The sequence below is a fragment of the Diadema antillarum genome, unplaced genomic scaffold (assembly GCF_040938485.1).
Source record: "Diadema antillarum isolate AM-2024a unplaced genomic scaffold, OU_Dant_1.0 seq00000992_RagTag, whole genome shotgun sequence".
Taxonomy (NCBI): Eukaryota; Metazoa; Echinodermata; class Echinoidea; order Diadematoida; family Diadematidae; genus Diadema; species Diadema antillarum.
Window position 1 is genome coordinate 1 of NW_027271830.1, and position 57,350 is coordinate 57,350.

Sequence of the window (57,350 nt, forward strand, 5' to 3'; positions counted from 1 at the left end):
CATTCTTTTATCTTCTCCAATTCATGGGTCATTTGATTTTGTGTATTCTATTTCTTTCATCAAGATAGCAGTATCCACGTTAAATCTAAAGATTCGAACTAAACAGGCTCCTTAGCTTTTGGCTATTTTGACAATGACTTTCACTTTTATTTAATTATACGACAATGTCAAGCCATTTTGGAATCGTTCTCTTACGAGAAATTGCTAACGTTCTTCCAATTTCAATTTTCAATTCAAATGAATCTATTGGGAATTTTCTGCTTTGAACATATATTACATGATTATGAAATACAGTTATTTCTTTTCGTTTTCAAGACAAAAAAACATACAGTGTGTACATCCGAACATAACCGAGATCTACATGTACAGATTAAAGAAAAGAATAAGAGAACATGTCAATTGGGAACCACTCGGGATATAGTGAATAAAATGATCTGACTGAATTGATTATTGTGGCGCATGTATTGGGAGTGTGAATGCAGAATGGGCAAAACATGCATCATGTATATTTATCGAAAACAAAACAAAAGAAAAAAAAAACCCAGACTCATTCTGGCATCACATTGCGACCACAAAAATTGTATAGACACAATATAGGGTATGTACAGAGAATGAGGTGAGTGAGGTGAGTGCTGGTGCAAGTGGAAGAGCCCAGCAGGCGCGCCGTACTAGGTGCCTTTTACCATAAGAAAACTTTTACAGAGACATACACACCAACGAAAAACATACGCAGATAGGTTCACAAATACATTATACATAAATAAATATATATATATCTTATATATATATATATATATATATATATATATATATGTGTGTGTGTGTGTGTGTGTGTGTTTAAATCTATAAAATATTTTGTTCAGCTGATCATACTAAATATTCACAAACCCGTTTCCTTTTATGCTACTTCAGACGATCACAAGCTACTTATACAACAGCTGCACTCATCACTAACTTCATCGATAGATGGGATTGAGATGGTTCCCCGAGAGACTGATGCATCGGTCGAAAATATGTCTCACAAGTTGGGATTCAACAGTTATGGAATCAGCAGGAGGGAAAGTGACTTTTCTTTTTCAAAGTCTTGAAGTTTATATACTCCACGAATTATGATGTGGAATTCTTTCAAAGTGATGACTTATCATGATAAAGTTCGCACATATTTTGTGGCTGTAATATCAGCAATGCTCAAAATTTCCATTGATTTCCATTGCACCTTGGACAGCAAATTATCTCGAACAGAGGCGCATAAGAAGCTTTATACTTATAGGATTAGCAAATAACTTTGCTACCACTTGTTTCTTCTTCTCTCCAAATGTGCCTATATAGGACTACCCCCGGCTGTCCTAATTTGTTCTTTCGGTCGAATTTGCACTGTTTATCGAACACTTGAAATTCCCGAATGGAAGAACCATGCAAACACAGGTGGGAGCTCAAGAGGTTAGTTTTTCATTTTAAAGTGCTTCGGGATTCCTCTCGTTGATATTATACGTCATCTCTGCATGATGACCTGACCTATCCTTTTAGAAATAAAAACAAAATGCCCCCCCCCCACACACACACACATAGGGCCAACAAACACTATATCTATAATACACTTAAAACGGCCGTTGTTACCGCACCCTCAAAACTGACTTATCATGACTTATTTCTTAATAGACGTCGAATGCCTTGATACAAACCGCTGAAACTGCAATTCCCATGTCATCGCTGTAGTTCCCTTCTTTCTTCTCTTCATGAGATCCAGTCACTGGTAAATGCGACACGCGAGTATTTACGATATATTCCTTGCGTTATGATGGAAGCCTTCAGAGAAAGAAACTCAAAGTGACGTCATCTTTCTCCATTGACTTTGAGTTGCAACCATTTTGCTCCCTGCACACGTCCTTGTGGTGTCGGTAATGCGTTCCTTGCGTGCGCTCGGTGGCACATTAATCCTCTCTGCATGCATGGGATCGTACCCAGTTTACATAGTAGCTACACACTGACTCCAAGATTACGTCTATTCGATCGAGGTATTTATATGTGATTTATATTACTTTACATCTTCGGATCCTTGGTGAAAAATTTCCCAGTAGCTGCAAATTTAGAAAACATAAATGAAAAAAAAAAACGATTTCTGATCGAAATGTCTCGGTTATTCCTTCAAATTTGCTGACTGATATGCTGACAAATTTAAATGTGTGATAATTAAAACATTATTTACTATATTATACAACAGAACGCTAACAATAACATATGATAGGAAATGCGAATGTTTGACCTTGTCAGAATGATAAACAATTGTTTGCCTTGTTGTTGTTGTTTTGCAATGATTTTTGAACGTGTGTACTAACTCAGCGAGTATGAAGTGTTATGATCTTCACTGCCCTTTTGCTTTCCTATAGATACTATACATTGACGTATTGTTTGAAATGAAAAGAATCTTAAGCCAGGCACTGTAAATACTCACATGCATACATTACAAAAGAGATCATACTTATTATGTAATATCAAATATCATCGCGTTTTCTTTCAGGATAATACCACAACTTGCTTTAATGATGAGGTGGCGGTATCGAAAGGGGAACGTCAGACACAATAGTTTACGCACGGCGTGCTTTCTTGTACTCGCCGTTGTTTCCTTAAAAGCTGGCTACCTTCTGAAACAGTGTACAACGCTCTACTCAGCGCAGAACTCCAGACATGTTTCGCTTGCTGGTATCAAAAGACCACCGTCCATTAAAAGAGAGAGAGGATTGATATTGGAGAGAAGCGAAAGTCAAGGAAGGGAAAGCAGCAAGAGTTTTATCAGCGAATTAAGGGCCAAACCAATCTTGCCAATCGACGAGCCTCCGCATAGTTTCTCTAGTGATCGTCCGAAAGTCATTGCAGGATTGAGAAAGCGGTATCAAAGCAGCAGCCACAACCTGACAGTGGACAAAAAGAACCGAACTAAGTTAAAGTCAAAAAGGTTTGGCAACCAGAAACTACCTACAGCAAGAAATATTAGCATGTATGTTCATACTCGTCTCGTGAACGAGGCCGTAACAAAGGTCAGGAACATAAAATTACCCGAAACAAGTAATTTTAACGCGACGTATAGTTTCAGTGGTCATAACAATGATACAAACACAAGCAATCCCATGGGCGTTAAGAAAATGGTCTATATTGATAAAATGGGACACTCATTGGCAAATGAATCCCAACAGATTGCTTTCAACGCGAAGGGAAGTGATTTAGAATCTCAAAGCAAGGACCCCCTTCTAAAATGGTCGTCAAAGCAAAGGCTGCGCTGCTTACGAATCATAGCTATCTACACTCGATCTCTCGAGCCGTTCAACTATTGGCCCGAATATGCAGATCTCAAACAAATGTTTATTGATGCAGCAAACAGAAGAGGCCGTGACGAATCTTCCCCAGCTGCCCATGTTAGATGTCCACGCCACACATGTGACATAGACATCATTCCGACTGATGATGAACAAATTCTGACCGAAAGTGATGTTGTTGTCTTAAATGTTGCTCCCCTTTTGATCAAAGCAAAACTGGCCAACCTATCGCACCATCTCGTCAAGTTGCTGCCAAATAAAACGGATATTGTCTTTTACTCCATGGAAAGTCCTCCTGTCATTGAGTCTTGGGTTGTTAATCTTCAAGATACTGCGCATCATTATTCAATGACCTACCATTCATTGAGCGACATTGTTTTACCGTATGGAAGATATGTTCCGGGCCAACCTATGGAGCTGCCAGGGAAACCGGTCAACCACACCGAGAACAAGACTGCGCTGATATCATGGATGGCGAGTAATTGCGACAGAACTTTCTGGCCAAGATTGGAGTGGGTTACCCAATTACGAGAACATGTGCAGGTTGACGTCTACGGAAAGTGTGGAACAAAGAGTTGCTTGCCGATGTTCTCGGAGGAGTGTATGAGAAAAATGAGGTCTTACAAGTTCTACCTGGCACTGGAGAGCGCTCAGTGCGACGAGTACATCACGGAGAAGTTCTGGGTAAATAGCCTGATGAACGGCGTTGTGCCGGTTGTGTATGGCGGACGAACAGAGGCATACGAGCGTGTGGCGCCACCGAAGTCCTTCATTCACGTGGCGGACTTCTCTTCCCCCAAGGAACTTGCCGAATACCTGATAATGTTAGACAAAGATAACACTCTCTATGAGGAGTATTTCGCATGGCGCAGGGAGGGACACGTGGAGAATTTATATCCCAGATTGCAACCTTACGCTTTCTGTGAACTACTGCAACCAAATTTGCCAGGGCGAGTTCGACGTCGTGCAAAACGAGTGGGCGATATCGGATACTTCAAGGAGTGTCGCAGGGAACCTCAAGCTTTGTTAGCTAAAAAAGGAGATATGAATGGATGGTCTCCTTGGAGATGATAAAAGGATGCATTTCATACCATTTCAAGATCATTGTTTTGATTTTAAGTGTATCACATTCATAATTTCGACAAGAAAGATGGGACAGATGTTATTTTTGTGACAAAGCAAACGTGACTGGTGTCTCATTTACTTAAAATTAGTAAATAATTATCGTCATTCTTGAATCTGATGAAGTTATCAACGCCTTTGTAATGACACACCACTTTTAAATTCAAACCAAATGATAAGTCGTCTACAATAAGCGACAGTATTTTCCTTGAAATAGAACATCACTGATAGAATATCACTGTTTTAAGCCAAATGCCCTCTGTGCGACATGAGCCTGCGAGCTGGTGCGAGCTGTATGGGGCGCCAAGTGTCGCATGGCCTATTTCGTTACGAAATGACTGACTTCGTAACGAAATAGGCCATGCGACACCTTGGCGCCCCATGGGGCTCGCACCAGCTCGCAGGCTCAGGTCGCATTATAGTAGGCATTCGGCTTTACATGTTTTCCAACCACAGTGATATCAATCGCTGCCATATCGAACAATGTAATGTGATGACAATCGTCATCAACTCGCAAAATTTCTTATATAGCTAACACAATAATAATGAGTCGCGCATTGGTTTATCATTCGGGAACTGCAACACAGTATTTTCCTTGAAATAGAACATTACTGATAGAATATCACCTGTTTTAAGCCGAATGCACTCTGTGCGACATGACCCTGCGAGCTGGTGCGAGCTGTATGGGGCGCCAAGTGTTGCATGGCCTATTTCGTTACGAAATGACTGACTTCGTAACGAAATAGGCCATGCGACACTTGGCGCCCCATGGGGCTCGCACCAGCTCGCAGGCTCAGGTCGCATTATAGTGGGCATTCGGCTTTACATGTTTTCCAACCACAGTGATATCAATCGCTGCCATATCGAACAATGTAATGTGATGACAATCGTCATCAACTCGCAAAATTTCTTATATAGCTCACACAATGATAATGAGTCGCGCATTGGTTTATCATTCAGGAACTGCAACACATGTAGACGTATTCAAAATTTGCAATGAATGGCGCAAAAATGTAAATCGGTCGTTTTCATTTCATTAAAAGGGAATGTCGAGTGAAAGTTTCATGAGCCTCCCAGAGGTAGAATTACGAGGCGATGTTATCATTATATATCATTAATTTGCCTAACTGAACATGTGATTAAAACTGATAACATTTTGTGAAAAGACGTCAGACCTTATTTTCGGTTTGTGTGAGCTGTTAGTCAACTTGGGCAAGATTGGCACATCAGCATAAGCGAGATGGCATGCGGGATCTCCATGAAGTCTGAGCATATAAGGTGGCACCAAGTATTTAGTACAAATGTCATGTGATGACAATCGTCATCAACTCGCAAAATTTCTTATATAGCTAACACAATAATAATGATTCGCGCATCGGTTTATCATTCAGGAACTGCAACACATGTAGACGTATTCAAAATTTGCAATGAATGGCGCAAAAATGTAAATCGGTCGTTTTCACTTCATTAAAAAGGGAATGTCGAGTGAAAGTTTCATGAGCCTCCCAGAGGTAGAATTACGAGGCGATGTTATCATTATATATCATTAATTTGCCTAACTGAACATGTGATTAAAACTGATAACATTTTGTGAAAAGACGTCAGACCTTATTTTCGGTTTGTATGAGCTCGCTGTTAGTCAACTTGGGCAAGATTGGCACATCAGCATAAGTGAGATGGCATACGCATCTCCATGAAGTCTGAGCATATAAGGTGGCACCAAGTATTTAGTGCAAATGGGGAGGGACCGTCAATATAGCGTTTTACAATATAAGCAGTTTTAGATTTGCGACGCTAATGCCACGACGCGCCTATGAGCCCGCCTCAGACTTAATTAAGTTATAGCTTGCGATGCGCAGTTTCAATGCAACTCTAAACGATATAGAATGCCGTTGCTCTCAGTTGCAGCCTTGCAGGATGTTGAAAAATCATCGGCTGTTGTATCGCAAACCGGGATCCTCACCGTACACGACGTGTGACCAGGCATTAATTTTGCCTAACACATAATTTTGATTCGGTCGTATAAGTAAATTATATATGACCGGCCAGAAAAGCACTTTATAACGTCGCGATGATGACCAGGAGAGATATCATCGTTTTGATCGCGAATGGACTTTGAGATGAGAGTGATGTACCAAACGACATGGGGATCTGCTTCGTCACTTTATAAAACATCATACACATACATCATTGTGTTTTTAGGGCATTAAATTCTCTGCCGTCGGTATATACCTTCGAAGCAGTCCAACATTTTCGGCTCCCTCCTCGGACGTGTTATACTACAGGCCCTATACCCTCGAACAGAGGGTGATGTTCGTTATTCGAAGATTCGTTAATCCGAAAATGAAATAAGGTTGTTATTCCGAAGGATCGTTATTCCGAAACACACACATGCTACCTATGTTTCGTTAATCCGAAAATGAAATAGGGTTCGTTAATCCGAATATTTGTGGCATTATTACAAAGATTCGTTAATCCGAAAAGAAATTAAAGCTCTTATTCCGAAGGTTCGTTAATCCGAAAATGAAAAATGGAAGGTGTGCACGTAGACTGGGGCGTAGACCTATACCTAACTTATGAACCTTATTATTTCGGTTTCTGTTTAAAGGACAAGTTCACCTTCATAGACAAGTGGGTTGAGTGAATGCAGCAATATTAGTAGAACACATCAGTGAGAGTTTGAGCAAAATCGTACAATCCGTTAAAAAGTTATGAATTTTTGAAGTTTCTGCTCAGTCACGGCTGGATGAAAAGACTACTATAGCTTGTGATGTCACACGAGTACAACGATATAAAGAAAGAATAAAGAAAATTCGACATATTTCCATTTTTCTCCCATAACAAAAGAACACTCGACTTATCTCTTTCAAAAGGCAGGGGGAATAACATTACCCTTAACATACGTCAGTAGCAAGTCGAAAAACTGCGCACTTTATTCAAAAAGTAAAGTTTTGTGACATTCTTTTTTTATTTTCCTTATGTAGTTGTACGCATGTGACATCATACACTGTAGTAGTCATCCCTTCCAGCAGTGACTGCGCAGATACTTAAAATATTCGTAACTTTTGAACGAATTGTCCAATTTTCCTCAAACTTTCACTGATGTGTTCTACTAATATTGCTGCATTCTCTCAATCCTTATGTATATGAAGGTGGACTTGTCCTTTAAGGAACTTTTGGAATAACGAACCTTGTGTGGCAAAGGTATGTGGGTAGATATATTTCTTTAAAAAATGCCCTCACTGAGATGTAGGCCCCTATTGTTATTAGGCCTATAATGTTGTATCACTAAGAAATATCATGACTTAAAAACCCCAGAGGTCATGAGAGCAAAAGAATAAAGTTGATATGATAATAACTCTTGCTGGAATGTCAATTGTCATGGTAACGACATGAATGCAGCTTCCTGATTGGCTGTTGCTATAGGAAGTTGTCATTCCAGCAAGAGCTAGTTGACATCCTAACATCTTTTATGAAACGGGGCCCAGCATCACCCACATGGTACCTCTGACTTGACAACTATACTACGATGAAAAAACTAACAAACAGTATAGTTTGTTTCTTTTTTTCTTCAAAAGCTTCAAAGTATTTTGAACATAACTTCATGGGCAGGGCGCCTTCTTTTCCTTTCTGAGAACAAAATTACAACGCGGCGGCGGCGCCGAGATGAGGTTTTCAGAGATCGCCCTCTCTCGCAGGCACGAAGCTCCTCACACCACAATGCATGCGCCCCATGTATACACACCCTGCCACTGCCACCACCCACCAGCGCGCGCTGACAGCCACCATCCGTACCTAGTACCTGGATGGGATCCCAGGGGCAGTCAGTCAGTCCAGCGCTCCATCCTTGATCCAGCGCGGAGCCCTTGCCATGCGCCATGCATGCGCTATATAAAAGCTAGAGGATGTAAAGGCACTATACACTGTACGTAGATCGCCAGTGAAAGGTGCATGGAATATGGTCGGATGGATTGGAAACCAAACATTGTCAACTAACGTTCGTTCGCCAAAATAGATCGTCAAACAAGCAAGAAGAATATTCTGCTCGTCTGCGCCGTTGCAAGTGCAAAACTCTCGCCTGATCATCATCGTAAGTCTCTTCTGAACTTGCCAGTCGCTGTAGAAAACGCGACAGCGACTGCTGTATCAGTGTAGGGCCTTGGTTAACCCCGTCGCGGGGCGCTGTAACACAGTAACAGCGCCCCGAAGCAACCCATGCAATTTTAGGAAGCACTCAAATGCACTGCAACACGTAAACAACTCACCGCTCAAAAGGACACTTGGATTCGCAACGAAAAGCCACATGATATAAAACCGTTATTGTTGAATATTATAGCCGACTATGTATTTCTCACCATTACCTCCGAAAACAAGATAAATAGTCATCTTTGAGACCGTCTACTCGAGATACTGCCCGTTCGCCGTTTTGAACGTATCACGTAAATATACTAATCTGCGCATGCGCAAATAAATATTCATATTTTACGTCATCTGCCATCCGAGTATCTCGTATTTGGTTCTCGGTATCATAAAGGACACCTGTACGATAGGTATCATGGAGTTCAAAGATGCTCTAAGTGAAGTAGAGGAGGATGCAAAAAGAATTAAGTTCAAAGTGGAGCAAATAGAAATTATCGAGAACGCAGTGAAACAGAATGACACCTTCCTTATGTTGCCAACTGAGTTTGGCAAGAGTGCTTGCTTTGGTTTCATCACCAAATCTTGGAAGTTGGATAAAGCAGGGCTGGACACTAACCCATTTTTTTTTTTTTTTTCCTGCCGGTCCAACCTGTCTCTGTCGGATCAGTAAATATCCATTTTTCCTCCCCATTTTTGTAATGGTCGGAACAGAAAATTTACTGGTCAACAACAACCTGAAAAAGCATTAACTGGCTTGCAAATTTATTTTCATGTTTTTGTCGACAATAATATTACCTTCCCCCCCCAAAAAAAAAAAACATTTTGCAAATAAATATTTTGTAAAATCAAATGCCTTGTTTACGGATCATTTTCTTGAGAAGGAACAAAAAGGAATCATTTGTGAATTGATTTGTTGATACGAAAAGGAAGTAAAAAAAAAAAAGAAGGGACTGAAATGCGGTTTTTAACTTTCCTCCGAAAATTTCTTCCCGTATCTTGGCGTTCTTGAAAGTACACTGCAGGGTCGAATTTGTAATGCTTTGTACTCCTATCTCTTCTTCGTGTATAGAACCATTTTAAAAGAATTGAATTTTTGTGAATCAAAGTGTTAAATGATTATGAACAAAATCAGATTGTATCAAATGCGTTTGTGACTTTTTGTCAATATCGGCGCACGTAGAGTAACACGCGTTACTTAAGTTCTGCGCTTTTCACATTTTTGGTGCTCAGCTGGATTGTAATGATTATATGAATTATTTTTGCTGTATAGTATTTTCTGATGCACGTGCCAGAAGGGGTTCTTTATTTTTCTCCCGATAATCTTTTCGCATTTGTGCATGCGCTCTTGAAAGGTATATACGGCAGCATACGGCATCAGGGTCAAATTCACGATCCTTTTTGCGCTTATTTCTACCTCAAATATCAGCGGGATTGTGACGATTTCATGAACTTTACTTCGGATCACTGTTCGGATGTAATCTGTTGTGATGAACACACCAGAATTGTTGACAATGCGCCCTTTATTTTGCTCCGATATAATCTTTTCGCATTTCGTAAATGCGTCCTCTCGGATTAGAAGAAATGATACGGCCGAATTCATGATTCTTTTTGCACCTCTTGTTCTCCTCAAACTTCAACGGGATTGTGATGATTTCATGAATCATTTCGGCTGTAATTTTTATAATGCACGCGCCAAAAGAGGTTTAAAATGTGTCTTATTTTTCTCCCGAATTTGTGCATGCGGTATGCGTTTTTGAAAGATACACAGCATGCAGGGCCAAATTCACGATCCTTTTTGCGCCTATTGTTTCCTCAAATTTCAACGGGATTGCCATGATTTCATGGATTATTATTCGGCTATAATCTTAATGATTCACGTGCCAAGAGGGGTTGAAAATGTGTTCTTTATTTTTCCCCGATAAAATCTTCGAATTTCGTAAATGCGTTCTTGAAAGATCATAACACGGCCGAATTCATGATCCTGTTTGCGCCTATAAATATCAGCGGGATTGTGACGATTTCATGAATTCCTACGGCTGTAATCTTTTACTTTGCACACACCAAAAGGGGTTGAAAATGTGTCCTTTTATACTTTTTACCGATATTCTCTCCCACATTTCGTAAATGCGCGTCCTCTCGGATTAGAAGGTATTCACGGCCGAATTTATGATTCGTTTTGCGCCTATATTGTCTCCTCAAACTTTAACGGCATCGCGATGATTTTATGAATTATTTCGGCTCTTTATAATCTTTTGTGATGCACACACCAGAAGGGTTGAAAAACATTCTTTATTTTTCTCCCGAAAATCTCTTCGGAATTATTCATGCGTTTTTTGAAAGACAGTATTCAGGGCCGAATTCGATATCCTTCTTGCGCCTATCGTTTCCTCAAATTTCAACGGGATTGCCATGATTTGATATTCGGCTGTAATCTTTATGATGCACCACCAGAAGGGGTTGAAAATGTGTCTTTTATTTTTCCCCCAATAATCTCTTCGCACAATTCGAATATTACGATTTTTTGCGCCTATTTCTATACCTCAAATATAAGCAGGATTGCGATGATTTCGTGAATTCTTTCGGCTGTAATCTGTTGTGATGCACGCACAAGAAGGATTGAAAGTACAGTGGCTGTAGTTTTTTTTTCCCGATCATTTCTTCGCATTTGTGCATGCGTTTTTGATAACCAACATGGCATGCAGGACCGAATTCAAGATCCTTTTCGCGCCTACTGTTTCCGCAAATTTCAACTGGACTGCGATGATTTTATGATTTTTTTTTTAATTTTTTTCTCGTCACATTTTGTGCATGCGTTCTTGAAAGGTAAACAACAGGACAAATTTCGTTATCCCTTTTGTGCCTATCTTCATTATGAGACCATTGTGAAGGAATGAAATGAAAACAAACGCAATCAGATCTTTATACTGCTGTAATTTTTTTTCAATTTTTCTAAAAATCTGCACAAGTAAACTCGTTCTATCATGTCATGCTGCTGCAAAGCCGGGATCGGATCATGGGTTTAAAAAAGGCATGAGTGAAATGACCACAGAAATGCGTGCGCCTCTACGAATACATACTCCTTGTCTGATGGCATGACCGCCGATCGCAAGCAAACGAACGATGTAAACGCGTTGGGGAATACCGGCATGCATTTCAGCAGTATTGTACATACACGTATGTATAAGGCTTAAAAGGGTATTGATCAAGCAAGACAACATTAAAAAAAAAAGACATGGGGAGCAATGGAATACAATCCCAATGACCATGTGGATGGATCTGAAAGGGTTAATTTCTAGTTTTTCATTAACCAATCCATTATGCCTTTAAGATGAAAGCCAATCTAAAATTTTATCAATTTCACGACAATGATAAAAAAAAATCCAGCAGAACAGTGCAAGAATGATAAAAATCGGATAAAAAATAAGGAAGTTATGATATTTGAAATTTCAAAAATTTTCAGAAGACACTTCTTGTCCCATTGCTATGAATGAATGAATGAATGAATGAATGAAAATGAATGAATACTCAAGAGTCAATTTTATTTATCTGTATGTCACAGTACATAGAAATTTAGCTTCCAATTCTTCCAACTTGTTACAGACAATAATTATGAAACACACACGCACGCAGACACACACACACACATACACACAATCAAACAGAAAGTGACAAGCCTGACAGAAAAAGAAAGACAGGAAGGATCTCCTCTCATGCGATAGTAAGTCTTTTGGGGGAAAAAAAAAAGGTCTCTCAATAAATAATCAAACAATTCTCAACTATTGGAAATAAACAAAACATGTATGTAACAGAAGTGTATTCAATTCAAATCATAGTAGAAGATGAACATGAAGCAAAAATGAATATGAGTCCCCAAGAAGCAGAGCTTGTGAGTGGAGCCCATTGTGAATGTACAACATTAAAACTATAATGTACAGTGTGAAAGGAAACTAAACTTGATCTATAGATGAGACATCTGGGCATTTCCTCTGCAGACTGGGGAAAAAAAAAAAAAACAAAACAAAACATACCCTCTATCATGAAAATCACCTGTTATTTTCTTAATCCTTCACATCTCCAGATGTTCATTATGTGTGCACTTCCTTTATTGCAAATAAATAATGAACCACACATTCGAAATGCGCTTTAAAAACGAAATAAATAAGTGCCGGTAGGCCCGATAGTAAATCATCGCCCAGCATGCATTCTATTTGTTACGTCTCATGAATATTCATTTCAGTTCTCAGCGAGCCGTCCGGTGTTTTTTTCCACACGCATACATTGCGTATTACAGTATGTGCTACGTTCTATCCATATTAGCGCATGCGCTGTGTAAGTCATACTACAATACGAAATGCGGTAGGACTATAAAAACCTCGGATAAACTCTTTCACAGGGCTCTCAAAACAGATCATATTGTAAATCGACTTCGCCTGCCGTGATTTTAAGTATCTTATCTAAGAGTAAGGCCACTAATTTCGGTATAAAACCCTCTATTTTGGTCTCTGGTCACGTAAATGCTTAGCCATATCAGGTGCTTCCGTGACAGGATAGGTTTGCTGTGCGACCCCTTTACGGTACGTATTTGTCCGTATGGGGTCGCTGCTGCGGTTAGGCCTTGGTATGGTTGGGTGTTCATAATACCGGACACCTAGCGTTTTGCTATCAATAGAAACGTGAAAAATCTCACAATTTGCCTGAAATTTTACTCACGTGTGGAGAAAATACTCCGGATTCACAAGCGCGCACTGAAAATGCGATCTGAGGTACGCGCTCTTAGATGGCGGCTTCGAACGCGTGGGGTGTCATTTTTTCCGCACTCAGTTGCCCTGCTCATTTCAACCGACCACCCTGACAATACGTATAAAGGGCACTTAAATGCGTTTTTTCGACAGGCCGATGTTTTTTTCTAGCCGTCATTTTTTCCCCAATAATATTTGAATATATTTTGAATCCTTCGATATTACTTTTGAAGGACTGTTTGATGAATTTGACTTGATTTTCATTAGGAAACTTTTCATCGTAATTGAAATAAATTAGATGAGTCGGTTTGTTTTTTCACATTCATTGCTCGTTTCTGCATCAACTCGTACGGTCGTAGCGGGCGACAAAATGTTTATGTCATGTGTATGTGTAACATGTGTGCACGATCGTACAAGCGGCGGTGACAATTTTGCGGTCAAAATCGTAAAATTTATTACGGAAGGATACTCTACATCTAACAACGAGTCAGCAAAGGTGTGTAGGCCTAGACTTTCTAGTTATTATGTAGTTACACGATAAACCTTATTCGATTTTGCTAAATTTCGGTAATTTAGAGGGAATACTTAGTTGTTTTCGCCACATTTTACTCGGTAGCGTAGCCCAGTGAAGAATCGAACACCGTTGCGCGTAGTCCCATGCGTACATTTTCTTTCTGTACGCGCAATGCCATTATAATGCGCGGTCGGTCGTTATGGACCCGGTCGGTGGGTTGAACACCTACCATACTAGTCTAGTTGTACAGTACCAGGTAGTTAATGAACTTGACGGATTTCTACTATCACGTGTGTAAAAATAATGTGGGTCATTCTTCGCTAAATGTATATTTTGGCCTCACAAATTCATAGATGCCAGGTTCAAAAAAATTTTATGAGTGAGATTTTCATGACTCGGCATCTTGGCGCTCACGTATGTGCGTGAGCGAGGGAGCGAAGCAACTGAGCGAGGGGAGGGTGTGTCCGTCCTCCCACATTTGGGAGCTTTTTGGCAAGATGGTGCATACTAAAGTGACTATTTTTTACTTATTTTGAAAGACAAAAGGGAAATATGCCTTCAATTGCAACTCATACTTTAATCTTTTAAGCCATGCTCCCAATGCTTGAGAAAAATGAGTGTCATGCGTGAGATCGTGAGACAGACCCTAAATGCTTGAGTCTCACTCACAATGCGTGAGACTTGGTAGCTCTGCAAATTATTGAAAGAAAAAGTGTTTCAGAAATGAAAAATCTTTCATAAAGTTGGAAAATCACGATATGATGAATGTATATACGGGTGCAATCTTTATGGGGTACGTGTTTCTTCATTTGAAATAACTTTCAGTTTTTAGCACTGCAGTAATAACTAATGAATACACTCACATGACCTGCAGAATGGTAGATATTCTTTTGGCCATAATAAACCTTCTCAACAATGCCATGTGTTTCTAGTCTAATTCTTGCACTTTTTCTTTTAAAGTGATGTTCTATGTTTAGGTTGATTTCACTAACTTCCCATGTACATCATCGAACATCAACTTTCTTTTCAAGTTGTTTTAGCTATGCCCAGTATTGAAAAGTATCACCAATTGTCATTTCACTAACTTGTGCATGCTTTTGTTTGCCTGCATTCTTTGAATGTAATAATGGCCCTTCTTTCCTGCAGCAATCCCATTTATGAAAAATCCAATGTTGTTTGAAATCACACTGACCTTTTTATAGTCTCTCAAATCCTTATCAGTATATGAAATAACTGTTTATCTACAGGTTTCATTCCAACATAAAGTTTATTTGATTATTTATAAGCCATTGCAGTTTCTGTCAATGTTTTGCCACTCAATTACAGGTGTGTTTTAGGCTTTTTGACTATGACAAAAAGTTCAAGAGGTCAAGGATGTCAAAGTCCTAATTTGTCTGTGTTATATCAGGTGATGTAATTTGTAGGTTACATGAGACATTGCAACCATACAATCAAGAAATATGAACATCGAATAGGTCTGCCTATATTTGTATAAAACAGGGAAGCTGAATAATCACAGGTCGAGATCTGAAACTAGAAAATTGAGTGTTTGTGGGCTAGACTGCTCCAAGACATGATCAGCTAGTAATATTTCTCAGACAGATACTTCTGGAAATTTGCCACACAAATGATATAATCTATACATGTGGGGCATAGTGGAATTTGCTTATGAATTTCATGCTGTACTACACTAGGCAAATAAAAAAAAAATGCATTCAGTATTTTTGGAGATATCAAAATATGACTCTTGTGAAACTTTTAGTCCAAAAGTTTCTATTTAGCAGTAAAGAATTAAGCTTATGATTAATTTTATATATCATTATTATAATAATATTATGCCTCCCCCCCCCCCCCAACTCATTTTTACAGGCAATAGAGCTCCCTTCAAGCCTTCCAAGCTCCTTGAAGATTTGTCTGGAAATGGCTTATGTATCAAAGTACATGCATGTTACATAGTGCTTGTGAGATATGCCATCATATTTTAATCTTTGTATTGATGTGATAAATGTTGTATTTTGTTTATTGCCATAACTGTCACTAAATACAGGTCTGACAACCTCCAGCAATGTCTTCACAACTTACAATGCAGTTGAGGAAGAGGAAGGGGCCTGCAGCTGTTGAGGTGGTCAAAGTGAAGAAGGAACCTCAAATATCAAGCAAGATAAGGGAGGGAAGAGCATCAGACTCCTCTGCAAAAGTAGGTCGTGGTAGGGGTAAACAGCAGATCAAGACAGAGAGTGCAGCTGTTGGTGAAGAACCAGAACAAGCTTTGCCAGCTGGGAGAAAGCAGGGAAGACGCAAAGGAGTCGTAAAGGAGGAGGAAACCGATGCAGGAAAGCTTGTTGCTATGGAGAAGCAGGATAGCTCTAAACCTACACAAGGTCAGACGGGAAGGGGAAAGAGAAGAGGTGCAAAGAAGGTAAAGGAGACTGACGTCCCTCCCAGGGAAGTCACAGTGAAAACAGAGACAGAAGCAAATGAAGTCAGAGCTCCATTAGTCAACACTGGATGCAATGGAGGAAAGTTTGTTGGGGCCCACTGTAGTATTGCAGGTATTGCCACTTATATGAGATGTTTGAGACTGCTTTTATACCCTCAGAAATATAGATCCAAATCACCATTATATGTTTGCTGTAATACATTACTGCTCTAGCTTCTGTAAGTGACTTTCTGGGGGATCTGTGGTAAGTCATTTTTAGTTTCTTTATTCTCACAAACAAGGTGTGTACATATTATAATGTAGTGAATATGTGCATCAAGGGCTTTTTGCTTCCCTTGTGTGTATGTACTTGTATTTATTAATGCTGTTTAACAAGTTTCCGTATCCATGTGACAAACTCAGGCATTTTTTTTGGATTTTACTCATTTGTGAATAACTTCAGGAATTTTTGATATTTTTGATTCTCATCAAAATTAGTTCAAGTTCAAGTAAATGCAGATCTAAGATTAATTCACAAAGTTTGAGAATAAGTGCAATTTGCAAATCAATTGTCTGAGATTTTTGGACAAAAATATGACAAAGTAGGGTCCAAGATAAGGGTAAATTTTGAGATTTCTCTCCAAAAAAGAATGTCAGTTTACATGGATGTCCATTAATCTCGGTACAGGGTTGCAACATGACAGAAATACTGAATTATATTTTTAACTCAATGCAATGCAGGTCAATGAAGCGATGAATGGTAAAAATCTGTTTTCTGCTACTCAAGATCAATAGTTCTAAATTGCTGTACACACTGAAGAGAATTATAGCCCCAAAAGTGACTTGACTCTTGTGGAGTTACATGTAATTATGTATGATAGCTAGAAAAATCTTGTGTTCTCAAAAATGCATGTGTGGACAAACACTTAAAAAACAACTATAGGACCAAAGCAAAAATATGTTCTGTCTCACAGGTGGAATATGGAAAGCCGTCCAAGAAGCAGTGTCCATTGGAGCAAAGTCCTTTGCCCTCTTTCTCTGTTCCCAGCGGCAATGGCAGACCAAGCCATTGCAGGTTGATGCAGCTGCCCAGTTCCGTGAGGCGTGTGCAGACCATGGCTTCCCATCACACCTCATCCTACCTCATGGCTCCTACCTGCTCAACTGTGGATCCCCCAATCCTGACACACTGGCTAAGAGTAGAGAGCTGCTCGCTGGCGAGTTTGCTAGGTGTGAAAAGCTTGGACTCACCCTGTACAACTTTCATCCAGGTATAGTGTGCCTTCCTTTTCAAGACAAGGAAGATAACATTTTTATTAAGTAGATATCATTGGGGTACAAATTGGCACCATGCCCAAGTTGGGGGCTTCCATGGGCCGAGAACCCCCCACCAAATTAGAGAATAGTTAAATATCTTCTTTTATATCTAACCAGAAATACTCTTGGGTGAATACAATGTACAGCAGTGAGTGGTATTATTCATGTTTGTTTATGACAGATCCAGAAGTGGCCTCTTTGGACCAGAATGAAATTTTGGGCCAGTTTTCACATTTTGATCTTCTTTTGGTAAACTCATGGTCAATTGGCCTACATATTTGTCAAAGTGTGGTAGAATATACAAATGGACACCATGCCCTCTTCTTCAAACTATTATAACAGTCTGCAAGAATGTGTAGAAGGTGAACTTGTGATACACAGGTGAGTGTAAGACCCCCTAGGTCTCTTGTTGGAATTGACTTTCCACTTTTGTCTGTAACTTTCCCTTGTTTTGTTTATATGGGTAAAAGACACTCAAATGCATTTCAAGGGAATGAATATGGTATTTCAGGTTGTTTTGGAACAGGGTTGCTGATAAAAAAAAGAAAGAAAAGAATGGAAGTACCGAAGGGTTTAAGGATTTTCTGTTGTTTATCTTTAATTATCCTTATGAACTTGAAATTATTATTTTCATGATTTTTTTTTGACAACCCCTGTTGTTCCATCTGTTATGGGAGACCTCAAGGGTTTTATTCAGAATGAATTCATACATTCTTGACATAGTCATGTTTTGTCATTAACATTCAAATAATAGTAAAGAGATATAATACAATCCATCAAGAGATGTCTTCAAAGCAGTTTGACTATTAAGAAAGGACAAACACCTATTTATGTCATCACTTTTGCAGGTTCGACATGCGGTGTTGATTCTGTAGAAGAGTGCCTTGACAAGATTGGGGAGAGTATAAACATGGCACTGGAGAAATCATCAGGAGTAACAGCAGGTAAGTGCAGACAAATTCAATCATACCTCCTCCTTGCTAATTGACTTCTGAATTTGTCATTGCTGAAGCACATTACAGTGATGTTTAGTACGAGTTGCTACATTTGGAGCACAAAAAGAAAATGCTGTATTTCAGTCATGTTTTCTAAAGAATAAGAACAGCATTGATTATGTTTTGACATCATTTTGGTGTGAAATGAACTACCCATACTTTAACAGTCCTGTCCTTGGAAATATCAGTTTAAATAAATGTATAATTTGTACTTGATTATAAAATGTGCATTTGTGTTGACAACAGAACCTTACTCAAAGTATAATTCTGGACACAAACAACAATCAGCACTTGTAGTATCTATTGTTACCAGGGGCGGATCCAGGAATTCAGTAAAGAGAGGGCGCCTTAACAAAATTAAAGGGGGCGTAGGAGTCCCCCTATTTATTTATTTTTTCTTTTGATTTAGCAAAAACAAGGGGGGGGGGGGCGCACCAGGTGCACTCCCCCCTGGATCCACCACTGGTTACATTTGAATACACTTCAAACTGTGCTGAATGATGTGATTGGACTTTCACTAGGGCTCTGTAGGGCCTCCTGTGTGCACACAATGCTGAGTGAGATCCTTGATTTATGGAGGCCAGACCATTTTCTTCGGTCTCATCTGAGGTATCTTCTAGTTCTCATCAAACCAAACAATCAAAAGGAAAATTAGATCCAGTTATCATCAAGTCAATCTGGTGTTTTCCTGAAAGGGGCTGGATAATTTCCTTGTGGAGATCAGAAATGGTCATGGTTTCATGATTGTCCTTACTAGTATTTTGTTGTTTGCAGTGATTGAGAACATGAGTTGTCAGGGCAACACCGTTGGGGGTCAGTTTGAGGAGCTGCGGGGAATCATTGACAGAGTCAAGGATAAGAAGAGGATCGGAGTTTGTCTGGACACCTGTCATGCTTTTGCTGCTGGTAGGTTGACTCCATGACTAAACTCTATCTTTAGCCTATCAGAACACTTGGCATGAACAGCATCATACCTCATGAAATTAGTTATATTGACAAATGTGCTCAGAGGCTGATCATTTGACACAATTTAATTTCTTTCCAATAATTTCACTTTCCAAGGCATTGAAATGAGAGATTCTATATATGGAATCAACATCAGTATTCTTGACAATTTAAGCTTGTCATGATTAAAAAAGTGTAATAGAAACTAAAGATTTATTTTGTTTACTAGGCCAAAGAGGTTGATGAATGCAAAACTGCAATAAACAGCGTAGTGTTGGGAGTATCATAGATCACGAGAAAGAGATACTTCTTTTTGAAAAAAAAGGTAATGGATATTAATGAATTTATTGCCAGAACATTTGCCCATTTGCTATGTAAAACTCAAATTGAGATGGAAAATATCGCTAGATGGCCATTGCATATAAATAGACAATTGAGATTCATCATAACAAATATTGCATTTACTGAATTTGAACAGTGGAGCAGTGTCATTTATTTGCTTATTTTTAATGTAATCTCTCATTTGCACATTTTAGAATAGAAGAGATGTTGAATGGCCCTGTTGTAAATTTTTTTTCCCTTTAATCTACTCCCTCCAATGTACAACTATTTAACAACTGAAATGCTCTCTTTTCTGTTTCCCGTGTAAGGGTATGACCTGTCACAGGAAGTTGGTTTTCAAAAGATGATGGTCGACTTTGATCGAGTTGTTGGTTTCCAGTACCTCAAGGGACTCCACCTGAATGATTCCAAAGGTATGTATAACTTTTAAAGCTGGTATCTCACTGAGCCGCGAACGTTTGCGAACGTAGCGAATATGAGATTCGCTAACTTTTCTGACGAATGTTTGCGAAAAATCAAAGTTCGCTTCTGCCATTAGCGACGGTTAGCGACCTTTAGCGATGTTTAGCGACAATTAGCAACACTTTAGCGAATGTTTGCGAAAGTGTTTGCGAACACAGGTGGCGACTATTAGCGAATGTTAGCAAATGTTAGCGACAATTTTGCAAATGTTAGCGACAGTTTTGCAAATATTAGCAACTGTTTGCAAATCCTTTGCGACAATTTTGCGAATGCTCTTGGACCTAGAAAAGTACCAGGCGATTGTGTATAGTAAGACCAATAAAACCTTTGCAAATATTAGCAACTGTTTGCAAATCCTTTGCGACAATTTTGCGAATGTTCTTGGACCTAGAAAAGTACCAGGCGATTGTGTATAGTAAGACCCATAAAACGACATAAAACCTTCCACTGAATTCAGATCTCTTGTGACAACCGTTCAAGATGGATTTCCAGGATATGGAAATAAATTTCTGCCAAGAAGAGGCTCAAGGTGTTGCTTTCCTTGAAGAGCTGCTTTGTCAGGCTGCTGCTACAGCTATTCTCTCTAAAAAAGAAAGAGTGAAAATGTTCACTTTTGAAGAAGTGAATAACAGAATAGAGTGAGTTTCAAGTGAAATTAGAGTGATTTTGGACTGAAAATGTTCATTTTCACTCATTTTGGAGTGACTTCAGGGATCACTCCAAGATTTTCGAGTGATCCCTGAGGTCACTCCAAAATGAGTGAAAATAGATATTTTCACTCAAAATTCACTCCAATTTCACTCAAAACTCACTTTTTTCTGTAATTCACTCCTTCAAGAGTGAACATTTTCACTCTTTCTTTTTTGGAGAGTTGTGCAGCATAAGAGAAATAAAATAAAGAAAAACAAGAAAGGAAGAAGAAAAGAAAGAGAGTCAGAGAGTGCTTGTTGCAGAGGACAGACTTTAGTCAATATGAAAAGCTTTTGAAGCAATTACAATCATGATGGAGATGTCAAGAGCTTCAAGAACTTTAGAGAGGAACCTTGTCTGTTTCAGAAGCTTTTATATAGGAACCATGTGGTTACTTGTTCGCTAGCAGTGGCGAATCATATAAAAACGTTAGCGACACCGTATTACGACCGTTTGCGAATTCTTACGAGTGTTTTGCGAATGTTTGCGAATGTTTGCAACCGTTAGCGAAAATACGAATTCGCAAAGGTTCGCAAAGAAATTTTGAACATGTTCAAAATTTCTTTGCGACAAGAAAAACTGTTTGCGACAATAAAAACCGTTTGCGAACTTTCTTGCGAATGTTAACGAACCTTTTGCAACCGTTTACGAACCCTGGCGAATTCCCAAATTCGCTACGTTCGCAAACGTTCGCCGCTCAGTGAGATACCCCCTCAGGAGAAAGGTACTGAAAAGAAGGCCTGTAAGAAAAAATTCTCAAGCTCCTGGCAGCAAATACACTTGATGTGTACTGATACAGATATTGCTATCTTTCACAGGATTAAAGGGACATTCCAGACAGTTTATAATTTGATAGTGCCATGTACAAATTTGTGGAATTTATTGTTGTCCTTGAGCAAATAAACCAATACTCTAAAAAACCCAGAACATAATACACAGAACAAATATGGTGACATAGGAGGCTCACATATTCCAGTTATGTGGATAGCGATGTTATTTCATTACAATACCACTTGCTTAGCAAGTCCAGCTGTGTAGAATTGCTTTCTTCTTTTGTTCTGCTTCCTTGAGCTCCCAATTATACATTGTACATTCTTATGTGAAACTGCTATAACATCATCCTTGTTCATTTTGATTTGTTATGAATTTTGAAAACATTCTTATTCCTCATCCCAATCACCATGAATTCTGAAACTCTGTACCCAGTAGGCCTATAGCAAATTTATAAATGTTTATATGCAAGTCTAAAAATCATCTGGATGTGTACTTTAAGATACATTTCCCAGAGCTATCAGCCTCACTTGATGTCCTATATTGAAATGGCCTAAATTAGCAATAATCCATTGATGTTAAAGGGAATATCACATGTGATTCCATTTCTCGGCTAGATGAGGAAATTGTTCTTGTATCATGAGTGGTGTCAGAATGATGAACATCCTGTAAAGCAGGGCATTCCAAATTTAGTTGATTGATTGCTTTCAGTGCATGTACGAGCAGAGCTAGTCACAGCACATGATGAGAGGAGCGTTCTACATTCCAAATTGAAGTCATTTTCAAGTTTTCATATTTATAATACACTTCATGCTTGTAAGATGTGTCGTGGCACTCGTGTCTGAAATAAAGCTGAGAATTGATTCAATCATATCTAGTCGCAGCATCTGTGAATACAAATGAAACCAATCTTGTGTATGTTGGTATCTCCCTGTCAAGGTGAGGTTGGTTGCCACCTAGATCGTCATGAGAACATTGGCGAGGGGAAGATTGGCTTGGCTGGATTCAGACGTATCATGAACGACCCACGCTTCAACAACATTCCCCTCATCCTTGAGACTCCACCAGAGTGAGTGTCCATTTGCATTTATATCTTACTGCTCTTTTGATATACATAAAACTATCATTGATCCTTTTATTACAGTCCACTTTGCTGTTAATTTGTTATGTCAGCTGTCTTTGAACAAAGAAGATACTGTGCACTCCTGTTATAACGAACACGGTTATAACGAAATTCCGGTTACAACTATATAAAAATCTGGGTCGCAAAATTATCAGCTCTATGTTTTTTATTGTGCCTCCGCCAACGAAGTGGCCGGAGGCATTATGTTTTCGGGTCGTCCGGCCGTCCGTACGTCCGCCCCGTTTTGTTTTTGTTGATATCTCAAGAACCGTGTGGTGGTTTTACATCAAACTTGGTATGAGGGTATATCCTGGGGGGATAATACTTTGTTGGATTTTAGAGTCACTGGGTCAAAGGTCAAAGGTCACAGGTTATTTTGTGAAAAAAAAAGTTGAAAATTCATGTTTTTCTCCATATCTCGCAAATGGTTCAAGGTATCTTCATGGAACTTAGTATATATGCTTGTTCCAACGGGCAGTGATTATCTAGGGAAGTTGGGGGTCATGGTTCAAAGGTCAGGGGGTCAAAGGTCAAGGTCAACTCCTCAAAATATCACTACAGGCATGTACTTTCCTTATATTTATGCAAAGCCTGAAGGTTTTTTTTTTCTAACTTGATGTATGCATGTATTTCCCGATATATATTCTGTGGGAAGTTTCTTGCCAAAAGGTCAAAGGTCACAGGTCAAGTGAAAAGTGTTGAATTGCACTTTTTCCTCCATATCTCAAAAGTAACTCAAGGTATCATCATGAAACTTACATATTTATGCATGTTCAACCTAACAGTGATTCTCTTTGGAACTGTGAGGTCAAAGGTCAAAGGCCAGGTTTAGATAATGCTATTTTCCCATTTGATACTGAAATTATATTTTTTCTCAATACCTTGAAAATTACTCAATGCATAAACTTATAAAAGGGTCAAAAGTCAAGTAAAAATCATCAGTTCCCCAAATACCTGCACTCTGACATTTTAATCATTCATCCAATTGAACCTAGTTCTAGGAAAGTGAACATTCAGCACATTTGTGTCAAACCTGTCATTTTAATATTTTGCCACTTGTGTGAAACTGTCATCACACACTGTCAAGACATTGTACTATAGACCTATTAGGAGAACCATGCATTATGGCGTAGGCATATCGGTCGCCGTAGCGATATATCTAGTTGTTTATTTGTTCGGTTATAACGGAATTTTGATATAACGAAAGAAAACTACCGGTCCCGGGGACTTCGTTATAATGGGAGTCCACTGTACATTGCAAAACTCATAATGAAATGCATTTCCTGGAATGTCATCGCTGACAATGATCTGATTATAGGTTGAACCCCCATACTTTGCATTATATTCAATTTTCATGGGAAAGGAGGAATGGACATTTCTGTGCTCTTGTTTGCTTTACTAGACAGTAAGATGCTTCATAGGTAGCAAGCATAGATAAAGATTGATGAATTTAAGTTACTTTTTTTCTCCTAACCTCTGATGGTCTGAAATACAGTGCACTCCCGTTATAATGAAATGCTCGGGACCGGCGGTTTTCTTTCATTATAACGAAATTTCGTTATAACCGAACAAATACAATATATAACGAAAACAAGGAAACCACACATATATATCATATTATGTTTGCTGAAGGCTCATCATACACTGGAAAGCTATGTGAAATGTGATGGGATAACTGTATTACAATAATAAACGCAAGTTCGACTCAGAAAGTGTGTGTGGCACAAGGAGCGAACACACAGTGGTGTGAAGCGTTCACCCATGCAGAGACGCTATAAATGCTTGTTCCGCCTACGTATTTTCGAAAGCAATTCGCATTTCGTTATAACGGAGCACATTTCTTTTGTTTTTTCTTTGTCTGTGGCGCTCGGAAAAGACTTCGTTATAACGGAAATTTCGCTATAACCGTGTTCGTTATAAGTGAATTTTGTGCCATAGACTTTAATGGTGATAATTTTGGGACCAGAAGATTTACTTCGTTGTAACGAAATTTCGTTATAACCGTGTTCGTTGTAACGGGAGTGCACTGAACCAATAAATCACATTGATAAAATGTGTGTTCTGTCCTAACTGGCCCATGCTGCAGCTTTGACAAACCCGCTCTTATTAGTGACATATGTCAAGTGTCCATACATTGCATAAGCAAAAGGAAATCTTGGCTTAAAAAGTATAAACTCATATTTTATTTATTGATTGTTGTTTACTGTTGTTTATTTATGTATTCATTCATTCATTCATTCATATTATTTTGTTCTATCCCCATCAGGCTGGGCTATGCAAAGGAGATCAAACTGCTCAACTCTCTGATGGAATAGCAATTTTGGCCTTGTGGGTTTGCTACACCGATGAACTGCTAGTCAGCAGCCTTGCCCTTCAGTATTCCTCTTTTCACCTTGAGAAGTTTCGGTTGTGCTGTAGCTATGTTATTTCAGGCCTCTTCACATCAGTTACATAGGTCTTTGTTAAGTTTTGTTGACAACATTGTTTATAAATGCATGTGGACATTACAGTGCACTCCCCTTATAACGAACACGATTATAACAAAATTCCGGTTACCATTAAGTAAAAATTTAGGCTCCAACATTATCAGCTCTATGTTCTTTATTGCTTATTTGTTCATTTATAACAAAATTTCAATATAACGAAAGAAAACTGCCGGTCCCGTGCACTTCGTAATAATGGGAGTCCACTGTATATGAAACTTTGAAGAATTGGGACGTAAGAGTTAAAAGAATGAAAGATTCATATTGCCAGAGCTAATTACTTTGTTACATCTTAAAATGATTGCAAGAATCATATAAATGCTACAACAACATCAAAAGCAAGATTAGGAAAAGATGTAGCGATGCCAGGTCAAACATCCCATTTGTCCTGTATGTTGATTTGTGTGGTTGGTTTTGTTTTGTTGTTTGCACTTGAATTGTTCTGAAATTTTGTGTTGCAGACTTGTTTTGTTCATACTTCTTTGGGGTTATCATATGTGTACTGCAAGTTTATGTGCCAAATCATTGTACACTGTAGTTCAAAAGAGATGTTATGTCTGTGTTTTGTTAGTTGTTTTTTTTTCACAGAATCATTGTCAATCATTCGATTAGCGATCAGTGTTATTTTGAAAACATTCGTGTCAGTATGTACTCGGGTGAAAGTTAAGAATAAAACAGAATGGTATTTATATTCAGTTAAAAGGGATTACAAGGAATGCACACTCTTGTCACCTGTATCTTCAATGTGAACTCATTAAGAGTGCCATGGTTTTTATGCCTCCGCCACGTAGTGGTGCCGGAGGCATTATGTTTTCGGGTTGTCCGTCCGTCCGTCCGTGCGTCTGTACGTATGTCCGTCCGCTTTCGTTTACGCGATAACTTGAGTAATATTTACTGGAATTTTACCAAACTTGGTCCAAGTATGAAGTATGATGGGGCAATGATTTGATTAGAATTTAGGTGAAATCGGCTAAAGGTCAAAGGTCAAGGTCAAATCATGAAATTTATCCGTTTACGCGATAACTCAAGACTGTATGGAGCAAATTTCACCAAACTTTGTTGGAGGTTGATGTATGATGGGGTAATTACTTGATTAGTTTTTCAGTGAAATTGGACAGAGGTCAAAGGTCAAAGATCAAGGTCAAATCCTAAAATTTATCTGTTTACGTGATAACTCAAAACTGGATGAAGCACCTTTCACCAAACTTGGTCCAAGGATGATGTATGATGGGACAATTAGTTGAGTAGATTTTAGTGACATTGACAAGAGGTCAAAGGTCAAAAGGTCAAGGTCAAATGCCAAAAATGTTGCTATTTCCCCCATATCTATGCAATGCCCGCAGTTATTTTCTTGAAACTTAGTGTAGACATGTACTACTGCATAAAGATTCTCCAGAGAGAGTTTCATGTCATAAGGTCAAAGGTCAGAAGGTCAAAGGTTAGGTGAAAATGTTGCAATATCACTTAATCGCAAATGGTTCAATGTATCTTCATGGAACTTGGTACATATGCATGTACTGACTGGCAGGGATTATCTAGGGAATTTAGGGGTCATAGGTCAATAGTCAGGGGGTCAAAGGTCAAGGTCAACTCCTCAAAATGTTACTATTTCCCTCATATACTAGTATATGCAATGATTGCATTATTAGTTTTAAGATTTAATATATGTACATGTATTACTTAATGGAGATTCTCTTGGAAATTTTCAGCCAGAAGGTCAAAGGTTAAGGGTCAAAGGTTAGGTTTAAATGTAAAAAAATATATATATTTTGTACTGTAATTACACTCTGTCTTCATACCTTGAAAATTATACTCAATGCATAAACTTATAATAAGGTCGGTCAGAAGTCCAGTAAAAGTTTTCAATTCCCCAAATATGTGTACCTGCACTCTTTAATATTTATTTATTATTTCAATATTTTGCCACTTATGTGAAACTGTCATCACACATTGTGAAGACATAGTACTATACACCTATTGGGAGAATCATGCATTATGGCGGAGGCATCAGTCGCCGTAGCGACATTTCTAGTTAACATTGGCATCACTGCAGTACAGTATTAGGATATTTGGGAGGAAATGACACCATTGTACTGAACTTTTGTTAACATATACAGATCATGTGGCACTGGAATTCAAGCTTTTTTGACATTTTTAGTGAGAAAAAAAGGAAGGAAAATGACACACGAATGACTGAAATTCAGGTTAGTTTCCATAAATATCACTTTTATTAAACAGGAATTGATGCTACAGCATGTAACAATCACATTTGGAAAATGCAACTCTTGTATACAAATGCAGACATGTACATTTTTCTGGACGGAATCATGCCGTACTTTAGCGATAGAATTATACACAATATTTTGATTCTGCAATATATTAGTATCAGAATATTGGGGAGGGTAACATGCAAGTTAGATCTTAATTTGTTTTTGGATATTTTATAGCTGTATGGGATGGTCATCAAATATATAGAATCTTTGGGAAACAGTTAAGTGCTGTGGGAAATAGGTACATTATTCTAATGATAATTCATACGTTTTGAGTACCCTGAAAATGTGATGTATGATCAAGGATTAGTGTAGAGATGTACATAAATGGCAATGCCTCTCCTTTATACCAATCAGATGAATGTAGTCATCAAAATTTGGCCCTGTTTAGCAAATACTGTAAAATTGGACATTTTCGCACATTTCGCGCAACCAGAACCTAGCGCAAATATAAAAGCACGCGAAAAATTTGTGCTTGTCATGTGTTCCAGTAGTTGATGTCTTGATTCAGCGGAATTAAAAACACGTGAAACTCTTCTTACCCTGCCGATTGCGAAAAATTAGTCATGCGAAAATATCCACTTTTACAGTATTTCGTATCAGTACAAAAGTATACGAGAATGTCCACGTGGACATGGAGAAAACTGATGTACACTTTAATATTCTATGGATCTTTCCCACTGTCATCTAACATGCCTGTATATTTATAATGTTCCTCTTCATTACGCATATGTGGGAAGGAATAGTGTAGTCAGCAACAACAGTATGCTCTCTGCAATTTAAAAAAAAATCATCACATTAGCAGGCAATAGCAAAACATCGAAATGTGCTAAGTTTGTGGAGTTTCCCCTTCACTAAAAATTTGTAGATTTTGCAATAGAAATCAATACATATCTTATTTGATAACAATTGACCTCATATGAACTCATGAAATGTCAAGATCAGTATCCACTGAAGGGAAGCCATGTGATAGGTATGACCATGGAGTTGTACATGTACCTCCATGGTATGATTGGGACAGTTATGTATTCATACAGGCAGCATCTCATGGGCTTTAATGGATACAAAGGGAAATATCTAATAGTCACTTATATTTTTTTTTTTTTTTTCCTTGTGAAGCCAGATAACAATGAATAAATTAATTTGAAACAATGAGAAGAACAGTAAAACAAGACTGCGGAAGAGGAATTTATAGTCCACTGGCAATTACATACTCTTACACCAGAAATTTTTGCATGCATGAAACTTCTATAATTTCGGGAAGACCCGTGATTCGCGATGAAAATACCTTGTCACGTAAAAGGTTGCCGCCTTCAATTAACGAATGAGTCTGGTTTTATCTGCTACCTGAAACATTGGGAATAACCCAATTGTTTGAATATCCTCCAACAGTAATTTCAATAAAAATATGTGACATCTCATTATATCTAACAAATAATAACGCTTCAACATTTTGTACTTTTTGTAAGTTTTGTATAATATATCGTTTTATATGTTAATAATATATTTTTGTATCCACCACAGTGCCATACATGTCAAAAACATTTTTAATGGTTTGAAAGTTTTTTAAGGTATGTTGCCTATTTTTTCCCATGTGACATTCTATTAAAGTACAGCCAAATAATAAAAATTGACGCATTGGTGTTTGATTGGGATCTGTATGTGATGAGCACGAGAATATGATGTACAAATGTATGTGACTTGACACTTGCATGTACATTGTATGACAAAAACACAATTCATTGAACAGTCTTAAAATTTGTATGTACTGGTACATACACTGGTGACTAAGACCTGCCTCAAGGAAAGTCCTATTAATGACCTACCTTTTTTCATGCTTCTAAGGTAGATCCTGCTTGTGGTACTTAAGTACAATGGAGGCTTGTTACAAAGAACCCTGATATAACAAACTCTTGTTATGCTTGCCCAAAAGATCAGTTTCATTGTATTTTTTGTTTTTCAATGAATCTGCTCTGTCAAAACATATAAAGGGGACAAAGGGGGAAAAACTATGATGAGACTTGAAATGAAGTAACTGGTACAGTGATAAGTCCTGTGGTGGTTTGAGATGGTAAGCACTGGGCTAAAAGGTCATACCATCACTGAATCCAAATGCCAAAAGTCCTACTCTGACATCAAACACTACCCCATGCCTGAGGTGTTGCTTGTTATGCAAATGCAGCACTAGCATGACTGAGATGACAATCACCTCATACTTTGACAATCATAGTTTCTGTCATCAGCGTAATGGTGGTTGGGAATGGCCACATCATAGCTCATCCATTATTGCTCCTCCAGCACCACAGTCTACACATGAACAAGGAACTCACACACTCATTCCCGAGTGTACAGTACATGTAGCAAGAAACGAGGAAGAAATACATGGCAGCTCAATGTTGTTAAAGCAGTCAAAGAGCTATCCTGAACCAGGCTTGCTGCCATTTGTCTCCTCTGTCGCCCCTTCTTCCCCCAGCATCCCAAATGACTTGAGCACCTTGTGCTGGCGTGTGCCCTTCAGCCGCTTCAGGTCGGCAGCGTACTGCTGCTCTCGGATCAGGTCACTTCGCTGCTTCTCCAGCTCCTCCTTGTGGCTATGCAGCGCCCTCGAGCGGTGGATCAGGTTCAGGAGCTCGTGACGCAGCTTGCGGTTCTCTTCCTTGATGCGGGAGGTGTGCTCACTAAGACAATGCATGGCCTCCTGCAATTGACAGTGGTATTCAAAAGAAAAAACATTAAATAAGAGATGAGGAAACATATATATGAACAGTGATGCCTTGTGAAAGAAAATGTAAAACTTCTAAATAGGAGGAATCACATTCAAAGAAAATAATAAGTGGGAAAAAAAAAAACAACAACCTCAGAGAAATTGAGAAGGTAATATAAAAAAGAAAGATTAAAGAGTACAAAGGAGATTGAGAACAAAAATTTTTGAAAGGCAGAAGTTACAGTCGTGCTTCTTGGGAGAAATTTTAATTAACACACAATGGTCATCGTGGATCACCTATGTGTGTACATTTTAGCCACTTTTGAATGCAGGGCCTAGGGGACTTGATTCCTCTAAATGGGCTATGAATCAAAATCTAGTTCAGTATTTTTTCTTGATCAGAATCAGTATATACTCTGTATTGTCATATGACTCAACCATGTTCACAAATAATCACCCCTTCCTAAACAATATCCAGCATACATGCCTTGTACGGTCATTAGGGAACAGCTTGTGATGGACCTACTATGGATAATAAGCACTGTTGTAATGTTTTGCAGAGGTTGAGCAGAGAGCATGATATACTTTTGTAAATTGACTGGAAGAGAGAGACAGAGAGAGAGAAAAAAAAATATATATATTAGAATATATAAATATATATATATATATATACATGTATATATATATATGGGTCAGAATTTTGAACGATGTACAATTGAGCCAAAACAAGGCAAAATTTTAATAAAATGTAGGAAATTCTCCAAATCATTCATCTTACCTGAAAGAGTATAACTCAAGCTTTAATATGAACCCAATTATACTAGGATTTTCCCAGAGGAACAAGTTTTTATTCACCGCTGAAGTTTACCATGTCCAGAGCAGCGAACGTCCGTGAGGAATAGTACTGCACATACATTTGAATACCATTTAACATAGTTTCTAAAGATCTGATTCAGTTCAAAATCCTAACGAAATATCTTAAGGGACATGTGTACGTGATTGCAGAATATTAAGCTTGTACTCTTAACCTGTACGTAATGGTAGACAACTGATGATTTAACTAAATTCGTCATTTCTGTGGAAATATTGCTCTTCCACTAAACACTTTCTCCACTTTACGCGCATTTTACAGAAACTCAATATTTTCACCTCTTATTTCACTATCCCATACTTTAATCCTCACTCCCAAATAATAATATACCTTTTTAAGATGTATCTCATCTGGGCAGTCTCTATAACCCAACAAACATAGCATAGTTTTCATCACGGAGGTTCGCATGTAGCTCACGGACGTTCGGAACAAACAAGATATTGAACAATGCAGCTCTCTTGAGTTGGAAACGCATTCTACTCACAACAAACAGCAATTTCATGTCGAGAACAAACTCCTCTGCAAAATCCTGAATAGATATTACCAATTCTTGATTATATAAGCTTATTTATCTTCTCATACTGGGGAATCCAAAAAAAAAAAATTTTTTTTTCCATCTCTCGTAAATGAACGTACAAACGTACGTGTAATCTCAGTGACGTAGTCCATCCTTGAGAACGAATATATTTATCAAAATTTCGTTATCATGAAGTAAATATTCAGGTCCTAAAGTTGTTATATAAAGTCTACAATGCAAAATTTGCTTTTTATATAACGAACACAGTCACAGCTAAAATTGTGACAAAGAATTAATATAGAAAAACAACAGAAATGTGCTCCGTTATAGAAATACGAAGTTCAGCTGGGGAGGGCAAACGAATACGTTAGGAAGAAATCCCTCTGTGTTTGCTCCTTGTGTTACACACTGTTACCGAGGAGAATTTGTGTTATTATATTAGTCAGAAATGATAATTGGTTCGATACTGCGAAGTTTCGTCATAACAAGTCCATAATAAGTCCATATAACGTAGATGGATGTTTGTGACTTCGATATTATACAATATGGTTTGTTATAACAAACCTTTTGTAGCGCGTCATTTCGGAGGCTCGTTATTCATACAGTTTGTCAATACGAAAATTGATAGAGTTCGTATAATTATGAAGCTTTTTTATTCGGTAAATGATAGGAATCTCCGAAGGTTAACCGAAAGGCTTATTAATTGGAACATGAAAAATTATGTTCGCTTATCCAAATGTGGAGAAAACAAGTTAACAACTAAAATCCTCCAATTTCAAAACCTCATAATAACCGTTTTCTCCTTAACGAATATTAGGCCCATTCCACTTTTAGAAGAACGGACCTAAAAATAATGATCCTTAATATCTATTTTTCGAAGAACATTTCTAATGACAAACCTCCTGAATTAACTACATTTTTTTTTTCATTTTTGAATAACAAACCTTTGGACATCGGAGTAACAAATCTTTGGAAGAGCGAACGTATCAAAGTGCAATCTTAAACCTATTCTCAATCATTACTTTTTTTAACATGTGTTTTCAAAGTAAGCACAAATGCACAAACAAATTGACGATCTCTCTGTCTCTTAAATGTGAAATGAAAAAAAAAATCTTGGAAAAAATTACAAATGAATATTGCTTTTCATTAATGAGTATAAAACAACATCATGTGATGATAAGCGGAGGATTTGTGTGTTTTCGTCAGACAATAATTGTATACTGCCTGATTTTTGTTCGCTTGTGACGGCATTTCGATGAATAAAAAACATAAACAAACAAACAAAAACTTCTCCAGAGGAATTTGGTATAACGGGAGTGCACTGGCAATTCTTTTCTCTGTGTGTTGGAGCTCGATCCCTTCTCTGTTTCTCAGTCATTTTCATTCAACTGCTTCCACGTCCTTATGAAACTTTTCCGTTTCTTATTCAACACATGCTCATTACAGACTTCTTCCGTCATTATCCTGAATGTGATTGCGTAGCACTTTTCGGATTTGTTTTGGTTTGTTTTGTTTTGTTTTTTGTTTTCTATTTGGTCGCAGCATGTTCAGGCTATTGAGGGAATGAGAGAAAAATCGTCATGAAGAGAAAAATAAGAATGAATTAAGGCATTTAATATCAGGACAATTACAGCGAACGTCCGTTATGGAGACCAAAACTGGATGTGTTCTGTTTGAGACGGCAGCTACCATACTCAAAAGATAAACACTTAGAGCACCTATCATTAAAAAGTGGCACTGATCCTCCTTCTCCTACTATGTAATCCATTGACTTATTCAACCAACGAACATCCGTGAAAAAAACATTTTCCGTTTGTTATTACAGGTAAATTGAGTGCTGAACGCTATTCACTTTCGGGTATGAGCGGCTCGGTGATTTGGTAATATTTTCAACTAACATTAATCTTATGTGCAGTGATATATTTGTAATTGTCAGAAATTTCCTTTCTCGGACAGAACGTCCGTGAGCGAAACTTTCAGAACCTGTAACAGTACAAATTGCCTCCAGAACCTCAATAGAAAGAAATTTAAACGCACAGAAATTACAGATTACGCAAAATTCCATTTTCCTATAACTTTGTTTTAAGTGTTTAGCTGTTTTTTGTATAATTAGAGGGAAAACAAGCGTAAAATTGTGAGTAAATTTTCAATTGTTTGTTCATCATGATCACATAACACCTTAAAAATTCTGAAACTACTGCTCTAAACTCATTTTCTACTTTGTAAAACTTTATTTGTTGCTATTCGAGCCAACAGTTTTAAAGAATACAGGACACTTTCGGGACAAGTTATCCCTATCGGAGGGATTGCATACGTCACGGACGTTCTCTGGAATTATCACGGACGTTCGTTCTACTACTAGGGTCATGTTCCAGGACGGATAACTAATCGGCAGAGAGTACCTAGCCTTCCTAAGTCTTTCAAAAATTTGAAAAGGTATTGTCAATGCAAATTATAAGAAATTTGACATCCTTACAACATATGTATTGCTCAGAGGGGGATCAGGAGGTGAATTTACAGAGAAAATATTAATTATATGCTTGGTTTTTGGTGAATTGCATGGTCCAAAAACTGCGGACGAACCTCAGCCCGCTCCAAAAATGGCATGCAGCTCCTCGGCTAGAGAGCCAAAGGTAAAATGCACCTTCGCCATCAAAGCAAGATGGTGTCCCCCTCGAAAACGTTTTAATCATCACGGACGTTCTTTTTTTCTTGGAGGTTCGTCTAAAAATATAATTTCGGTTCCTATTTGACAAAGAATGGACAGAAACTCAAAACAAACATATCATCGTGTTGCTAGATCTTAGTTGATTACGACTCAGAACAATATCGCCAATAACGTTTCATGGGCTACGATCTTTTTTAGAAAATAGCGGAAGCACGTCCGTGACGAAAACTGAGTATAATTTTGCATAAAAGAATATTACGTCCCATGTACAGCCAGCAGACGTACAATTTTTGAAGGATACGTTCATTAGGTGGAACACCAAATTTTCGTATACGTTACAGTTTGGACAACAAAGTAGAATTTGCAGCAGCGATAGAAATAAAAGCATCACGGACGTTCGTCTGTTTAGGACTTTGATATTTTAATTGTTCTCTGTAATTTTATACGTGCTCATAAAGTTCTTATAATTTTGTGGTACATACCCATGATATGTCAGATCCAGAACATGGTCAGATATTAGATGCCACGTACCATTAAAAATGCACATCATTAATTTGAAAAACAAAAATTATCGCGAAAATAGCGTTTTTACCGTATTTTTACGCGTTAAGTCCTTGTGAAAAGAAAAATATCAGGCAAAAGTCAACCAAACCATATATTTCCTGAAAGGAAATTTACCAATGTTTGAGATGACATGAAAATATCTGGTTTCTTAGATCATCCTGGCGTGTTCTAAAGAATGTCATAAGGTACGAAAATTGGCAATTGTACATCGTTCAAAATTCTCACCCATATATTAGACAAGCATGTTCATTAATGTTCAGGAAACCTCCCAAGCCTCAAAATCACTCTCATTGGTCCCTGCTGGATGGGTTAGCTGAGTGTGATCCTACCTTGTTAGCCTGACGGGCAACCTCCTGGATCCTGGCCTCGGAGTCCTGCTGAAAGTGGCGCTTCTCTGTCAGGAACTGGGTCTTCAGCTTCTGAATGGTCTCTGTGTGCTGTCCCCTCATCCGTAGCACCTCCTTCTCCAGCTCGCGGATCTTGTTCACTTGCTCTTGTTGCAGTTTCTGAAAAAAAAAGAAGAAGAAGAAGAAAAGTTTGAATGTGTCATTTCAATCAGAGCATGAAACAATCTACATTAAGATGTCATCACTTTGGTGGTTTCTGCACCCCAATGTTTTTCATTGAAAAATAAAGTTGGCAACAGATATTAACGGTTTCTCATGGGCCATCTTCAGCCATACCTCCATTGTGAAATGAATTTTGCCTAATGATCGAAATTTTACCTGTCCTCACAAATTATATTCAAATAGTGTACAGTGTGTCTGACTTTCCCTCACCAGCCTGCCAGAATCTTCTCACACCTCCCCAGGTTATATACAATACATGCAGGGCTCGCATTTGTAAAGGCAATCACAGTGGAGACTGAAAATGGGGGTAATAAAGAAGTCTAAGTAAAAGATAAAGAACTATCCTTGTAGCCATTGTAGGCCCAATTGGATTGTTATCTATAGAACAAAAGATGAAGCTGAAATGCTGCAGGAATGGTCATGTAACAACAAATGTATATTGGGATAAAGTGTGTGTGTATTCTGACCTTAAAATCATCTAGCTCCTCCAGCTCCTTCCTAGTTTTAGCAAGTTCTGCCTCTCTTGCCATCAGAATATCTTGTAGCTCTGCAAAGAAATACACACAGTTTGAGCTTTAGAACAAGCCACTACACATGTCACACTCATATATAACATTTCAAATCAAATGAGACATCACTTTAAACATTGGGAAATATTTCTATTCACTGTAAATAACAAGGAAATTTGAAGTATGTTTAATGCACTTGCAGTAAAAGTTTTCCTTGCAAATGGACTGAGAAGTAAAAGAAAAAACATGAAAAATTGTACAAAGACAATGTATATAATTCACCAAGATGCTTCCTGCTTTTAAACGTCATGGCCGTGATGTCTTCAACAGTAACAAGCTTATTTCAGTTTCACCTAGCTATCAATCATGAAAATGAACAATATGTTACAGCTAGATGTAATCTCACATTATTCATACACAAGCACTCAAAAGAAAGTAAAAAAAAAAAAATCCACAACATACATTTGACTGTCAGGTACTTTCGTGTGATACATGTTGTTCTGATGTTGAGTGCCATATTATTGTGTATGATGGAAATTTCTTGACCAGGATTGCTTACAACATAGTCATTAACTGAAGTATCAAGTTTCAGTTGTCAAAGAACATACCCTGCTTTTTTTCATCAAAGTCCTTCAGCATCTTTTCTTTCTCTTCCTGGATGTTGCGGATCTCCTGCTGGTTTTGGTCACTGAGAGTCACAATGGTCGACTGACGTTTGTGAGCCTTCTTGGACATGTAGGACATGTACTCATGCTGCAGGCAATATCAAGTAGAATTCAGCAAATGAAACATGGATTAAATTGTGGCTACGATAGTCAATATTGTGGTGTGGGACTCCATTATAACAAGTTTCTTATAGTTCACATGAGGAAATTCTGCAATACAGATACTTGAAACCATATGTTTCCTGTTTCATAACTCTTTCTAAAAGAGTAACTGGTTGACTTAATCTTTGAACATGTCCACAGAGTAGGTGTTGATAATGACATGATCTTTCTGCTATATCAATACGAAATAAAATCGCAATCATTTGGAAGGTTGGGTATTTGTGCATTCAATATAAGAACAGGGTACCAATTCCAAATCTAGTTATTTCTAGATTTGAAATCACGATGTGCATAGAATGAATGTTATAAGATTACAGTCATAAATCACACTTACACTTTCTATCCTAGTCTGCTGAGCTTCTTGCTGTAACCACTCATTTTCTTTTCGACTAAAATGGTCAACAGGTCAAGGAAGAAAAGCTGTAACAAGGATATAATGCATGTGGAATGTTGCATCAATAACCCCCTCCAAGACATCACTGGCTAATAAATACTGTAAGGAACTTTCTTTGTTTAGGCCAACTACTGCATGAAGAAAGGTTTCTATTCAAAGTTATCTTTCACGTGTCTAGTGTGATACATTAAAAAAAAAAAAATTATCGACAGCTAATTTTGGTTACATATGATGCTGAATTTGGGAAACCCCAGAAAGTCATGACATTTCACATATCACTTACTTCTTCATCATGAAAGCAAACGATAGTAAATAATGGTGCACACACTAACAAAACATATGCTTGGAGTACAATTCCACATTACATGTATTTCCAAGTTGGCTTCAATGGCTTGAGTAAAATAAGACATAATGATACCAGTATAAGAAAAATCAGATGTGAAATAAGAATGATATATGGAAGTTTTGCAAATTGTTCACAAAATTGCCTTGAAAATGAAATCACTACAATGTTTCTTTTGTATTAAATTATTGTGTAGTCTTGTAATTAATTTGACCATATCATAGTGCTCACATATGCCCATACAGTGAACATTCTTCAAGGCCAAAGCAGCACTTTACTGGAAGAAGAACAAGAATCATCGACCCAAAACATGATTTCACAAATATTTTTATGTGCACACAAATAGGAGAGCTGAGTGTACTCCATGGAAACATGCCAACTCTCAAAGTTTGATACAATAATTTTCTTATTTTTGGCCTGATTTTCTTATTTTATGTGTAATTCTTATGAAATTCTTTTCACTATTTACCATGGTAGGTCAACTTGAACACAGTACATTGTATTTTATGGAATGACACTTTAAAATCAAGCTTTAAACATATAAAAGAATGCATTCCTTTCATAATCACATAAATCACTGACAAAATAAAAGGATACAGTTCTTCCACTTTCTTCTTTAAATTTGCCAGCTCATCTGTCAGAGTTTCCAGTCTACAAGGAGGAGAGAAGAAAGAGAGGGGAAATTGCTCAAGAAAAAGTATACCATTGACACATCAATATGGCTCTTTGAAAATAAAAAAATAAGTATTTGTTTGCTTCAGCTGAACTCCTGACACTCCATTACAAACATAAAATCAAACACTATATAGACACTTCTATTATGAATTGTGCATCCTAAAACAAGTTGCACTTCATTTACATGTATGTTTCTGTTCAGAGCTCAAACAAGCAAGTAATTAAGGAATTACTTTGCTTCTCCACATGATTCCCTATGAGAAAAATTCTAGGTGGCATTATTTTGTGATATTTATTTCAAATTTAAAAATCATGATTCATATTCACCAAACAGGTATATCAATACATTGCTGGACCAAATTGTGTCAAAAGTGCATGGAATATTTCCCAACATGTGTCAATAAATCCCTCACACTTGTTTTTTGATAGCACTAAATTACATAAAGTGCTATTTGAGTCTTGATATGTTCACTGTCATGACTCATACATTGATAGTTCAACATATGGTTGTAATTGGTTGAATCAGTTCTAGATTAGTAGAAGTACAGTCTACTAATATTTCTCAAAGTGCATTTAATGTGGTATAGATCTTAACGCACACCATGATAATAGTGACCATGTGTTATTGTATTGAGTGACAAATTGACAATGTTGAATTTCAAAGGCTTCAGCTTTGGCAAATTTCGATGCAGTTTGGTTCAGTGAAACTTATTAGACATCCGCTTTGATATGAAATGTCTTTAACATCAAGACTGTCTATTGAATTGTCACTCATTAGGTACATTGTAGCCGTATAGTAATAGTAGGGTCCATTCACAATTAAGTTTGACAAATCGCAAATTGTCCTTCCTTCAATTGATCAAGGAAATTCACTGGCACTGGTTTCTGGGCATTGCCAACTCGTAGTCATAGTAAATTTACTCGTACATTGGCAATGTACAGTACGTGACAAGACTGGACTGTCTTCTATAGTTTACTTGGTTCTGTACTAACCCCGTCGCGGGGCGCTTTGTCCGTATGGGGTCGCTGCTGCGGTTGCTGTGGCGGTGTAGTCAGTCACCCAGGTAAACACTTCCTATAAAGGAAGACGCATGAAGACCAAGAATAAGATCAAACTTACTCCTTTTTCAAGATGAGTTCCTTTTCAGTCGGTTCTGGTGGCTCAACAGGTCCCTCTCCGTCCGATTTCTTCTTTTTCCCCTTTTTTCCCTTTCCTTTTTTAGGAGGCATTGTTAGTGGTGTTGAAGTTAATGAAGAATCGCTTTCTGAACAGGTGGGATGTTTATTGTTTTTGCTATTCAGAGTGAGCAGCACACAAATTGCCCCCAAATAATTCACAGATGCTCTAACATAATACTAGAGATCTGCCAAGACCAGCAGGCAACAGCAGACACTGTGTAACGTTAGGCCTACGACTACTAGTACTAGTACGAGTAGGTTGCCTATTAAGTACAAATGTATACAAAATAGTACAGAAATAACAGAAGCTATTCGTTGCTTCGGCTAGGATCAGCTCAGCGGAGTTCGGATCCGTCGGGTCATTGTCACCGCATCGTATCGTCGAGGGCTGAGCGTCTCTCGTTGTTAAGAAAGTGAAAAGCTTATGAATACGTTATAGTTATTAACTTATAAAAATGAAATTTTGATAAAAATGCGTGTAATATATACTTATTATGTTATTATAGATTATTAAATTTTGTTTCTTATCTACCATGGGCATATTTTGATTGATAATATTTCCTTCAAAAGACTTTACTACTGAACGAGACAATTGGTTCAAAAGATGGCGGCCTCCACGGAAAGACCGGAAAGTATGGATGGACCAGAAGACGACGAAATCGATGAAGAAATCGATGTTCTTTCCCCTAACTTCAATCCTCTGAAGGCTCTTTATTCACCACAAGTCAGACTTCCAATTACAGATGCCTCATGTTTCAATAACTTATCAGAATACGAACGTTTTATGAGCACAGGAGGGAAAAACCAGCACCTCCAGATCCAACAACGTCAAAACGAGCACTGGAACGTGTAAGTAAGCCCGACCAGACGCGCGCCGTGCCGCGCCGTACGTGGCGTGGTGGCGGAGAGCACCGTGCACTGCACTGACATTACGGCTGTCGCTTCACGACGCGACAGCGCTGTTGGCTGTGCACTGGGATGTGCGCGTGCGGCCTGAGTGAGCTGAGCTGTGCTGTGTATGGTTAACTCATAATAGCTATGGTATTTGCCTGAAATTTTACTCTCATGACTTAGACCCTAAATGTAATTTAAAGCTGATGGCTAGTAACTGATCAGTGACAGTGGGAATCAGTGGAAATGCTGGGGGATGATTGTAGGGAGTTTGATGAAACGGCGGCACTTTCTGAATTTATATCTGTTAACACGTGAAATTCGATGTTGCAAACTCGCCGATTAAAACTTTTTCCAATGGTATTATACCTATTCGAAGACTTGTAGCCAAGAAGTTGCTTGTTCTTTTGATACCCATGAATTACCTGAAATAAAATTTTATTTAAATTATAGAAAAAAAAAAGCGGTCGTGAGTCAGAAATCTATGTTGATGTTGGAGGTTACACACTTCATTTTTCCATTTTTTTGTGTGGCAAAATCCCTCTGGAAGAGCACTTCCATATGTATGATCATGATGTGATGTAGGTCTACATACAGTGTGACATAGGCTACAGTATATTTTACTTTTATAACAAGTTGTGTCTTTCATTTACAGTGAAACCCCATTATAACGAGGTCCGTGGGACCGGCAACATTGCCTCAATAACCGGTACCTCGTTATAACCATACACATCAAAAACAAAGAAAAACATTTAAGCATGATGTCATATACCCATCAATCAAACTTAAGAACATCCTTAGCGTTGTTACTACACGATTATGGATCATTATCATTGAGAGAATAAAGGGAAATTGTTTGTGAATTGATATAAAAGGACGAAAAAAGTAGGGGTTGAAATGCGTTCATTCTTTATTTTTCTTCTGAAAATCTCTTCGCAAAATAGTTGCGCATTATGTTGTTGACATGTAGGCCTATATTACATTTGTGATTCTTTCTACGCCTATCTCTTCCTCTTGTATTGAACCATTCTGAAAGAATGGTATTTTTTGTTTATGAAATACAGTGTGAAATAAGAATGAACAAAATCAGATTGTATAAAATGCGTGTTTTTTTCTAAACACCAGCAGCGCAAATAGAGTAACATACATGCGTTGTTTACCGTAACTTTCGAGGTACCGGTATTTTATGCCGTTGGTGCCCAGCGGGAATGCGATGATTTCATGAATCATTTCGGCTGTAATCTTATACAGTGTATGATCGTTGCACCCGAAGGGATTTAAAATGCGTTTTTATTTTCTACCGAAAATCTCTTCGCGTTTTGTGCATCGGTTCTTTGAAAAAAATATGCGACAGGGAATTTGAAAGGCGGTGATCTTTTTTACGCAAATCTGTACCTCGTAGACCATTCTGAAAGAAAGAAAAAATCTTCATTGTGAAATGCAGTGTTAAAATTAATGATAATGAACAAACCCAGATCTATTCTAACAGATGAATGCATTTGTTTGTCTTTCTGAACACCAGCATCGCAAATGAGTAACATACATGCGTTGTTTACCGTAACTTCCGATGAAGTGCCTAGGAAGAAATTTCAGAATACCAATTCTGTCTTTCCTAGGCACTTCCTAAGTTTCTGACTTAGGAAGAAACTTAGGAAGAAACTTAGGAAGATTTTCAGAATAAAAAGAGGACTCCAAAAGTATTGTCATCTGACATTGTAATTTGTACTTTGTAATGAATTCAAGTTTGTTTGGTTTTAGGGTTTTTTTGTGCATTATAGCAGGGCTCGACACTAACGGTGGCCCGGTGGCCCGGGGCCACCAAAAATGAAAGTCGGGCCACCAAATTTCAAAAAAGGGCAAATTTGGTGGCCCGCCTCGGGCCACCAAAATTTTTTGAAAAGTATGTCAATAAATTCGTAACTTTTTGCGCCGGAAATTAGCAGATAAATTTGTTTAAAGGATGGATGAAAAGGACTGAATGAGTGCCCGAGAGTGAGTGTTGCAAGTTTGTTGAAGTTTATTTATGAGTAGATACGTCCAACTTCTAATTCTTACTATCATAAAACTTAAATATTTGACTCATTGAAAAAAAAAGGACTTTTAATGTTTTTATTGTTTCTTTTTTCGGGACACCAAATTTTTCTCTCGGGCCACCAAAAATTTGAAATTTAGGATTTTGGTGGCCCCATCGGGCCACCAAAAAAAAAGTTAGTGTCGAGCCATGATTATAGTATCGAACTTTCATTCTTTTGTAATTTTTCCCATGTCAGAATGAAAGGTGATGTCTTTCCTAGGCACTTCCTAAGTTTCTGACTTAGGAAGAAACTTAGGAAGAAACTTAGGAAGATTTTCAGAATAAAAAGAGGACTGCAAAAGTATTGTCATCAGACATTGTAATTTGTACTTTTCAAGTTTGTCTGGTTTTAGGTTTTTTTTTTGTGCATTATAATAATAATAGAAGACATTTATAGAGCGCCTTTTCCACTGGATGCAAAGCGCTGATGAAGCGCTTTGATACTATTATAGTATCAAACTTTAATTCTTTTGTAATTTTTCCCATGTCAGAATGAAAGGCAATAGACATGAAATGGTGATTCGGGAAGCTAAAATTGCCCATAACTTCGCCAATATTCAAAGGTTTGAGCTGATCTTACCGCCATTGTTTATCTCTTTGCGTGCTCTTTCCAGTGACCCCAAATTTATGGGGATGCTGTAAAAAAAATCAAGATCTCACCGAACTCCCTAATGATTGTTCCAATCCTTGTGGGATTCATTTAAGAGTAATTAGGCCTACATTATCTATTGACTTGTTGTGTGAAAATTATTTGCTTCAGAATGGTCTCATATTCAAGCAATATGCAGTTCAATGTTTCCAGGTTAGCATGCCTGTACAGTGACGGGACGATCATTAACGGGCCATTAACGATCGCCCCGCACTCAGTCTAGTTGAGGCTGTTTAAACCGATACCCCTGGCCTGGACCTGGCCCTGGGCCTGACCCCTCTGGCTCTGTTGCCACACAATACATGTAAATTTTAACTAGTATTAGGCCTACTTGGTAATCTAATGCTTTTCAAACATGTCCGTAGTTAGGGGTCTATTTAGTATTTATTAATTCAATATAATGTATTACAGTAGCATTGTTTTGCTGTTGCTATTGATTATTATACGGTTTTTATATTTTCATTTTTGATGAATTTATGTCAGTATTCAAATCCCCAGTGAAGAACAGAATGGTAAGGCAAGGGGGGGGGGGGGGGGAGGGGAGGTGGTGGATACTAACTATATAAACCGTACACGGAAAGATTAGGCCGGGCCTCAGCTTTCTTTTACTTAGTAGTAAGTAGCTCCCTCTAATTACAGTATCTAGTGACTGTCTACCACCAGTAATCTTTGCCTTCTTTTTTCCAGAATAGGATAAAATAAAGAAAGTATTTGCTGATGTCTGTGCTATAATAGTAGCAATACATTGTATGAGAAATATACCGCTCTGCAGAATGGTTTGAAATATGAATGCTCGTCAAAAGTGGGAAAATGCTGACTCAGTGTCTCTTAGTCATCACTCTAAGTTAAAGCTTTAGTGCCCTAAAAGAATTTTTGTCTTTTGTTTTCTCAAGCTCCCTGGGCAAATTTCAACAAAATTTCTTTCTATACCCACTATAACTTCCAATGATTGTTGCTCCTCATCTATATGTGACCCGCTACAGCAAAAGGATCCGAAAGTCAATGATTTTATGAGAGCATGGCTAATAGACTATGAAATCAGCGTTTTGAGAAAACCACCTTCAAAGTTTTCCTTCGGATGCAATCTTGATCAAGGGGAGGTAAGACAGTTTTCACCTCTTGACAATAGAAGGTATGCTCCTAGCAACCTCCGTGATGTTCATTCAAGCTTAGCGCCAGCAGTCTATGCACAACCAATCAGTAACCAGGGTACCATGCACTGACCAATAAGATCAATTCCTCATTGCTAGGGGCGGAGTCTATCTGCGGCGCTAAATCCAAATCTTCGGACATGTTCCTGTTCCGTTGAAAGTTGGGAAATCATGGCTCAGAAAAATGCTTACCAGTACCTTTCCTTTGATCATTTAGCTTCAAAATTTCAACAGATGATAGACGAAACATCAGACTAAAAAATTGTGTCAAAGACAGAAATTCGATGGTTTTGATCGATTTTGATGATCTGACTTCAAACTCGATTTTCTCGACTCAGCTGTCAGTGATTTTTGGATCCTTTTGTTGTGGCGGGTCACATGTTAAATCTTGCTGTAAGACCATTAAAAGGAATGACAGTGTACCATGAACATACCATTTAGAATTCTTAAAGGTGAAAGTAATGCCAATATGAATGCAGCAATATTACCAATACAGTGTAGTATGAAACATCAGCTTAGTTTGAAAATTGAACAATCCATTCAGAAGTTATAAACTGTCAAAGTTTTGGTGCAGTCATCACTGTGATGAGAAGACTTTTATGAATAACACTTGGTGATGTCATGTGTGGACAAAAATTCAACATTTTTTCATGTTTCTACCATATTGAATGAGCACTTGACTTGCCCTTTTCAGAATGCAGGGGAAATAATATTACCCTGTTAATACCCTAGTACTACCCATTTAATGTTAATATGTCAGGTAGCTAGGAAATGTGTACTTTTCATAAAAGAGGAAATTTTGTGGAATTCTTTGTATATTTGTGTATTGTTGTACCTGGTACATACATAAGATCACAAACTGTAGTAGATTTTCATTTTTGCACTGGTCTTTCCAAATCATAGATGCATCAGAAATACATTCTTGAGAAGGAAAAAGAGTTGCTTAAAGCCAGAGGTGATCAAAGGAAAAGGACACGGCAAAATGTCTTATCTCGCATGGAAGGTGAGTAGTACTGTGATGAAATCTTCCTCTTGATCTCGGCTTGTCAAATAATGTTTATAGCAATGGAATTGTATGTTTTATTTCACTAAGAGCTATTCCATATCAGTCACTCCTTTGATTTTTTTTTTTTTTTTTTTTGGTGAGGGGGGAGGGGCCTTGTTGATGTGGTTTAACTGAATTTGGACCACATGGTTATGACATGCGATTCCTGTTAAAATGTCTGATATAATTTTCTTGATATAAATCTTCATTGCAGATCCTCGGCAAGGTCCCCTTGATCTCCTCAAGCAATGTGTAGAGAAACACTGCAGAGTCAGGGTGTGTGTGCGCAGCTTCAAAGGCCTTCGCAGCGTGTGCATTGGCTATGTCATAGCCTACGACAAAATGTTCAACATGGTGAGTTCTTGCATAGTAAGTACAGTCAACCTTGCCTAAATAGAACATATTAGGACTGAAGAAATAGCTTTGACTCAGAGAAAATTCAACTTATGATGGATTCAAATCAATAGAATATAAAGAGAAGAGGACATGAAAAGATCTTTGACTTAGGCAATTATTTGACTTATGCAATGAATGTTGACTTAAGCAAGGTCGACTGTATGTAGTTAAACAGATTTGCCCTTATGCACATATATGTGAAGTGCACACTTCTGTCTCCCATTCTATCAGAGTAAGAGAATGATATTATGATTGAGTCATCATCAGTCACATTTGTCTGTTTTATCAGGCCCTGAAAGATGTGGATGAAATCTACAAGAGGCCCTCCACTGGCAAGCGATATCATCATGAGGAGAAACTGACATACAGCATGGTATGAGTACTAGATTGGTTACGAATGAAAATAATGAGTAAGATAATAATACGGTGCTTACATAGCACATATCCCTACTGTAGTGTGTGTTGTATGTGCTTTAAGGGAGAAGGTTGGACATGGAAAATGTAAATGTAGTGTATATACCACAGATGTTGCAGTTTGCAATAAGATCAAAACACATTCAAAATACTTTTTGTGTGTCTGTTGTTTGTGTCTGTGTCTGTCTTGTGTGTGGTTCACAGTAAAGTGTAAGCCATGTACAAACTCTCTTCTGATCCTCCCCCAGCTGGAAAACAAGTAATGAAACAATGACAGACAAAATAAGTGAATTTGGATCATATGTGTATTCAAACACGCTTCAGTGAGGTGAGGTAAAGAGGAATGAAAGCCATGTACACATCTGGATTGAGTAAATGCAGCAATACATGTACATGTATTAGTGAAACATATCAGTGAAGTTTGAGGAAAATCAGACATTTATGAAATATACACATTCTCGGGACTTGTTACTGACATATGTTTATTGTAACATTATTGCCCCTTCTTTCTGAAAGAGATTAGTGAAGTGCTCTTTCATTATGCTAGAAAAGTGAAATACAACCTGTATGTTGAATTTTCTTCACATTTTCTTTATATCTTTTCCCATACATAATATCACAAAGTGTTGTAGTCTTCTCATCAAGTGATGTCAGCACCAGAACTAATACATGTATTGCTGCATTCATAACTTTTTTTATGGATTGTCCAATTTTCCTCAGACTTTCACTTCTGTTTTCTACTACTTTAGCTGTATTCCCCAATTCACATATATCAGGATTTAATTCTCCTTTCAGTTTAATAAGGTTGATGTATTTTAGTTTGTAAGCTGACGTTAATGATTCTAGGTACAATGATGACAAAATTATGGGTTGCTTTTTGTTCACTGTGTAGTTTAGTCATGTATATACATATTAACAAAAACAACATCTTATGTAGTACATTTTCTCTTTCATCCAGTGTTTTCTTTGTGTTAACATACTATGTTGTATATGATTTTCTCTTCAACTACATATGCATTTAAAAAAAGACATGTATTGTCAGTTTTGTGAAAAATAGGAATTTCATCGCCCGTTATATCTAGAAAGTGATCTTTATCATGATTTACACTTATCAAGGCAGTATTGTTCTAAAATCTGCAGATTATGGCCAACCTGAATCCACCCAAAAAGGAACCTGGTCTGTGCAAGGAGACGTATACCAAAGACAAGCCGAAGGCAGAGAAGAAACCCTGTCAGTTGTGTCGCATCATGCGGGAAACCATCATGGAGGAGAGGTTGCGGGAGGCCAAGAGTAGGCCGGGAGGCGATGGGAGAAGAGACTCAGTGGATGAAAGTCAGGAGGACTCAACATCAGACAGTGTGGATGATGACAGCAGTGACGATGTCCAGATTTCAATAGTGGACCAGCAAACACTCTTGAGGGACACACCTTCTGAAGCTGGTCCAACCAGTCATCATCAAACAGTTGTCAGCAAAACTGATGAAATATCCAGAAAGCCAGTGGCTACAGCAGCCCATGGTAAGGATGGTAGAACTGACAGCGTACAAACTGGTTTGTCTAGTGAAGACTCATCTTCAGCTGGAGCTGGCAGTCAAGACTCTGAGATTAAGGGTGACAGCAGTGTACTGCAGACATGTGACACTGACAGTGATTTAATGAAGAACAAATTAGATGCTGCAACTAATGAAACAACTGCAACAAATTCATCTATCTTGGCAAAGTCATCACAGATATCTTCCATCAACTCCTCGGCAACAAACCTCACGCCTTTAGGTACAGCCAAACCAAAAGAAGGTAGCACTGCAGATATTTCTGCTGTATGTGCCACAACAGATTTCATTCAATCAGCCCCTGGAGTCGAGGTACATGTACCTGATACAATTGCAGATGGGATAAAGATGCTGAGAAAGTCTGGTACACTGCCTTCAGCAATTACCACCACACACACCTCTTCAACATGTACCTTGAGCACTTCCTCAGCAACTGTGTCCAGTATGTCTTCCAGCACGCATACTCCACAGAGTTCAGGTTCCTTGTCATCTCAGTTCTCTTCAGCTTTAACACTGGGTGCACAAGACAGTCGGGACTGCGCTGTGCAAAGGTGCAAGTCCAAAGGCAAGAGATCCCGAAAGGGGAAGGGCTCTCGGAAAGGTGTGCATCTCGATCTCGAGAGTGGAAAGAGGTTGATACAACCGGAGGAGTTCAAGCGTCGCCATGTCAACCAACTCTTTGTGCGCGGAGACAATGTGGTTTTGATATCTGTGGACTCGAACATGATCACACGGGAAGTGAAAAGCCTTGACCCCCACAAACCACCATGATGATCCCTTTTTGTATGAAAACATCTACTGACTTCATTTAAATTGAAAAGTGTGCAAGAAAATTATATTCCATCCCAATGGAATCCAATTTGCTTTGCTCATATGCATTTATATGAGTAATTTATATATATTTCTGGTCAGTTTCCCTTTGTGTGCATTTTAAAAAAAAATTTGAATTGTGTGGTAGGAAAAGGATATGCCACAATCAGTATTCATTTCATTGATATCATTCTTAGTTCTGTAAAGCATGACCTGACAATCATGATAAATTTCCTGGTAAAGTAAAAATAAATTAGTATTTTGTCAGAGAATGGCATACTTTGCATTGCATGATAAAAATGTTTCTTAGTTACTGTTTTCTAGGAATGCAGTTATATATGCATTTTGTGAAGTAAATAAAAAACTTCTGAAGAGCCATAAGGTGTTCATTTACCTCAAGAAAAGAAAAGAAATGTTGAGTTTTGTGCACATATACATTTGTACAATGTATTAAAAATTTTGAACTTCATCCATGCAAGACTCTTTGATTATGGTCCTCCTTCTCAGGGAGATATTTACTGAAATGAATACTTTGCAAGCTTCTAATGGATCAAGAAAAAGTGTAAATCATTGTTGGGCATTTAAATATTCATGCATACAGTATATCATGCACAAGGAAGTATTTTGAAGGAGAACAAGTAGTTTTTCATGCGACTGATACATTAACGTTTCAAAATAAGTGCAATTATTTCTTTGTCGATATGATTCGCTTTTGTTAATACAATGTATTTATTATTGCTTTTCATCAAACATTAACTGTATAAGTGTGTGATAACATTTTGCATAGATTGATTTCAAGCACACACATGAAAGAGAGAATAATGTACCATTTCTGAGTGACATGAGAATAGCTTGAAAAAGATTGTGAGTTTATCCCCCCAGGACTGGTCTTCGGGGCAGAAAGTGACACAATCAGAAATGCCGGCTGTCACTTTTTTGTAGTATTTGTACTGTATTTTGCCCAAAATGCTGCAGTTCCATAGAACATACTGATTTTCCCTAATTGTATGACTGCACATGTCTCGTGCAGGAAAGGGGGTAGGCCTACTGTGTTTCCACTGAGAATATGCCCTCGGAATACTGCAGTGCTGTCTACAAGGTTGGTATCCCTGCATAATGGTAGCGGTATGTCATGATATTTCAGCACAAGTCACATCCTCCCCCCCCCCCCCCTCTTTAATGGCATCAAAGTTGTCCTCCGTTCCCTATAAAGTCTCATAGGAAAGCATCTTTCAACATGATCTGTGACCTTGTACAACGTAGACCAAAGAAGTGCCTTTGTACGTATGTATGAGTGTATTATTTGCTATACACAAACAGGTTGGAGGATGCCAGCCTTATTTGAAGATACAGTGTACATGTATTTCGTGATAGATTTATTGCAGTTCACTTTTTTAGTTTTAATGCGAAAGCATAAGGCTCTTATCAGAATCAAGTCGTGATTCTATAAATGAGTTTGTCTATTTGTTGTTTATTACTTAATGGGGGCACTGTGATACATTGGAAATTAAAGACTCTTGACATTGAAACAGAAGTCCTGAGTTTGAATCCTGCCAATTCCTCATCATTGGACGAGGTGTTTTTACTCATGTCCCTCTCAACCCAGGTGTGAAATGGGTACCTTGCAATGCTGGGTAATGATAATAGCAGGGACCCCTGGAAGAGCAGTGTATACACTGAAGAGCCAACCCAGAGTAAATATTACAAGACCATATCATTATTACATGAACAGGATATAATTAATGGCTAGATCCCACTGAATTGTATTTTTGGTTCATACCCAAATGTGCCTTGCAAAGTAATAAAATGTGGTACCACATGAAAACAACTTTTACTTGAACCACAGAACACAATCATGGATTATGGTCATTATTACAATTGTATCATCTCGGGCATGTCCGTATCAAAAAATTAATCAAATTCATTTGTGATGATCATATTGAAAGGAACAAGGAACTCAAAGTTCATCAGTAGAGCAATGTTGGTTCAAAACTAAATAAAGAAGTACATAAAATATTTCCAGGATTTCTTTGTGTGTGTGTGTGTGTGCATGCTCTGGAAGTGCCATGATAGTTCTCTTTGGTCAGTGTGTGTGTTTTCACAAAATATTCTAGAACAAGGAATCAATATTGATGTGGTAGTTGTCAAGAAGTTAAGCCGTGTAGGTTTGTGCAGGGTGAAATCTGATAAATACATGCATGTTCCCTCTATGAAATTGTACATAAGTACTTTAAAGTGAGAAATGTAAACAAAGTTTAATAGTCAATTTCATCTATGTTTCATGAGATTAACAGTGGAAACATTAAGTCAGTGGAAAGGAAATAGACCTACTGGAAGAGTAACTTCATGGAAAATAAGGGAATTTTGTGAATATTCTCCACACTGCCAACAAGTAGGTATTCTGTGTTCACATGCAGAAGTTAGTTCTCAAGCTGAGCGTCACTGTACACAGTAGATGTGAATACTGTACATGTACATGTATATTGCTTAATTTAAATTGAATCCACTGGAAGATTCTTGCGAGACTGACTGTTAACCTCATACATGTTTACATTGTGATGGGGGTTTTGGTAATGACAGTACATGTACACTAGCAATTTCAGCATAAAACACACACACACACACATGCACCAACATAAACATACCCAATAAATTGTGCATTTAATGAATTCACAGGGCTTGCTGTAAAGGACAACCAAAGTTTGTCATTTGTGATGGTTTCTTCACTTGAAAGCTGAATGCTCTTTATTTCTCATAAATTGAAAAAACCTCAGATTGACAAGACATGAACTTAATGCGTGTAGTTTCTGTCGCAGCATTACACATGAACACAATGTATCTTAGAATCTTTGCACCTGTATGCCCAAAAAGAAAGGTTCAAATAAGTTGAGTGGACAAGAATTGCATGATTTAATTGCGACCATCAAAGGTCATATGTGTCTTTTGGATCCCACGTAGCCTATTGTCTTTACTGCTTGTATTATGAGACAGAATTTTAAGTTTACCATACACTGTACATGGACACCTGGATACAATAAAGCTGGTTGTAATTAACCCACACTACAATGACACTTCTACATTGAATTTGCACAGTATTACGAATACACTGTACTTTATTTCCTTTCCCTGTATCTATACTGCAAGTAACAAAATTACTGCCTATAAAAACTGCATCATTGCATAGTGATAAAGAGTACTCTGTCATACACCAAGATACTGTAACCCAAACATTAAAAAAATGTGATCTAAATGGTGCACAAAACATTACACCTGGAGCACTGGACATAAGTGTTCCAAAGCCTATTTCACCAAAATGTGACATGTACTGAATTGAGATGAATGTCATGCTGGTCCTTATATAAAGGTCACTGCTACCATTAAGCATGGTGACTGTGGGCTTTAAAATACAGACAGTTGACAAGCAGATAAAACCCTATACACTACCAACACCTGTAATAGTGGTCTCTTGCCCAATGCCATTCCATCACATTATGCTTAAATGCCCTACACAGGGGCGGTTCCAGGAATTCCGTAAAGGGTAGGGGCCTTTACAAAATTAAAGGGGAATGCACGCCCTCCCCCAATTTTTCTCTTCTTTTTTTTTAAAACAAAAAATATAAAGGGGGCGTGCACCTGGTGCACCCCCCTCTGGATCCGCCACTGCTACAACATACCACACTGTCTCACCAGTGACTGTAAAACACCTAATCACATAACATCACAACTGAAAGGTATATGTGGCACATACATGTACAACGTGAAAAATTAAGACTGATTACAAGAATATTCCTGTTTTGATTCCTATGCAAATCACATACACATGATATTTGTTAGTATGTCACTTGAGATGTGCTCCTAGCGTCATAAAGTCTCAAAGATCACTACAACAGAATTCTTCATTTTGTGTAATTCAGTTGGAATGTTCAAATCTTTCACTTCAGCATCTATTCTGTCTTCCCCCAACAGTTAACCTTTGACATTGACATTGGTAAGATTTTATGATATATGCTGTCAATAATTTGCATTGCAGAATTCTCTTAGCAGAAGGTATTATAATTATTTGTCTTTACTGCTACATTTACAGTTTCTTTTGGATCTCCTTCCAAGTTTTTATCTGTGGAAAAGCAAGAACTTTTTGTGAGTTGAAGCTTTAGAGACAGAAAAAAAAAATTATTTTGTGTAATAAATGCTATGACTGACTTTGTGTTCATGACATTTTGCAATACATGCAATCTTGCAATATCTTTGCTATGAGCAAATCAGATTTAAATCTACCATTTTGTACATGCATCTCAAAATAATGATAAAGGCAAGCAAATGAACAGTTTGCATAAAATAAAATCTGGCTATAGTAAATAAAAATGAAAAGGCAAATTGTAAAGACAAATGTGAACATGAACAAACACTACATTCATCACACATTGCAAATATATCATCCTTATTGGCAAGGTTTCCATTAAATATAGAACAATCAATGTTAACAAACACTTGTTTACAACAACATACACTGTTGTACATGATAACAAGACACCAAATGACTTCATACCACACTATGGAAGCATTAGGCAAAATATTACAAATTGTACCACACACAAGTTGATAGCTACAAATAACTCCATGACAATCAACACCTATAAAATACATCTGCATCATCTTCAACTAGACATGTGAAATTCTCTGTATTGAGTCAAGTGGCAAGTCATAAGTTGCTGCTGCAAAAGTCAGCTTCACTTTTGTATTGAACAAAGCAAATGCAGATCATAATATATGTTCATTCTTTGAGTTGGACATAAAGTCACCTGTGTTGTACGCCTAAAGCCTGCCGCACACTATACAACTCACGACTATACGACTGACAGACTTTGGATCTGAAATAAACAAGCGTGTTTATTCTGAGGATATTGTGATTTATTTCGGATCCAAAGTCTGTCAGTCGTAAGGTCCTGAGTTGTATAGTGTGCGGCGGGCTTTAGTCGACCTCGCACAAGTAAAATAATTAGCTAAGTTGAAGAAAAATTTTACCCGGATGGATACAAACATGTGTTAAGTCTATTGTGTAGGTTCAAATTCACATAACCTGGTACCATACATGGTATCAAAGGATTATCTCCTGTCCCTTTGGGATTTGACTTGGGTGAAGGAGGCTTTATTCCTCAGACTGTATGCAGGGAGGTGAGACACCTCCCTGCTGTATGCCAACTTCCAATAGCAGCAATGATAATATCAAATACAGCAAGACTTGAATGTTTCATGCCTGTACCTGGAGTAAGGGTCTTTCCATTTGTGAATTGCAAGATAACTTTTAGCATCACAGTACAATCTTCTGTACACAAAATGACATGAAACTAACCTGTTCAAATGACTGCCAAGCTGGCAGATCCAATTGGGTTATCACAAAGTAAAGCATCCCATTTTGAAAGTCTGTCCTAAGACTTTACAAGCCAAGTTGAACTTTACTACTCCAGATCAGAGTCCAAAAGCATCCTCGTTTTGTGAGAGGTGTTGTGATTGAATTACTGTTGCTGTTTCTTTGGTCTAAATGATGTGCATAAAACACAAAGTTTGGAATTTTCAAACTTACATGGTAATTTTGATCACTTAAGATAACTCTTCATGAGTGTACAAGCACCAGAAATTTGTAATTACATCCACTTTTGATAAATACTTTCAATACCTGGGAATTATTACACGACTACGATCAATAGGGGGAAACAAGTGAATAAATAGACATTTTACAACAAAAAAAAATCATCAATAGCTACTGCATGAAACACTATGAACATTACACACTTTTAAGAGATATTTGCGTAAGTATTTGGCTCTCAAAGATGGAACAATCTAGTACTATTCTAAACTTGAAGTTATTTCAATACAAACATATATTATTCATATACACACAAAAATCACATGTTCTCCTGGATTGCTGGAAAACAGAAAAAAAAAGACATGAATTGAGAGTCATGTTATAAATCACTATAAGGGCAATTCCACGGTAACTGACGTTACACGTAAGGATTTTCATGAAATTATTTACCTTGTAGTTTTGTGAATGAAAGCACCTTGGGCTTGCAATTAGCATTGATGAATGAGTTCATGAGAAGGAAGAAATTGGTGGAAAGTTTTTCTCTCAAACTGCATTTCTTATCACATAGCAAGTGAAAATGTGTCAGTAACTGACGTTACGGAAAAAGGACATGGGAAATTATGGTGTAGATGTAAATGGAAATATCTCATGTCCCTGACTTTTAGCCTTTATGTGTTTAATATGGCAATACACCTAGGTTCTTAGGAACAGGTGTGCAAAATAATGTGCACTTTAGTTGTCTCCTTTTACCACCATGCCAATTTCAGTGAAGGCATGACGGTAACTGACGTTACGTAACTGACGTTACGCTTACATTTGCCATAGGGTTTACACATGCAAAATCATGATTGGGAATAGCTATGTGATATTTCATAATTCTGACCATTCAGAATGATTTGGGTGATATGGAGTCATACCTTGGTTCATCAGTCATAAATACACAATGAAATGAAACAGTAGTCCATTTTCTTTGTGTTCTATGAAAACTTAAAGGTAAACATGTCAGTAACTGACGTTACGTAACTGACGTTACACATACTTTGCCGTGGGGTTTACAGAGAACTAATTTATTTAACATGTTATTATACTGCTGCAATGTACCAGTGACAATCCCATTCAACTACAGCAACAAATTAAAACAAAATCTAAAGACACAAATGATATTGGGTGGGCCCTTGGGGGGAACCCCCCCCCCCCCCCCATGCCATAGCACAGTTGGGCAAAAATATTGTAAATGCACAAGAGGATATTTCTTGACATTTGTCTGAAGATTTGATTTTTATTCAACATTTACGATTACACAGAGCCATTAATAGATTAAGCAGTTCCAAGTATAAATATATTGACATGACTAAGGGCTTTTTTGTTTGTTTGTTTGTTTGTTTTTTAATGAACAGGAAAGTTTTTATCTACATAGAGTGCTCCACCCATAATACCTTGTAGTACTACACAAAACATGGATATTTTTGTGCTTCAAAAAAATATCAAAATATCTTCCAGGTCATGGGGAAAAAAACATGTATCAACTCATAAATATGCATAAATATGTATGAAATCTATTGTGATATATTTCTCCTTCTTTTCTTTATTTTACTCCTGATGATCTCCATCATCAATTGATTTAAATGAAAAGTGTCACACTTTTAATATTTCTCTGTGAAGAAGAAAAATAAATGCTTTTTTGGTCAAAAGAGCATTATTGTTTTATTCCTAGCTTGAAGAAATTTAACTGTTTTTCTTTTCCTTTTCACTGATATATCACGGCTTGCAAATACATTCGAGATACCAAGAAATCGGACTTTGCAATGAAAGAATACTAAAATCAATATAAAAAACTCTTTCTGTTCATAATTATCATGTGTTGTATTACAAAATGTCCCTGCATGAATAGAATAAAGTAATCAACAAATACACACTGTATGAACAATTAAAAAAAAAAACCTATAGAATCCTCTCTCACTTTGAGCAACATCAGTGTTAAGTTTCAAACAATAATGAGTACATGCCTTACGTACCATATAATACAAGATGAGCCATGTTAACTACACCACACATTTAAAGTGCAAGAGAAGAAATATCTGTTTGTGCATTTGCCTTGAGGTAGAAACTTGACTAAGCTTCTTGAAAAAAAAGAAAGAAAAATGCCAGCGAAAGCAAACATTGGTGAAGATTGTTAAACTGTTGGTATACAGCTGTGCAGAAGTTTTTTTTTTTTTTTTTTTTAAGAAAATGTGGTTAACATGCAATAATGTCACTGATTAGGCCTACAAACTTTGGTAGCTTTATCATCCCGTAGGACTGGGAATGTACTAATTTGAGTGCATATACTGCATTTGGCAAACTAAACTTCCAGATGATTTAACCTTAAACTTGTGCTGAATCAAAAATCGAAAGCTCAAGCCCCCCCCCCCCCCCAAAAAAAAAGATAATCATGGTAAATGAATTTAGAAATGAAAAAAAAAATATATATAAAAAAAATACCTGGTATCCATGGACATACCATGGTAATGACATCACTTCCTATGAAAGGGATTGCTGCTCTTTGTTGTAAGTTGACTTCCCAGATGTATTGAAATGGCCAAAAGTCAAAAAATTTGCCTCAGTTATAATTACTGTCATGGTAACTGACGTTACATACTCGTGTATGACGTTTCGGTAACTGACGTTACACATTTTGTAGTGTTCATTTTGACTCTCCAGTATGCCAAGTATCCTTATTTCTGGTATTGAAATAAAGGCATATGGGCATACATTAGAAATCCCAAGTTACATCATACAGCTCACTTCCTTTGATGAATAAACTTAAAAATTCCTTGTTTTTGGTAACTGACGTTACATCCATCATTATCAAAGTAATTAACAGTTTTTATCAAATTCTTTAAAGCTACCAGCTTTTTTTTCTATCGTGTGGTAAAAGACTTCTCTGGTAACTGCATACATATGAAAGATTGTTGTTTAGAGTACTAATAAAGTGGATATACAGAGAGTAAGTTATGCGACAATACACTCTTTTCACCATTGAGTTATAGGCATATTTTGGCAGCCATTTTGAAAATCAAAATGGCCGCTTTTATTGAAAAACATAATGATTCTTAAAACTTCAACTCAAGTACTGTCTGAAAATGTATGGTGTTTGAAACAAATATCATTTTGAATTTTTGGCACCTGTGTCCTAGTTACCGTGGAATTGCCCATAAACTTCAATGTCATTAGACACAAACACATGGGTGAAAATTGAAGGCAACACTCCTACCATGTATCAGAAGAAAAAAACAAACAAACTAAAGGAGCAAAAAATGGAATAAAAAAGAAGACAGCTCTA

General features: G+C 37.6%; 3 protein-coding genes across 3 annotated transcripts; 2 read left to right on the forward strand and 1 right to left on the reverse strand.

Moving 5' to 3' along the window:
* The first annotated feature begins 1,640 nt into the window (after nucleotides 1-1,640).
* LOC139742256 (uncharacterized) lies at nucleotides 1,641-4,675 on the forward strand. Its single transcript, XM_071652835.1, has 2 exons — nucleotides 1,641-2,015; nucleotides 2,519-4,675. Exon 2 carries the CDS (start codon nucleotides 2,541-2,543, stop codon nucleotides 4,380-4,382), a length of 1,842 nt encoding a protein of 613 aa, XP_071508936.1. The 5' UTR covers nucleotides 1,641-2,015; nucleotides 2,519-2,540; the 3' UTR covers nucleotides 4,383-4,675.
* An 11,234-nt stretch (nucleotides 4,676-15,909) lies between these two features.
* Nucleotides 15,910-25,422, forward strand: LOC139742255 (probable endonuclease 4). The gene is made up of 7 exons (XM_071652834.1): nucleotides 15,910-16,378; nucleotides 17,220-17,516; nucleotides 18,411-18,506; nucleotides 19,332-19,463; nucleotides 20,153-20,257; nucleotides 22,707-22,836; nucleotides 25,157-25,422. Exons 1-7 carry the CDS (start codon nucleotides 15,910-15,912, stop codon nucleotides 25,203-25,205), a joined length of 1,278 nt encoding a protein of 425 aa, XP_071508935.1. The 3' UTR covers nucleotides 25,206-25,422.
* A 4,637-nt stretch (nucleotides 25,423-30,059) lies between these two features.
* On the reverse strand, nucleotides 30,060-39,514 carry LOC139742262 (coiled-coil domain-containing protein 166-like). The gene is made up of 7 exons (XM_071652841.1): nucleotides 39,405-39,514; nucleotides 38,207-38,260; nucleotides 37,207-37,261; nucleotides 36,654-36,798; nucleotides 36,004-36,083; nucleotides 35,297-35,473; nucleotides 30,060-30,341 (listed from the first exon to the last, which is right to left on the reverse strand). Exons 1-7 carry the CDS (start codon nucleotides 39,512-39,514, stop codon nucleotides 30,060-30,062), a joined length of 903 nt encoding a protein of 300 aa, XP_071508942.1.
* Between the last annotated feature and the right edge of the window lie 17,836 nt (nucleotides 39,515-57,350).

Bases quoted from the DNA above. Each gene is read 5' to 3' on its own strand.
- LOC139742256 (XM_071652835.1), top strand. From the start codon at position 2,541: ATGATGAGGTGGCGGTATCGAAAGGGGAACGTCAGACACAATAGTTTA.
- LOC139742255 (XM_071652834.1), top strand. From the start codon at position 15,910: ATGCAGTTGAGGAAGAGGAAGGGGCCTGCAGCTGTTGAGGTGGTCAAA. The intron at 20,258-22,706 runs GTATGTATAACT...CTCCCTGTCAAG, and splicing joins CCACCTGAATGATTCCAAAG to GTGAGGTTGGTTGCCACCTA. The intron at 22,837-25,156 runs GTGAGTGTCCAT...TATCCCCATCAG, and splicing joins ATCCTTGAGACTCCACCAGA to GCTGGGCTATGCAAAGGAGA.
- LOC139742262 (XM_071652841.1), bottom strand. From the start codon at position 39,514: ATGCCTCCTAAAAAAGGAAAGGGAAAAAAGGGGAAAAAGAAGAAATCG. The intron at 38,261-39,404 runs GTAAGTTTGATC...TCCTCCTTGTAG, and splicing joins GAACTCATCTTGAAAAAGGA to ACTGGAAACTCTGACAGATG. The intron at 36,799-37,206 runs GTAAGTGTGATT...TATTGCCTGCAG, and splicing joins AGCAGACTAGGATAGAAAGT to CATGAGTACATGTCCTACAT.